The sequence below is a fragment of the Benincasa hispida genome, chromosome 8 (genome assembly GCF_009727055.1).
Source record: "Benincasa hispida cultivar B227 chromosome 8, ASM972705v1, whole genome shotgun sequence".
In the NCBI taxonomy this organism is placed as follows: Eukaryota; Viridiplantae; Streptophyta; class Magnoliopsida; order Cucurbitales; family Cucurbitaceae; genus Benincasa; species Benincasa hispida.
In genome coordinates, this window is record NC_052356.1 from 26,475,604 (window position 1) to 26,547,692 (window position 72,089).

General features: G+C 34.9%; 1 protein-coding gene and 1 long non-coding RNA gene across 2 annotated transcripts; both read left to right on the forward strand.

The window, feature by feature from the left end:
• Positions 1-16,034: 16,034 nt before the first annotated feature.
• Positions 16,035-17,039, forward strand: LOC120082403. The gene is made up of 3 exons (XR_005483162.1): positions 16,035-16,149; positions 16,853-16,910; positions 16,989-17,039. It is a non-coding gene; the product is annotated as an uncharacterized LOC120082403 (long non-coding RNA).
• A 40,324-nt stretch (positions 17,040-57,363) lies between these two features.
• Positions 57,364-57,954, forward strand: LOC120083997. Its single transcript, XM_039039902.1, has one exon. The coding sequence runs from the start codon at positions 57,364-57,366 to the stop codon at positions 57,952-57,954; it is 591 nt and encodes a 196-aa protein (XP_038895830.1).
• Positions 57,955-72,089: the final 14,135 nt, after the last annotated feature.

Genomic DNA, 72,089 nt, shown 5'->3' on the forward strand with positions numbered 1-72,089 from the left:
TTGCCACTAAGTCCAGCGATCAAAGTCATGAGAATTCTCCTCGCTCTACACATTCTGATGAAAAAGACGATGAAGACAATATTACTATTACAAAGCTTTGATCAAAGACTTGTTAGAGATTTGTTTATTTAGTTTTATAAATTTTCTAAGGCAGTGGTTTTTGCAGTTGTCTCAAATAAAGTTTTAACATCTATTTGTGACATTAGAGTATTTTCCTATAGAATCTTTTCCTTGTTTGGAAATATCCAACTATAATATTTCGTCCATTATTTTCTTTTATTGAAGCGTGACCTTCCTATTCCAAATGGGGATTTGATTCCATTCTTGGTTTCAATTATGTAAGGATATTTATGTTAAACATTTGGGATTGTCGCTTTTGTTAATCAAGTAAGACGTGTTCTGTTCTACGACCATTGTTGTGCAACGTTGTGTTTGTACTTGTTCCTCACTATTCCGCTATGCGAGTTCTTCATCCGTTGAAGTGTAACACTTTGAAGTAAATCCGGTCTTAAGGGGAGCCTAAGCCATTATTGCCAGAGAAGGGATTCTCAATCTTAGGGGGAGCCTAAAACTCAAATTTGGAGAAGGAGTTCTCCATGTTAGGGATATCCTAAGATTCATCAATGAATGGTGTTCGCCGACTAAGGAGAATATATCTTAGTGAGAGGAGTCTCACACACTATCAGAAGCAAAAATGTCTAACACTAATATTATCAAACTTAGAGGGATCCTAAGTACACTTGAGAGGGAGTCTCACATCTAGAGAAGCCTAGGTGGTTAGTGAGTTGAGCTCTATGTGAGTCATTGTAGTAATCGTGTAATATAGATAAATACTATGGGTAAACTGCTTTACTCAATAATATTAGTGGATTATTTTTCTTGGGTACATTGCCCCCAAACATAGGTGGATTATCATCAAACTAGGTTACCAACTTTTTTGTGTCTTTACTTTTTTACGTGTTGTTAGTATTTTGGTTGTTACAGTGATTGTTAGTGCTTTCTGTTTAACATCCATATTTCGAATGGGGAGTTATCTTATTACTTTTGCAAATGTTTACCAAACTATTATGAAAATTAGTGTAATAGTAATGGAATTCCATTCATGGATCAATTGTAATAAGTCTAAATCGCAAATATAATTGCATTGCTTTTTATGGCTTTTACCTAGAATTATGATTTTTTTCACATTTACTATTACCGTTACCATTGTTGGAATTGGTATCCTAAATATCTATTGTATTATCGTAGTTTGGAAACATTGTATAAACAAATTGTTATTAATAAAATAACTGTTATTTTTTTAGCATACACTTAATTCAATAAACTAAGATCCTAGGTTATTTTATGTGATTTAAACAAGTATGTAGAGACATACAGGTGGATCTTGTTTAGATAATAACCTAAATTGTCTATAGTAGATGGATAAGGTTGGGTACCTTATCTTGATGACACTACTGATATGGCCTGTTTTGTAGATATTACAAGTGCTATAAAGTGCTACAAATGATCTAATCCTGATCATTCATGCAGAGACATGTGAGCGGGGATATCCTATACAAAGAGTTTTATAAGACCGGACAACGAAACGATTAGTCTTATTATATAACACCGTCAATAGTAGATACTTACATTTCACAAGGATGACCATAGGTGACATGACCTAAATCATGAGTGAGTTGTAAACTCCTACCTATAAAGGCGGTCTTTTGACTTGTATGGGTGAGAGTGACCAGATTGTCAACTTAATATGCCTATCATTTTGGGGATTTGTCTGATTGGGAACCTAGGAACACAGCTACACAAGATGAAATTCACTCATTCCCTAATGTCAGGGTAAGTAGATATACTACTCCTTTAAGGGCTGATTCCGGGGCTTGAATAATGTGCCCACACCTTCTCTTGGCTCGAGAGGAACTTGGTCATAGTTGAACTATGACTTATTGTTCATTAAACGAATTAGTGGTACTTAAGAAGTTAGATGTAACTATAGGGGCAAAACGGTAATTTTGGCTCAACTATACTTACAAGCAATTTTGAAGGGTCATTGCACTATTGACTGTTTATATCCAATGTTCACATAAATATATCTGTAATGCGAAGAGTGCAGCAATCAGTCTTTAGTAGAGTGACTAATAGTTAATGGATGTTGGGTAATTTAATTAAAGAGTTTAATTAATTATACAAGTACCATTGGAACTTCAATCTACAAGTCCATAAGTCCCTTCTGTAGCTCAATGAGGATGAAACTACGAATTAAATTTGGACTAATTTGAATTGTTCAAATTAATTGAGTCAAATTAATTATATATGATACAATTATTTAAATTAGTTATATGATATAATTAATATAATGTATTAGATACATTATAATATGAAGTTGAGAGGATTTTGAATATAATTCAAATACAAATATATCAATGAGATTCATATAATTAAATTTAATATAAATATGATTTATGTTAAATACCATAAACAGTTGAGAGGAATTAAATATTTGAATATGATTCTAATATTAATTATAAGGATGAGATTCATATTATTGGATTTAGTATAAATATGATTTATATTAAATGGCAAGCTCTGTGTGACCTGGGAGCCAACATAAATTTGATGCCTCTGTCAATATTTAGGTAGCTGAATGTAAGGCAACTTGTTCCCACAATGGTGACTCTCCAACTGGCCGATAGATCTTTGGTGCATCCAGAGGGAAAGGTGAAGGACGTGCTGATAACCATTGACAAATTTATCCTACCAACCGACTTCATCATTTTGGATTACGAGGCCGGCAAGGATGTGCCCATCATTTTGGGGCGACCATTTTTATCAACAGGTCATGCTCAGATTGATGTGCATAAAGGGAAAATCACCTTGGGTATCAATGGACAGAAGCTCAAGTTTAACACAATTTGTGCCATGAAGTTTCCAGATGAAGAAAACCTGCATGACTCAGATGATGACCAGAATGTGATTGAAGAAGAAAAGTTTGATGAAGAGAATGAAGAAGAGGATGCCAGTGCATCCGTTACTGCCTATAATGCGATCATGACAAAAACAAACAAAGAAGAGGAGATGATTGCAAATCAAAAAGAAGAGCCAACAGAAAAAGAAGGAAGAAAAACAACGCAACCATCCCTAGTAGAACCACCAACACTGGAATTAAAGTACGCATTTTTGGGGCAGAATGAGAAGCTACCTGTTATTATTTCCTTTGAGTTGAATGAGGACTAGGAAAATATGTTGATGAGCATTCTAAGAAAACATGTACGAGCAAGTGGCTGGACGCTCGCTGACTTTAGAGGAATTAACCCAGCGTACTGCATGCACCGCATTCGTCTTGAAGAGGACCACAAAGCAATGATCGAACATCAATGTAGACTCAACCCTGCGATGAAAGAGGTCGTCAAGAAAGAGATCATTGAATGGTTAGATGCGGGCATTATCTATCCTATAGCAGATAGCACGTGGGTCAGCCCCATGCAGTGTGTGCCGAAAAAGGGCAGCATGATGGTAGTCCCGAATGAAAACAATGAACTAATACCGCAAAGGATCGTCACTGGGTGGCGCATTTCCATGGATTACCGTAAGTTGAACGCGGCCACAAAGAAAGATCATTTCCCTCTGCCATTCATTGACCAAATGCTAGATCATCTAGCTAGAAATGACTTTTATTGCTTTCTAGATGGTTATGCCGGGTACAACCAGATTATGATAGCTTTAGAAGACCAAGAAAATACCATATTCACCTGCCCATATGGGACATTTTCTTTTCGCCGCATGTCGTTTGGCCTCTGCAATACACTAAGCACGTTCCAAAGGTGCATGATGGCTATCTTTTCAGATTATTTCGAGGACTCTGTTGAAATCTTTATGGACGACTTCTCTGTTTGTGGGAACACCTATGAAGTTTGTCTAGCCAACTTGGAGAAGATATTGAAGAGATGCGAAGAGACGAATCTGGTGCTTAATTGGGAAAAATGCCATTTCATAGTGAAGGAGGGCAGAGTGTTAGAACACAAGGTTTCCTAGGATGGGTTGGAGGTGGACAAAACAAAAATCGAAGCAATTGAAAAACTTCCACCTCCAACAAGCGTGAAGGCTGTACGAAGCTTCTTGGGGCACACTAGATTCTACATATGCTTTGTCAAAGATTTTTCGAAAATAGCACGACCATTGAGTGCGTTGTTAGAGGCTGAAAGAAAATTTGATTTTGATAACAACTGCCTCAACGCATTTCGAGTTTTGAAGAATGCGCTGATTACTGCACCTGTACTAATTGCACCTGACTGGACACTTCCTTTTGAAATTATGTGCGATGCAAGCGGGTATGCGATGGGAGTAACATTGGTACAAAAGAGAAACATAATCTTGCACCCCATCGCATATGTGAGTAAAACATTAAATCCTGCTCAGACAAATTATACCACCACAGAGAAAGAGCTTCTCGCGGTAATTTTTGCATTGGAAATTTTTCAGGCATATCTGTTGGGAACAAAGGTACTCATCCATACTAATCACTCGACAATAAAGTACTTAATGACAAAGAAGGACGCAAAGCCGAGGTTGATCAAATGGGTTCTCCTTCTTCAAGAATTTGACATAGAAATAATCGACCGGAAGAGGACAGAGAACTAAGTTGTAGATCACTTGTCTAGACTAGAAAATCTTGAGATTGCCCACAATGAGTCTGAGGTGAGTGCGGTGTTCCCAGATGAGCAGCTATTCCATACTGAAGAATTTCCCTGGTATGCAGACATAGTCAATTATCTGGTTTGCGAGAAATTTCCTGAAGATTACACCTACCACCAAAAGAGGAAGCTCAAATATGAATTTAGACATTATTATTGGGACGAGCTAAATCTGTATAAAAGAGGGGCAGACCAGATTTTTCGATTATGCTTACCAAATGCTGCTCAACAATGCATATTATCACAATGTCACGACTCACCATATGGTGGACATTTCGAGGGACAGTGCACCGTAGCTAAGGTTTTACAGAGTGGATTCTTCTGGCTCACATTGTTTAAGGATGCAGTTAACTATGTGATGAAATGTGATCGATGCCAATGCACAGGTAACATTTCATGGAAATATGCAATGCCAATGAACACCATCTTGGAGCTTGAATTGTTCGACGTATGGGGGATTGATTTCATGGGACCATTCCCTCCCTCGAATGGTAAGCATTATATTTTATTAGTTGTCGATTATGTATCCAAGTAGGTAGAGGCAGTGGCGTGCGTTGCAAGCGATGCGGTGGTAGTCTCTCAATTCCTAAAGAAGAATATTTTCACTCGTTTTGGCACTCCCCGTGCCATCGTAAGTGATGAGGGGTCACACTTTGTCAATCATACTGTTAAGGAGATGCTGTGAAAATACAACATTCTTCACAAAGTGGCCACGGCATACCATCTGCAAACGAATGGTCAGGCCGAGGTGTCCAATCGAGAAATTAAGCTGATACTTGAGAAGGTAGTAAGACCTTCATGAACGGATTGGGCAACAAAGCTTGACAATGCGTTATGGGCATATCGGACTGTGTTTAAAACACCCATAGATATGTCCCCATATGCGTTTGTATTTGGTAAGGCGTTTTATTTGCCTTTGGTGCTGGAATATAAGGCATTGTGGGTGGTAAAGAAGCTGAACTTTGATTTGAAGAAAGTAGGAGAAGCGCAAAAAATACAACTGGTCGAGCTAGAAGAATGGAGGATTAATGCATATGAAAATGCGAAGATTTACAAAGAGCGCACCAAGCACTAGCACGACAAACGCATATGCGGTAAGAACCTCCAAGACGGGCAAAAAGTCTTACTCTTCAACTCACGTCTATGGCTCTTCTCGAGAAAATTAAAATCACGCTGGTCTAGACCCTTCATCATTAAAGAAATATTCCAACGTGGTGCGGTGGAGCTGATCACTGAAGATGGAAGCCGTACATTTAAGGTTAATGGATAGCGAGTGAAGGCATATTGCGGAGGTGATTTCCAGCCAAAAAAGACCTCCGTGAAGCTGAAAAACCCGAAATACCCTGTGTTTGGTTCTTGAACTCTCATTCCTTCGTCATTTTAATTATCATTTATCTATCTGCATTTTACTTATTATTACTTCTGTTCTAAAAAGGGGGGGGGGGGGGGGGGGGGGAGAGATTGTGATAACGACATTTTGTTTTGTTTAATTTTGACCCCTCTCCTATTTTTCTTGCAACGATCGAGGTGCTGGATTGCGGAGCATATTACATGAAGAAAGCCATTTCATCTTCACTTCCATCAACCGCAATCCAACAAGAGAGATATCGCAAAGGATGGAGTCATTCATACACACATGGCAACAATGCAAATTTTGGGGTGTATTCTTCCTTATCTTTTCTTCAAAGCTTTTGTGCTATCGTATTGCATGTTCGTTTTGAAAGTTTTTATCACTGTATCCTCTTTGATACCGCCAATCAATTTGACATATGATAGAATTTAGTAGTCGACCTGCCACCTTGTTTTTCTTGCCAAGGATTATTCAATGATGAAAGATATCCTTTATTTCTTTCGTATATACTAGATCATCTTAACTTTAATAGTCCACCTATGAAATATTTCTAAAGGTAAGGGTTCAATGCTTTTTTCAAACTCTCTTTACGAAGCTTTTTTAAGATATCGCCCTGACTTTCTTCAATTTTCTGGCAATGAGGACATTGCCCCGCTGGCATTTTTAAATTTCGAGGTGAAATTTTATTTTCGACCTTGCTATTTCGAAAAAACAAAAAGAGAGATTTCTTTTTTTGAGAATAACAAACTCCACTGTCAATGCAATGGGAAAACCTATGTTGATAAGAGTTAATTGTAAGAGACACTTTACCCGTAGTTGGATGTTCAACATGGACACACATTGGGGGGCAAGTCCAAAACGAAAGATAAGTCACCAGATCAACACAAATAAATATGACCGCAAACTCCACCCCCTCTACACAAGTAGTAGAGTTTAGTCTGAGGAAGAGCGATGCTCATTAGTTGGATGTCCAAAATGACACACGTGGGGCAAGCCAAAATGAAGGCAAGGCATTTGGATCAGCGCCAAGGTCAGAAAAAAATAACAATTGAACAAGAAATTGCAAGGGATATAATCATTTGACACCACCGGGTTGAAAAAAAAAAAAATTCTTTTTTGAATAAACTGCGATGTTTCCGGAAAGTTAGTAAAGTCCTTTTGAAGGTTAAGCTTGCAGTCCCTAAATCTTAGAAATATTTCAAGAAAGAGACTTGAATAAGGCAGAGAAACTTGGTATTTTAGGATTTCGAATGAAGTATCCTTGACGAAATCAGGAAAAGGACATTGTGGCTTGACTTGTTCTAAAGGGAAGTCTTATAGCTTAATGCTTGAGGGACAAGCATTGTTTAAATTTGGGGTATGTACTAACGGGCAGAAAATGCACGTCAATCATAGTGCATAGTTCTTTAAACATGCTGCTTGCGTTGATAAACATATAAATTGCCGTCAAAAAGCATCAGATTCTAATATGCAGGTCGCATGCGTTCATCCGCATAGACACAGTTGATTTTTGTATTTGTGCAGAATATGCGATGACACAAAGGCCAGAAATGCGATGTAGGAAATCGTTGGTCAGGCACACGCATTTGCAAGGCTTGTAGTATTCGTGTGTCACAAAATTTCGCCCGAGAAGGAATTGCCCGCAACTTGGTCAGTGCAACGATGAAATGGGCGCATCTGGGTGAAAGCGCTAATTAATCACGATGGGACAGAAAGCTGATGACAGTCGAATCCGACATTAATTGACGCCGATAACGATCAACGTACATTTACTTTCTCGCTGACAAACTATTCGACCGTTAAAGAAAAACATCAGTCAGAAATTAAAGCAGTCCCATCTGTGCAATCATGAGAGAGAACCCGACTTTCACCCTGGATGTTCTATAAATACCAAGGGCATCCTTCAGAAAAGAGGTTAACGAGTTCATGAGTTCACCATCTTATGAATTTAGCCTGGTTCTTAGATTTTCTTTTACTTCAAGGCGAACGCGAGAGAAGAAGGTTGTGCCAACAGATTGTTCCGGTAAGCTTGAGAGAGCGCCGAAAGCTTCAAGGATAGAGAGAGGGTCGACGACTATGGAAGCAGGAACATCTTTGGGACCGAATAGAGATTTACAGTGTAAAAGCCTCGGTCAGCAAGGAATTGCTACCAGGCTCTCTACCTTTAACTTCCATTGTTATTTTGTACTCTATTCATTTATCGAAATGGAATCTACTTCTTTATATCTGTTCACTCTCTGTTATTTACGCATGAGTAGCTAAATCAGTTGAATGGGTTGAGAAGCAATTAGCTAGCAGAACTAGGGAATCTTCATTCTATGCAATTATCTTGTATTATGTATGCTTCATTCGTCCATTAGAGATACTCGAGAGGGTAGTCTAAGGACAAGATTTAGGCTTGGGAAGGTCAGGTTAGAATCTAGGCTCGGGAGAGTCAGATTAGAATGCATAACCAAGAGATAGGAGCTTAGGAATAAGCACTATTTGTTATCAACGCATTGCATGCATCCTAGAGATAGGATATGATTGTATGCGGTCACCTTGCCTTTATGCATTTTTCATCATCGCATAGGAAAAGAGTAGAGACTTAGGGATAAGCTCTATAGACACTTTTGCATTCAACACATGCATCTTAGACTTAGGAGCATTGCATTTTCATTGGAAAATGACTTGCTGTGCATGGTTGTAGCATGATCGCATAGTCTGATGCATTCCCAAGTAACACTAGCTAAAGATCTTCTCAACCTGTTCATCCGCATACTCAGTGCATCTATCACACAACTGACTTTTCTCAAATCTGCCGCATTTGTTTATTTTTTCATCAACACAATCAATAACAAACCCACAATTAATTGAGTTACCGGTTACCGCAAGGTTTTCATAAAAATTACCATCGCAATATATTTTCACAAGTCCCTAAGTTCGACTCTGGACTTACCAGGAAACTGAATCGAATTTACACTTGGATTCTGCTGAGGAAACTTGAGTGCACAATGCAATTTCACCATCGCATATCATCCATAATTCACTTCATAAAATCAAGCATCAGTCACACTTACGAGAAATTGTTAAGCTGGTTAATGATTTCTTGACCAAATAAATGATGACTGATTGTTATAGGAATAAAAGTTATTCTGGTATAATTATTGGTTGAGAATGTCTCAATTCAGTGAAGGGACAACTAACTACCCTTCAATGGCTTTTTTCCTAAATCACTGAAGCATCATTGTAAAATTAGATGTTAAATGGGGTTCATTTAGTTTTTGCTAAATTTGATTGGATATTTTAGAGTTATGCTAAAATCTAATGTAGATCAGATTATTTCTTTTTCAGCAAATATGTCAAATTGTAATTTTTGGTTAGTTACCTCTAATTTGACCATTTTTAATTATTTGACGTGGAAAGATTCAATTAAAACCTTTTTCATGGTTAATGACCTCAACATTGTCATAACTGAGGATTGTCCTAAAGTCCCAACCCCTGATGCAATACGAAATGTTTGTGATGCATACAAGATGTGGACAAAGGCTAATTCTAAGGTCAGGGTTCACATTTTGACATGCATATCTGATGCATTAGCCAAAAGATTTGAGAGCATGGTCACTGCACATCAAATCATGCAATCAATGTAAGAATTATTAAAGCGAAAGTTCTCACAATTCAAGCAAAATAAGGTTGATGACAATGAAACCAGTAATATCAACTCCTTAGATAAACTTCAGTCCATATTGAATTTCAAGGGACAAATAGAGAAAGAAATTGTTGCTAAATCTAATCAACAAGGATCGCCCTCAGTTTGTGATATGAGTTGTGGTGCTGATCCCACTACTCTCAAGAAAAGAAAGAACTCTAAAAAAGTAAATCTGATTTATTTGTCTTGGAGACATGCTTAAATCAATTTATTTGTCTTGGAGACATGCTTAAATCTGATTTATTTTTCTTGGAGACATGCTTAGTAGAGAATGATAATTCTACTTGGATAGTTGATTCAGAGCCACTAATCACGTATGTTCTTTTCATAAAGTATTTGATTCCTAGAGATAATTGGCTACTAGAGAGATGACTCTTAAAGTCGGTACTGCCGAGGCCATTTTCAATTGTTGTTGTAGGCAAGCTTAAGTTATTTTTGGACAAGAAACGATATATATTATTGGATGACGTATATGTAGTACCTCAAATCAAGAGAAACTTAATTTTAGTTTCTTGTCTGATTGAACAAAAGTATTCCTTGTTCTTCTCTGAAAATAAAGTGTTTATTTTTAAGAATCGAATGGAATTAAGTTTTGATTCAATGGAAATAACTTATATGTACTAAGGTTGTTAGTTACAAAAGTCATGCTAAATACTGAGATGTTTAAAACAAAAACAACTATTAAAAGACCAAGAGTTTCTCCTAAAGAAAATGCCCATCTTTGGCATATAAAGTTAGGTCACACAATCTCAATAGAATTGAGAAATTGGTAGAAAGTGGACTTCTACATGGTTTAGAAGAAAACTCTTTACCTGTATGTGAGTCATGCTTTGAAGACAAAACGACAAAACGACCTTTTACTGGAAAAGATTATAGAGCCAAAGAGACCTTAGAGTTTATACATTCAGACCTCTGTTGTCCGATGAATGTAAGAGCACGAGGAGGGTATGGATATTTCATCTCTTTCATAGATGATTATTCTAGATAGGGTATCTATACCTAATGCAACATAAGTCTGAGGCACTTAAAAAGTTCAACGAGTACAAGATTGAGGTTGAAAACTTTTTAGGTAAACAGATAAAAACACTATGATCTAATCATGGTGGAGAGTAATGGACCAAAAAGTCCCAACTCTCAGCTCCTGATACTCGTCAACAAAATGGTATATTGAAAAGGAGAAACAGAACCCTGTTAGACATGGTTCGGTCGATGATGAGTAATGTTCAACTTTCTGACTCGTTTTTGGGATATGTAGTAGAGACTGCAGTTTATATTTTGAAGAATGTTCCCTCAAAGAGTGTTTTTGAAACACCTTTTAAGTTACGGAGAGGTCATAAATGTAGTTTATGCCACTTCAGAATTTGGGGGTGTCCAACCCATGTGCTAATGGTAAACCCCAAAAAGTTGGAACCTCGATCAAAAGTATGCCTATTTGTAGGCTACCCCAAGGAAACGAGAGGTGGGTACTTCTTTGATCCAAGTGAAAATAAAGTATTTGTGTCAAAAAATGCTACCTTCTTAGAAAAAGACCACATGTGGGATCATAAGCCATGAAGAAAAATTGTTTTAAGTGAAATTTCTAGTGAATCTATTGAGACTTCAATAAGGATTATTGAAGGGGCGGATACATAAACAAGAGTTTTTGATGTGGGATCATCTAGCCAAACACATCCATATCAAGAGTTGAGATTGCCTCGAAGTAGTGGGAGGGTTATGAACCCACCTATATGTTACATGGGTTTAACAGAAGTCGAAGACATCATAGTTGATAATGGAGTTGAGGATCCATTGTTTTATAAATAAGCAAAAGATGTTGACAAAGATGAATGGATTAAAGACATGAATCAAGAAATGGAGTCCATGTATTTCAATTCTGCCTGGGAGCTTGTAGATTAACCTGATGGGATAAAACCTATAGGTTGTAAATGGATCTACAAGAGGAAAAGAGGTGTAGATGGAAAGGTAGAGACCTTTAAAGTTAGACTTGTGGCAAAGAGTTATACCCAGGTTGAGGGAGTGGACTATGAAGAAACTTTCTCACTTGTTGTCATGTTAAATTCTATCAGAACTCTCTTGTCCATAGCCACATATTATGACTATGAAATATAGAAAATGGACGTCAAGACTTCCTTTTTAAATAGTAATCTTGAAGAGACCATCTATATGAATCAACCATAAGGATTCATTGAACAAGAACAAGAGTAAAAAGTTTGCAAGCTTAATCGATCCATTTATGGACTGAAACAAGCATCTTGATCTTGGAATATAAGCTTTGATGCTGCGATAAAATCTTATGGCTTTGATCAGAATGTTGATGAGCCTTGTGTTTACAAGAAAATCATCAACAGCTCAGTAGTTTTCCTTGTGTTGTATGTGGATGATATCCTACTCATTGGGAATGATATAGATTTTTTTATTGATATAAAGAAATGGCTAGCCGCCCAATTCCAAATGAAATATTTGGGAGAGGTGCAATTTGTTTTAGGGATCCAGATCATCAGGTATTGTAAAAACAAAAGGTTGGTCTTGTCTCAGGCATCATATATTGAAAAGATGCTTGTCAGATATTCGAAGCACAATTCCAAGAAAGGTTTGTAACCTTTCAGACATGGAATTGCATTGTCTAAGAAACAGTGTTCTAAGACTCCTCAAGAGGTTGAGGAAATGAGACGAATTCCCTATGCATCGGCTGACATTTGCTATGCAGTAGGGATCGTTAGTCGATATCAATCCAATCCAGGATTAGATCACTGGACAGCGATCAAAACAATCCTCAAGTACCTTCGGTGAATGAGGTTCTATATGCTTATGTATGGAGATAAGGATTTGATCCTTATAGGATACATAGACTCTGACTTTTAGATTGATCAGAGTTCTCGAAAATCCACATCAAAGTCAGTGTTTACTCTGAATGGAGGAGCTATAATGTGGTGAAGCATCAAGCAAGGATGCATCGCAGGCTCCACTATGGAATTTGAATACATAGCTGCTTGTGAAACTACTAAAGAGGTTCTTTGGCTTAAGAAGTTCTTTACTGTTTTGGAAGTTGTTCCAAATATATCTTTGCCCATCACACTTTATTGTGATAACAGTGGTGTTGTGGTAAATTCTAAGGAACCTAGAAATCATCGTAGAGGTATACACATTGAGCGAAAATATCACTTGATTCGAGAGATTATGCATCGAGGTGACGTGATTGTCATGAAAATTGATTCGGAACACAACGTTGTTGATCAGTTTACAAAGGATCTCATGGCTAAAGTGTTCGAGGGTCATCTGGAAAGTCCAGGTTTATGGGATATGCGACATATTGTCTAGGGAAGTGGGAGATGTTACTAGGGTATAGTGTATGCCCTAGTTTATTGTATTTTGTACTTTATTTGTATTGTACATTCGGCTCCCCAAGCTTTAGAACAAGTGGGAGATTTTTGGGATTGGTGTCCTAAATCTCTATTGTATTTTCGTAGTTTGTAACATTGTATAAACAAATTGTTATTAATAAAATAATTGTTATTTTATGAGCATACACTCAATCCAATAAATTAAGATCCTAGGTTATTTTATGTAATTTAAACAAGGATGTAGAGACATACAGGTGGATCTTGTTTAAATAATAACCTAAATGGTCTATAATATATAGATAAGTCCAGGTAACTATCCTAGTGACATTTCGGATACGACCCACTTTGTTGATAATACAAGTGTTGTAAAGTGCTACAAATTATCTGATCCTAATCATTCATACAGAGACATGTGAGTAAGAGTATCCTATACAGAGAGTTTGTACAAGATCGAACCACGAAATAATTAGTCTTATTATATAACACTGTTAATAGTAGATACTTACATTTCACAAGGATGACCATAGGTGACATGACCTAAATCCTGAGTGAGTTGTAAACTCTTGCCTATAAAGGCGGTCATTTGATTTGTATGGGTGAGAGTGGCTAGATTGCCAACTCAATATGCCTACCATTTTGGGAATTCATCTGATTAGGGATCTGGGAACACAACTACACAAGACGGAATTCACTCATTCTTTAATGTCGGGGTAAGTAGATAAATTACTCCCTTAAAGGCAGATTTCGGGGCTTGAACAATGTGTCCATACCCTCTCTTGGCCCGGAAAGGATTTGGTCATAATTGGACTATGATTTATTGTTCATTAAAGGAATCAATTGTACTTAAGGAGTTAGATGTAACTATAGAGGCAAAACGGTAATTTTGGCCAACTGTATTTACGAGCAATTTGTGAAAGGTCATCACACTGTTGACTGGTTATATCCAATGGACACGAAAATATATCTGTAGTGCAAAGAGTGCAGATGTCGATCTTTAGTGGAGTGACTGATAATTAATAGATGTTGGGTAATTTAATTAAAGAGTTTAATTAATTATCCAAGTACCATTGGAGCTTCAATCTACAGGTCCATAAGGCCCGCTCTGTAGTTTACCAGGGATTAAATTGAGAATTAATTTTGGATTAAATTGAATCATTCGAATTAATTGAGGGAAATTGATTATATATGATATAATTATTTAAATTAATTATATGTGATATAATTAATATAATGTATTGGATATATTATAATATAAAGTATTTTGAGAGTATTTTGAATTTGATTCAAATACTAATTATATGAATGAGATTCATATAATTAAATTTAATATAAATATGATTTATGTTAAATACCATAAATAGTTGAGAGAAATTAAATATTTGAATATGATTCGAATATTAATTATATGGATGAGATTCATATAATTGAATTTAGTATAAATATGATTTATATTAAATGTCATGCATTATTGAACTATAGGTTATATGTTATATTTGATATAACATATAATGTATATATATATTTAATAAGGTAGTTATTATATATATATATATATATATATATATTTGAATTTTAATTAAATTAAATTTATTTACTTTTAATTTAATTAAAGGGAGAGAGTTACAACTTTCTCCCCCTAATTTCTCTGAAGAATTTGTGCAGTGGGTTGAATTTTTTGGTGTATCATCTTCTTCCTCTAGATCATAGAGAATGAAACTCTCATTCTCCTTCCTCTCATCCTCTTTTCCTTTTCCAAAAGGTGCAGAGCTCACTGCTCTTGCATATTCTCATCTACTCAAGAATACGGTGGATGCTTAAATGGTGGTGCCCACACTACAAGAATTTTGGGCTTTAATGTCGTTTGGAAAAAGTGAAACCAGATGTATAAAGTCGGTTTTGTTTTTTTAAAAAAGCGGATCTTTAATGTCGGTTTGAAATCGATATTGTAAGTATATATTTAATGTCGGTTTTAAACTGATATTAAAGATCCTATTTTCTTTTTTTTCCTTAAAAAAAAAAAACAAAACCCATTCCCCCCCATTTTTGTTTCTTATGAAAATGATATTAGGTTACATTTTGTTTCTCTCCTTTCTCTCTCAGATTTCAGACAAACCTTCGTAGACGGCGAAGAGAACTGAAACCGAAAGCTATAAAAAATGGCGACCAAAAATACCAAAATAGCCAATCTCTTGGATCATCACTCCCTCAAACACCTACTCGATGAATTTATTTTTGAGGTAGAGAAGTAAGAGATATGTGGAACCAACGAGAAATGGCAGAACCTGTAGATAGGTCGGCAATACCGGTCCATGTAGTACTGATTTGAAATCGATTATGCATCTTTTCATACTCCCGATGCCATTGATAAACAAGCAGCGAGAGTCATAGTCGATGCTTTGAGAAGATTCCAACGATGATTGAAAATATAAATTGAAGAAAGAGCAGAGAGATCGGTAAAGATATGAAGGATTTTAATCTGTTTCTGAGGTAATTCAATTTGCAATTTCATTTCCCCCTTTTTAGATCTTTTTCGCGTCAATTTTAATCTAGGTTTGAGCTTTTTCCTTGCAGATTGTCACCAACCATAATGAAGGATTTGAATATGAAGGATTTGAATCTGTTTCTGAGGTAATGCTATTTGGCTACATTTTAGTGTTTTTTAATATAAACCAGCTAAAAAAAACCACAAAGTTCTAAGAGTTTTGGTAATGCGATACATTTTTTGTTACGTCATTCATCTGTACTTCTTAGGGGAGAGAGGAATACAAGAACATTAGAGATTTGGAGAAAGACTTTATTGATGTTTGATTCGTTGTTGGTTCATGTCTCTCTAGAAAGTGTCAAGCTGAAGAAAAAGAAGAAACACAAGAGAACAGAAAGGCCCAGGTTGGTAATTCTTTTGACATTTTTTTCCAGCACCATTTGTATATTAAATGGCCATATCCAGATATTCCAATCCTGTAGATGGTAGCAAAACTGCATGGAATACTGAGACCATTTCTACTTCGAAGAATGAAATCTGATGTCGAGCTAATGCTCCCTCGGAAGAAAGAAATCATAATATATTGGTTATGATTGAAGGTAGCACTGTTTTTAATCTAATTGTTATAGATAGATTCTATAACCTGTGCATCAACTTCTCTTGTTGTCATAAATATTATTTATATATTTAGATATATATCTCCGCCCAAATCCCTCCCCTCTTGCCCAAATCCCTCTCCTCTCGCTCATAAAAGCCAAATCCCTCCCTTCTCTCCCAAATCGCTCTTGCTCTCGCTCTCGCTAATAGTCTCTGCAACGCAGCCCTCTCGCTCTCGCTTGTGTCGACAGACTTCTTTTTTTTTTTTTTTTCCTTTTGACTTTGTAAATTGGTGGTTTTTCCCTTTAATTTCTTGGATTATATTCTTATCATCATGCGTTTGATAATTTATTCCGTGCCTTCCAATTGGATTTTCTCTCTGTTGGAGTGAAGGGGCAAAGGACATGTGGATTAATTAGTATTCCTGTGGTGAACTGTTAATATCATCATCACTTGTCAAAATTGCTTTCTTGACTTACTTTCCAATGGTTTACACAAGATGTTTTAATTCATAAGTCTTGTCAAATTTCATGGCTGAAAATATAGTTAGCTACATGTCGTGATTGTTTGTTCCACAATAGTCCATGTGTGCTCAATTTGAATCATGCCTTTTTGAGTTAATCCTACTGGTGGCCGCTTTATGTTTATTGTGTGGTGGCTTAATATTTGGTGATTGATCCTTGTTAACAAGAATTATTGGTACAGGAAGTTCACTTTGGGAAATTGATAGTCTTCGACACCATTATTGTCCTCCTGTTTCAAGGTATGCAGTTTAATATTGATCCAGAAACTTCTGTTGCTTTGAATTTCATACTGAAAACTAGTCCTTATGTTCTTTTAGGTTAGTTTTATGCCTAGTATCCCCGTACAATCAAGTGTGTGAAGTGTTCAAAAGAGAGCTTGGCATGACACTGGATAAGGTATATTTACTTGGCTAAACCTGTTTCATATAATCAGATTATGCATTCATTCTGTTGAACTGGAGATTAACTTTTGTAATCTGACAGAAGCTGGTTATCTTGATTGTGTTACTGTTACATATGAGTTGGCACTTCTGTTTTCTGTATTCTGATCACAGTATAGCACGTTTCAATGTTCGTGATAGATTGAAATTTCATTAATATTTGGCCTTTCATATTGATTATATAAATGTGGTTATGGTTATAATATTAATTTTTCTCCTTGGATCAGAGTCTGCCTGAGGTTAAATTCTTAATTTCAGGCACATTACTTGTTAAGTTGAAGTTAAATTCTAAATCTTTCCAATTCTTCTGTAGTTGCTGGATGAGCTGAAGAAGAAGAATCCTGATAATGAAGTCTATCTCAACAACGTATATCACATCCCTTAATCTCTCAAACCCTCCCAAATTTGTAGACAAATAAAATTGTGTTGCCCTTACACGGAAGATTCTATTGCCCTTGTAAAATCATAATCTTTGTATTACTTGTAATTTGTGTTTTCAAGGTTTGATTATTGTACGCCTTTTTAAATATATTCTATAGCAGAATTTGTGGGTTAAATGTAATATCCATACATGAATAATGTCATAGCCATAGTGTTCGATGATGATGTGTCATGTTATACTTTTTTACCGAAAAAATGGATTTGGCAAGGGAACTTTAAAAAACTAATTAATAAAACGGACAAATTCGGGCTTCAATGTCAGTTAAGAATCCAAAAAAAAAAAAATAGACTTTAATGTCGGTTGCAACCGACATTAAGACCTTTAATATTGGTTGCAACCGACAAGCTTTAATCACTAAAGATCTTTAATGTCAGTTGCAACCGACATTAAAGACCTTCAATGTCGGTTGCAACCGACATTGAAGGCTGTGTTATTGGTGTTATTGAAGCCCTTTAATGTCGGTTTAAAACCGACATTAAAGGCAACCGACATTAAAGTGCTTTAATAATACTATCTTTAATGTCGGAAAACTGACATTAAAGCCCGAATTTCTTCTAGTGTCAATTGGGATTGTGGTTTGGAGATCAAGATCGAGTCATTCATGATCGTGGATCGAGGGATTTACTCGAAGAAGGTGTTATTCAAGGGTAAGTAATTCTTCTTCCCTAATTCTTTTATAATAGCATGTAGTAAAGTTTAAATTGATAATTCATAATATTTTTTTTATTCTGTAATTTAAAGTTATGTGAAAAATTAAAATTGGAACAATCCTCGCTTTCGCACAGGGACCTTCATCGATTTCTCTTCAACCATTACCTCTGAAGGCCAAATCGTAATGATAACGATAACGATAACAGTAAAAGTGTCAAAATTCATAATTTTCCATCTAACACAATAACAACACAATAACGATTCGACATAATTTTCAAATGCAATTGAATTGAACACGCTCTGCTTGTCATCAGTTTGCATTTGTTGATTAGAGATTTGGAGATCCACTTTTTCACATTACCATTAATTTATTACGTTTTAACTAAGATAACCGTGACCGTAATTCAATTGGTAAAAAAATCATATATCATTAACAAAGAAAAAGAGAAATGTGCATCACTAGTAATTTCTTTTTTCCAACATAATCTTAGATCATCAAATGCAAAAATAAAAATCACATAAAAAGGGTGAGAAAATGCGAGAGAAAATCAAGAAGAATGGCCGAAGATCAACCGCTTGAAGGCCAAAAAGCAATCAGTGAGTTTATGGAAACACGTCTTATTTGTAGCTTCTTGGAGGGCATAATACTCTTCAAGGGTCATATTATAATCCGTATCATCGTCTCCGATTTTATAATAATTTCCCATTCTTTTTTCTTCACAGTCGTCGTCGGAATCTTCAGACTCCGACCACCACATTGTGCTGTACGGTAGCGATCCGAACGGCCGCGGTATCTTCGGCGGCCCCATGACTGGACCTCGGCAAGGAACTTGGCTGCCCATAGAACACAAATAGATTGATTATCAAGTGCTTTGAGTTCTTGCGATTTGGATGTTTGAAGCCGTTTTAGTTTATGGCATTTGTTTAGTGTATATAGAGAGCAAAGAAAACAAAGTTTCATCAGGAAAAGGAATTTATTTTACTACTTCTCCGACTTCTTGATACTTTAGGATTATTTCCGAGGGAATTTCGAGATCGTTTTTGTTTCCTATTTTATATTGGAATATTATTTAATGTTCTCTCTCTACATTTTTATATATATTCTAAAAAAGGTCTACAACTTTTCTAATTTGGAAAATAGTTCAAATTTGGATTTTGTTTTATATTTTTAGTTCCAAACTATGTAATTTTGAAAATAATGTTGATATGTTGTTAGTGTATTTAGATTTTGAATTTACAATTTTAAAATGTAGGATTATAATAGGAAAAAAACGCTTATAAATATAGTCTTTTATATTATAAACTTAATTGTTTTTAATTGAAATATGTATTATGGAATTTATTATAAATTATATAATTCTACAAAATAATAATTATTCAAAAAAATAATTGAAACATGAATTAATTAATTGTAGTTTATATTTAACTTAGAAATTAGTGGGTAACTACAACTAATTTATGGTTCATAATTATACTAAAAAAATATAAATATAATATCAACACATTTAAAACAATTATTTAAATTAGAATCAAATTATTCACTTTGTTACCCGTCATATTTGAAAACTTAAAATACATTTTCATTGAATCTCTTGTTTTCAAATTTTTGTTTTTTTAGATTATATCTGCCGAACAAGTCCTTGGTTATTTCAATATTTCTCTCTTTTTGTTAATGTTTGGCATGCAAACATGAAAAGGGATATTGCATTTGTATCCTTACTTATTAAGGACCTATGAAAAAAAATGTTTTTCAAAAATTCATTTTTATTTTAAATATATTTGATTTAAAAAAATCCTTAAAACAAAACAAAGTTGTGTTGCAACTTCTTTTTTAAAAGCGTTTCTACATGCTAATTTATTCAATTTGTTATTTAATAAAAGTGTTTTTATTAACGTTGAGTTACTATAAAGGAAATTTTCGATACCTCGTGATGGTCGAATGTTGGCCAATGGTGGTCATTGAAGGTTTGTTCACAGCGGTTGCTAGAGACGGTGCTCGAAGGTCTACTAGCGGTCGTGGCCAGAGGTTGAGGCTGGAGTTTGCCGATAGTGGTGTCAGAGTTTCTCGTACAAATTAGGGAGAAATTAACCATTGAATACTAAAAATTCATTTCCTTAAAAATTTATTTCAAACTAAGAAGCATAGACACTGATACGGATACACAATACGAATACGATTAAATATGGCGATTCATTAATTTCTAAAAAACTAAGACGTGGATACGTCTAATGATACGTTATTTTTAATATTTTTTTATATTGTATTATATTATACCATATGTGTGCATGTGTATATATATATATAATAAAGACAGACTAATTCACCACTACTATTAGAAACTTGAAATTAAAGAAATTTCAAAAGAGAGTGAAGACAGAGAGCTTGGTGATTAAAACTGACCGATGGAAAGAAGAGCTATGAGTTGAGGCGCGGTTGACGGCAAGCTGAGACATGGCCGACGGAGAGTTGGGGCATTGTCGGTAGATGAAGAGAAGAGGAAGACTCAACTAAAACTCGTTGAAGAATGAAGATTCGTTGAGGAAAAGAGAAAGACTCGTTGAGGATAAGAGAAAGACTCGTTGAAGAGAAAAAGAAGACTCGTTGAAGATGAAGAAAAGGTTTTAGGGGTTTGTGTCGGCCATAAATCGTTGAAGATGAAGATGCAAAGAAGAAGATCAGAATGTGAGCCGTGAGGGAATGATTTTAATTTGTAGGACATTTGTTTGTTTTAATTTTCTGATCATATTTAGTTTTATTTGTTTTATTATTTTTTTAGTTATTTTTTCTTGGACTAAGGTTGAATGTAATTGAAATTATAATAATAATAAAAATGATGAAATGAAGTGAATAAGTGGGTTGCTGGGCTCTTAGGCTTAAAATTTATGCCAAGATGTCAATTTTTGGTCATGTTGTATCCCCTTCACGTATCTGGAAGGGGATACCTGTATTTGTAGCTTAAAAAAAACGGACACTCTATTTCACGTATCTGACACATATCTTAATGTATCAGTATCATATATGAATCTGAACCCAATTCTCTGCCTTTTTTGATAAAGGTAAATTCATCATCAAGGCCGAGGAGTAGCTTCTTTCTCTCTTTCTTTCATCCTTCCGCTATGAATCAATTATCAGTTCTCACTTGACCTTGTCTTTTATTACTTGAGAAAAGGTAAAGATATTACTTTAGAAGAGGTAAAGACTGCTTCACTGCTTCACTGCTTCACTGAGAGGGATAAGTAAATTGAAGTATCTGTGTTTCATAGGTTTCAAGTGATTATCCCAAACCAACTTATTTTATAAACTTATTTTTTTTTTCAAAATCTATTTTATAAACTCAAATAATTTTTCAAAATAACTTGTTTATTAAATTAATCATTTGAAAAGACATTTTTTTTCCTTTTTAAGTTAACAATTATTTGACTCCACAAAATTAGCAACTTTTTAGCCCAACAAATTTTGATGACAAAAGTTTTGTTATTATTACTACTACTTGAAAGTTTTGAAGATTATTGTTAGAAGTTGTATGTTTTATCTTTAATCATGGGACTTTAAATCAGCTTTTATAGAATTCATCCATCGCAAATGAGATGAACCGGTTGATGCAATCCATTTTATTCAAATTAATTATTCGTTTGGTTTTTCATTTATCTATTTAACTAAATAATTTTGTAAAGACATAATACTCTTTAATTAATATTACTTAATATAAATATCATATATTAATATATTTAAAATTACATTTATATGAAGCTTAAATTACAAGTTTAGTTTCTAAATTTTAAAATTCATGATTATGAATCTCTAAAATTTCAATTTTAATTCAAGTCCCTGAATTTTCAAAAAAAGAAAAAAAAAAAAGAAGAAAAAACTTAGTCCTTAGAAAATGACTACTAATTCTATTAACTACTTCAATTTTTATATCTAAAAAATCTAAAAAATATTCAAAGTGTTTTAAAAATTAATCCTTTTATAAGACAAAAAAAATGTTGTGTCTACCCTAAACCTTAAATTTTAAATTTTAAAGTTATTATATACATAAATTTTAAAAAGATGTTACCTATTAAGCATAAGTTAAATTTAATTTCTAATATAAACCTTTACTTTTACCATTTTCATGTATGTATGAAACGTATTAGATGCAAGATTAATATTTTATTGACATGTTAAACACAAAGATTAAAATTTTGGAGATCAGATATATCTTTTAAGAATACAAATCTAGAAATTCATAGGCTAAACTTCTAACCTTATATTCAAATGTGTCCCTCTCACAAAATTTTTTTGATGGGCCATTGGTTTTGGTTGAGATTTATTTGAAATTTCTTTAAATTTAATATATTTTTTTATACAGAAAAAAAAAAAGACACAGAAGATAACAAACTAGATGATTACATCAAAAGATACAATAAACAAAAACCGGACAACATCCAAATTTCGATTGCAATGGCCAATATTCCTAAAATGTTTTCTTAATTACAATTTTTTCTTCTTTCTTGAAAGCCAAAAAATCTAATAGTTATTAGACAATCCCATAAATTTTGTTTTTACACTTAACAATATAAACACACCATAATGGTGGTGAATGATATTGTTCTGTCAAGATTTTTAAGAGTAGTTTAATTTAATGTTTTATAGAAAAAAAAAAAGTCTAAGAATAATACGAATAATATGCTAGAAAAAACATTTGTTAAGAATCAATGATCACTTTATTTGGGTTATGCATGAAAATGTTATTATTAGAATTTCGTAGATACAAATTACGTTTGTATTTAATTATTTATAGATAATCATAACAACTTTATATAATTTTATTAGATTAATTAGTAAAACAATAAAAATACTAAAAAAATATGAAAAATTAATAATGCATGAACTAATCAAAATCAATCACAATAAGTTAAATAATAATTGATTAAAAATAATCAACAAGAAATTAATTATAACTAATTGAAAATTAAAATGTTAAATTACCATAATTTAACTAGTCCGAATTACCAAATTAAATATATTAAAGATATTATTAACTAATTATGGTTGATGTCATCTTCATTAACTTTTATACCAATCGAGGGCATCACATACTCTGATTAGAGAAGTTATTTTTCTGGCAGGGTCAGGGAGCTGTGGAGATTCCTTTATGAGAGGGAGGGGAATTCTCATTTAGGTAGGGAATGAATGTTTAAAAGAGAATTAATAAGGAATTAACCATTTAAATTAGGATTTATTGTGGAACGGTTATCTATTTAATTTATTTTGTTTTATAAAATAATTTCGTTGATTTTTTTCTAAAAGAAATAAATGGAGAATAATTCTGTGGGGAATCCAGTTCACGCAAATTAACTTCCTAGTGGAAAAGTTTTGTACTGATCTGAACAATATTAAGGGTGTGTTTGGTGTGTGATAAAAGTAGAGAGTGAAGTTAAGTTGAGTTGGTAATTATTATCTGAAGAGTTATATTGTATGTGTTTGTTTGCAGAGTTGAGTTGAGTTGATAATTATTGTCCGTGTTTGTTGTGCAGAGTTGAGTTGAGTTGAGAGTTGGAGATCTGATGTAGTTTTTTGTGAATGAGATTAGTTATATTTTCTTCTGTTTGTTTTTTATTTCATTCTTTTATTTTTTAGTTTTATGATTGTTATTGTTGATTAATTTTCAAATATACACGTATTTTCTCAAATCATTTATGACATAAACTGGACAATCTCAATTTGTAGAACATAATAGATTATTTTTCATATATTCTTTTCAAAAACTGTAATAATTCTAATTCTCTTCAATCAATAAAATATACCAACAAAATATATTTCATATTGCTACTAAATTAATTGGTATGTTATATATTGTATGTATATATATTGAATCTTGCTAACTTAACTTTATTATTTCACATATCATACAGTTTATTTTTATACAATATGGATAGTATATTTGGAATTGAAATTGTACATAGGATAATTACTTTTCATTTGATTATAATGGTGAGAATGTGATGTAGTACAGATATTTTTCATAAGATCACAAAAATAATATGAACCGAACGAACATGTGGCCTTTTCCAAAAAAAAAATCATAAAATATATGTTCTTTTTGATACTTATAATATCCGTATCATAATACAAACACAAAAATTTTTTACGACAAATTTTTTTTCGATACTTAGAATCCAAAGGTTTGACGATAAAAAAAAAAAAAAAAATCAGATATAGATCCAAACGGCAAAGATGAGGGAAGAGAGAAAGAAATGAAAATATATTGATTTTTAGGGTGAGTTTTGAGGGGATAAAAAATGGGAGTTTTGAGTGGGTAAAAGAGGGGGTTTTAATAACCCATAGGTTTTCTTTATGGGCTTAACAAACATGGGTAATAAATACCCACCCAACCCAATAACTCATACCCATTTATCAAACACCTCCTAAATGAGATATTTTGCAAGGATGTGTAAATGAAATGGCGGGTGGGGGCAGGGTAGAGAAGGCATCCTTGTCCCTGTTGGGATAAATACTATATTCCCTGGATTAATTATCTGGCTCTTGTATCTAATAGAATACTAATCAATTAGCAACAACAATAATAACCAAGTAAGGACACAGACAATTTTAACGTGGACCCCCCGCCCCCCTTAATGTGAGGAGTAAAAACCACGGACCAAAGTCAAAATCTTTATTACAATTAATAATGGGTTACAATGAGTTCTCCTAGTCACAACTAGAGGCATACACAGTAAATATCTCAAGATAACAATCTTGGCAACAAAACGGCAACAAATTGAAAAAAAATAAAATTAGAAACGTCTCATTTGAAGTGACAAAAAATTACCCACGGTATCTGACTGTAAGTAGCTCCAAACGAAATCTCCACTGTTCAGATTGAAAACCCTCGTGTCAAGAACACGCTGTCAAAATTTCAACTCGATTAGATCAAGGATCGATCCCCAAATGGCTAAAAAACGCTGCTGATTGGAATGCCAAAAAATCTAATTTCTTATGTCGTTTAAACTCTTGATTTGCGTAAAAACTCACACAAACGACAGTTGCAAGGATTATTAAGTTTTAAAAGAATTATTTAGCCCTAATGGGCCTTGGGCCTTAATTTTGGCTTTCACCAAAAAGATGAAATAAACCCAAAAAATCTCCTCCTATTTCATTTTGTGGAGGAACTTGTCATTCTCACGGCGGAATGACAGAACTCAAGATTCTCTCTTGGTAGATTCTTCGTCAACATATCGAATCCATTATGATCAGTGTGTATCTTCTCAAGCTCAAACAATTCATCATTCAAAGCATCTCTCATCTAGGGATACCTCACATCTATATGCTTTGTTCTATAATGAAATGTAGTATTCTTACAGAGATGAATAGCACTTTGATTATCGCAGCATATCACATATCTCTGTTGCTTGAAGCCAAGCTCCTGTATAAAGTGCTTCATCCATAACATCTCTTTACAAGCCTTTGTTGGTACAATATACTCTGCTTCAATTGTAGAAAGTGCAACACACTTCTGCAACCTTGATTGCCAAGACACTACACCACTTGCAAATGTCATCAGGTAACCAGAAGTAGACTTTCTGTTGTCTAGATCTCTTGCCATATCTGAATCATTGTATCCAACAAGAATTGACTTTCCACCTCCACATGTGAGCGTCAAACTGGAATTACCTCTCAAATATCTCATGATGCATTTGAGTGCCTTCCAATGCTGTTTTCTTGAATTAGACATAAAAGGACTAACAACACAAAAAACGTGAGCAATATCAGGTCTAGTGCATACCATGGCATACATCAAGCTCCCAACTGCTGAAGCATAAGGGATATCTTCCTTCTCTTTATCTATAGAAGAACTCTGTTTGCTACTCAGTTTGAAGTGACTAGATAAAGGAGAACTGACTGGTTTCCTTTACTCATGTTGAAACGCTCAAGCACCTTCTCCAAGTATTGCTCTTGTGACATATACAACTTCTTTGAAGCTCTGTCTTAAACTATTCGAATTTCAGGAATTTTCTTTGTTGGCCCCAAATCCTTCATGGAAAAGGATTTGCTCAATTATTTTTTCAACCTGTCAATTCTCGGAACATTCCTGCCAACAATCAAAATGTCATCAACGTAAAGCAATAATACAATAAAATCATCATCAGAAAATTTCTGGAAAAAAACACAATGATCAGAAGTAGCTTTTTTTGTAGCCTCGCTCCCCATAACTGACTCAAACTTCTCATACCACTGCCTCGGTGCCTGTTTCAACCCATAAAGACTTTTCTTCAATTTACACACCAGATGTTTTTTGCTTTTATGCTCAAAACCCTCTGGTTTTTCCATATAGATTTCTTTATCTATGTTCCCATGAAAAAAATGCAGTCTTTGTTGGGATTAATGTCCTAATTCTCCCAGAGTCTTCTTGTTTTGTAAAGATACTCATTGTTCAATGAATAAAATAAGTGTTATTTAATTCTGGCATTTACGCATATCCAATAAACAAAGCTCCTTGGTTATCTTATGTGAACTTAAGCATGTATATGTGATATACAAGTGGATCATGCCTTAAGTGATAACCTAAATCAGTCTGTAGTATAAGGATTAATGTGGATACCTGATCCTTGTGACACTACGCATACGACCCACATTGTAGAGGTTTGTAAGTGTTACAAACTACTACAGGTGGTAGATCCTGATCATTCATGTGGAGACGTGGAGTGGGGGTGTTCTATATAAAGAGTTTGTATAAGACCTGGGCCACGAGATGACTAGACTCTATATATAACGCCGTTGATACTAGAGACTTACATCTTACCTAAACGACCATAGGTGACACGACCTCAATCCTTCCTGAGTGTTTTGGGAACTCCTGCCTTTGAGGGCGGTCCTTTGATTAGTATGGGTGAGAGTGACCAGATTGCTAACTCAACATGCCTACCTTTTTGGAGACTTATCTGATCTGGGAGCTGGGAACTCAATCCACAAGATGGAATTCACTCCTTTCCCAAAGCAGGATAAGTAGAGAGATTGCTTCCTTAAAAGCTTATTCCGGCACTTGAACATAGTGGCCACAACTTCTCTTTGGAAGAGAAGACTCAGTCATAGTAGGACTATGACTTATGTTCATTAGAGAGATAATGGTACTTAAGAAGACAGATGTAACTACAGGGGCATAACGGTTATTGGCCCAGCTGTACTTACGAGCAATCTGTGAAGGGTTTTCGAACTGCTGATTGGTTAAGATGGACACATAATATATTTGTGGTAAGAAGAGTTCAGCTGTTGGTCTTTAGTGGAGTGCCTGGCAGTTAACGGATGGTGGATCCCGTGATAAAGAGTTTAGTTAGTTATTCACGTGCCACTGGAGCTTCGAGCTATAGGTCCATGAGGTCCTCTTGGTAGCTCAACGGATTCAGTTGAGGATCAATTCTTGGTGTTGATTTGAAATGTTCAAATTGACAAGAGGTATTTTGATTATATATGATATAATCGGTATGATGTATAAGATACATCTAGTGGAGGATTGATGTAAATGAAATTTACATTAAGTACCATGGAATAGAAAAAGAACTATGGTTTATATGTTTCATGAGATGAAATATTAAAACTATAGGTTATAAATATAGTATGATAAGTTGGTTATTTATGTTTATAATAATATTAATTATTAGATAATTAGTTCTTTTTCTTTTAAATAACCAAAGTAGTGGGTGGTTATTGAATCATGGTAACCGTGTGTTTAAAAAGAAAATGATTTTTCTATTTTGAAAATGATGTTTTACAAAACGATTTGAAAAGGTTTTTGAGTTTTCTCTCGCGAAAAAGAAACTCACAAAGTCGTCAAGTAAATTTGGATTTACTAAACGACGGCTGTGCGAGCTAAACAATCGTGCAATATTTACTAAATGATCACATAGTTTTGCTAGACGATCTCTGGCCCAAGGTAAACGATCGTATAAAGTCTGTAGGCGACAGACTGAGCTAAATGATGAGCTAAACGATCGCATTGCTTTTGCTAGACGATCGCTTAGCTTTATTTAAACAATTGGGGTGTTCGTGTTGTGTTTGTTACGATGTTGTGGCCGTGCTATGTTCGTTGCAGTGTTGCAGTCATGTAGATCAAGCGTTCGTAGTTGCTAATTGTTCGAGCGCTCGCGCAATGGAGTGTGGAGACGCATCTTCATTATGTTTGTATATTTTGCCCTGTATGCATTTGTTCTTCATGCTGTAATTTCTGCATTTTATTTGTATAACCATTTGTTTGAAGTCGACTGTAAATATATGTTCATTCATGATTGTGCTTTGAAATTATCATTCTTCCGTTGCTCATGGAAATCTCGCTTCCGATTTCCTTCAATTGGTATCAGAGCCAGGTTCTCTGATATTCCAAATTACAGACCTGAATTGAACGCATTTTTCAGTCGTGGGTTTCTGCATTTGTGGTTAACCATTTTCTGCATTTGTGGATGATTTTGATGAACGTTTTGGGTTTAAATTGCCTTTTTGTTAAAGCTTTCAATATTACAAAGTGTTAATTGTAATGGGCTCTATGTTTTTGGGCGAAATTAACATCACAATCGAGTTTGTAATTCAAAAGGTTTGAGTTCTTCGAGTCATTCGTGAAGAAGCTTCGAAGCATGGCGATGCAGTTCTCAACGAAGAAAAAGACCAAGCATTGGTCGGATCGTGTAGCCTAAGGTAAACAATCGTTGGGATTTAACTATGCGATTGTTTAGATTTTTTTTCTAGACGATTGTGTAGTATTTTCTAATCGATTATTTAGCTAATGCTAAGCGATGGGTTAAATTGTTTACCATATCGCGTAGCATTGGTTGCGCGATTGCGTAGGCGCTGGAGGTAGACGATTGTAGTGGGAGCATGCGATGCTTTTCGTTTAGTAGAAGGTGCGCACTAGATGATCGTGTAGTTAGCAAGCTTTATCGCTTAGTTACTACCTATGTGATCGCGCGTATGCGATAAGTAGACGCTAGTTAAACGATCGCTTAGGCGATGGTGCTTCGTGGCATTGTAGTCGCTTAGACGATTGTGGAAGGCGGGCGCTGTGCGCAGCACGCTAAGCGATCATGTAATTTAGGCTTCATCACTTAGTAAAGGTACACGATCATGTAGTAATAACTAAACGATCGTTTGGTTTTTTCTAGACGATAGTATAGTAAATGCTAAACAATCGTTTAACTCTGGAGCGCTGGTAAGCGATAGAACGAAGTGTTTGTTTTATCGTGTAGATGATCGCGAGGTGCTTAGTACACGATGGTAGGAGAAGCGATGCTTTACCGAGTGGTTCAAGACCCGATTCGCCTGTTTGAATTGGAGACTCCTTGTCTTTGTAATAGTTAGCTTTCCTTTTTTGTTTTTAAGGCAATTTCACCTGGTTCATCAACTTTTATTGCTTATACATGTGATGTATGGTGCTAATATGTCAAAGTATTTGTCATATAGTTAAAATCCACCTTAGGTTGTGCAATTATTCATGCATCAGTATTATAAATGTTATAATATTGCATGAAGAAATTACTTGAAAGCATGTGCATGCATCATGAAATATAAGAGTTATATTTTGCATGCAGTGAGCATTATCATGCATCATCCTTTTATTATAATTGTTATAGTCTAAGGGTGAATAGAAGCATGTTTTGCTTGTTTGATTTCTGTTTTGTATAAGTGTTATATAAAAGAAGTAGTAATGAATGGACAATGCATTGAGCAGGACACTTAGGCTATTTATAATCGTTATGAATGCCTTGCATGTGTTAGCTTAGCATCATGGTTGTTTTTATTTATAAGTGTTATAAAGAAAATTAGACCTAAAATCAATTCAGAGTTGCTTGCAGACTTAGCGTGAACTCAAGTTTTTTAAAAAAGGGTTTTTAAAATTGGATTGAGATAGATCTAAGTTCAAGTGGTTCTAAAGAGTTTAGTAACCTAGATTAATCTTTTAAAATCGATTTAATAGGATTAAATTGATTGAATAAAATATTAAATTTTTTGTAAACCTATCTATAAGGGACCTTTTGTCTAAGGTGGGTTTTGGTTAGGCTGGGGTTCTTAAGTTGACGAAAACGTAACATCCCTACCTGGGAACCTACCTAGAAAGATGAATTAGATAGATTTTCAACAAGCATACGACGTTTTGGTCAAAGACTCTATTAAAGAGTTTAATGGATGATGATCAAAAGTTGTTCAACTATCCAAGGTTTCAGTTGGGAACTCAACATGCCTATCTTTTTTGGAGACTTGTCTGATCTGGGAGTTAGGAACTCAATCTACAAGATAGAATTCACTCCTTTCCCAAAGCAGGGATAAGTAGAGAGATTGCTCTCTTAAGGGATGATTCCGGCACTTGAACATAGTGGCCACAACTTCTCTTTGGAAGAGAAGACTCAGTCATAGTAGGACTATGACTTATGTTCATTAGAGAGATCAGTGGTACTTAAGGAGGTAGATGTAACTAGAGAGGCATAACGGTTATTGACACAGCTGTACTTACGAGCGATCTGTGAAGGGTTGTCACACTGCTAATCGGTTAACATGGACACATAATATATTTGTGGTAAGAAGAGTTCAGTTGTCGATCTTTAGTGGAGTGTCTGGAAGTTAATGGATGGTGGATCCCGTGACAAAAGAGTTTAGTTAGTTATTCACGTGTCGTTGGAGCTTCGAGCTACAAGTCCATGAGGTCCCCTTGGCAGCTCAATGGATTCAGTTAAGGATCAGTTATTGGTGTTGATTTGAAATGTTCAAACTGACAAGAGATATTTTGATTATATATGATATAATCGATATGATGTATAAGATACATCTAGTGAAGGATTGTTGTAAATGAGATTTACATTAAGTACAATAGAATAGAAAAAGAACTATGGTTTATATGTTTCATGAGATGAAATATTAAAACTATAGGTTATAAATATAGTATGATAAGTTGGTTATCATTTATGTTTATAATAATATTAATTATTAGATGATTAATTCGTTTTCTTTTAAATAACCAAAGTAGTGGGTGGTTATTGGATCATGGAAACCGTGAGTTTAAAAGGAAAATGGTTTTCCTATTTTGAAAATGATGTTTTACAAAACGATTTGAAAAGGTTTTTGAGTTTTCTCTCGCGAAAAAAAACTCACGAAGTCGTCAAGTAAATTCGAATTTACTAAACGACGGCTACGTGAGCTAAACGATCGTGCATTGGCACGCTAAATGATCATGTACTATTTACTAAACGATCACATAGTTTTGCTATACGATCGCTGGCCCAAGGTAAACGATTGTGTAGAGTCTATAGGCAACAGAAGAGCTAAACGATCGCATTTCTTTTGCTAGACGATCGCTTAGGTTTATCTAAACGATTGGGCATCGACCTATACGATAGGTCTCAGCCATCTCCCACTTGCCCAGTCGTGTACACGATCGGTGTTTCCTTTGTTCGTCTGCCTCATACCAAGTTCGAACAGAGCCCACCCTCTGGATTCTCACATCGAGAATACCAAGGTAGCCTTATTGCTGGTGTTAGACTCAACTAGACACCATCGAGATTTTCTGGAGGTCGTTCGTGGTGGTGTGGAGGCTATTCGCTATTGTGGAGGAGATCGTGATCGAGGAGATCGTTGAGGACAAGCGTGAAGTGTTCGTGCTGTGTTCATTGCGGTGTTGCAGTCGTGTAGATTGGGCGTTCGAGGCTGCTGTTGTTCGAGCGTTCATGCGCAACGGAGCATGNGAGGCTATTCGCTATTGTGGAGGAGATCGTGATCGAGGAGATCGTTGAGGACAAGCGTGAAGTGTTCGTGCTGTGTTCATTGCGGTGTTACGGTCGTGTAGATCGAGCGTTCATGGTTGCTGACTGTTCGAGCAGTTGCGCAACAGAGTGTGGAGACACATCTTCATTATGTTCGTATAGTTTGCCCTGTATGCATTTGTAGTTCATGGTGTAATTTCTACATTTTATTTGTATAATTGTTTGTTTGAAGTCGACTGTAAATATATGTTAATTCATGATTGTACTTGGGAATTATTGTTCTTCCATTGCTCATGGAAATCTCGCTTCCGATTTCCTTCAATCTTAACATCCATCTGCTCAACCTCTAAGTCAAGACTAGCTGCCAAACCTAAAACTACACGTATAGAAGACATCTTGACAACTGGAGCAAAAATTTCATCAAAGTCGACACCTTTCTTCTGACTGAACCCTTTGACAACCAATCTTGCTTTATAACGCGAATTTGAGGTATGTTCTTCCTGTTTCACTCTATAAACCCACTTATTTTTCAGTGCAGTTTTTTCTTTAGGTAATTTCACAAGCTCAAAAGTGTGGTTTTCATGTAAAGACTTCATCTCATCTTTCATGGCATCAATCAACTCTCTTTTGTGCTCATTTTCTATGGCCTCTTCATAACTCTCAGACTCTCACCCATCAGTCAATAACATTTAGCTGAATATCTTGTTGACGGACGTCGAAGTGAAACATCTGTAGGAACTTCTATTTCTGACAATTGTTCCTGAACACTATCATCTGCCTCAACCTGTTCAGAACCCTCATCTGTTTCAACAAATTGATCATTCTGAACCTCATTTTCTATTTGTGTAGAAGGTTGTGTCAAAGAAATTGAACTCAAATCAATCAGATCATCATTATGCTCAGACTCTATTTTATCTGTCTTCTCAATGTCTAGTATCGTTTGGTCTTCAACAAACACAACATCTCGACTTCTTATGAGCTTTTTATGTACTGGATCATATAATCTATAACCAAGCTCATCTTTGTCATAGCCAAGAAATACACATGGTATAGTCTTTGCATCAAGCTTTGATCTCTCATCTTTAGGAACATGAACAAAAGCTTTACAACCAAAGACACGCAAGTGATCATAAGATATATCCTTATTTGACTATATTCTATTTGGAACTTCTGATCCCAAAGGAACACACGGTATGAGATTCAAAACATGTACAACTATATTCAATGCTTCACCCCAGAATGATTGTGATAACTATGATTCTGAAAGCAAGCATCTCATTCTCTCAACTAGTGTTCAATTCATTCTCTCAGCTATGTCATTTAACTGACGAGTCTTAGGAGGTGTATTTTGATGTCGAATACCATGATTTTTGCAATACTCATCAAAAGGTCCATAATACTCACCTCCATTATCAGTCCTAATACACTTTAATTGTTTACCTGTTTCTCTCTCAACAAGGGCATGAAACTGTTTAAACACCTATAATACCTGATCTTTAGTCTTCAAGGTATAGACCCATGTTTTCCTTGAATTATCATCAATAAACGTCAAAAAATATGACACATCTCCAAGTGTTTTATTTTCATAGGGCCACACACATCAGAATGTACAAAATTTAGTACATATGGTTTCCTTTAATGTTGAGATGATTTAAAAGTAACTCTAGCCTACTTTCCTACCAAACAATGAGAACACCTTTTTAAGGATGCACTCTTTATATCAGGAAGATGATTTTTCTTGGCTAAAATCTTCAAACCCTTCTCACTCATGTGATTGAGTCTTTTATGCCAAAGCTCAACACTCGCTTCATCATTCACTATATTTATATCACAATCAGTGATCTTAGCCTCCATATAATATAGTGATGAATATTTTTCTCCCTTAGATATTACCATAAAGCCTTTAGTAAGCTTCCATTTACCATCATAGAAGGTATTGCAGAAACCTTCATCGTCAAGCTTACCTGTAGAAATCAAATACATGCGAATATCATAAATGTGCTTCACATTCTTCAAAATCAGCTTAGAACCATTCTTATTCTCCTAGTGTACATCTTCGATGCCAACTGCTTTTGCTAATCCATCATTACCCATCCTAACACTACCGAAATCACCAGGTGTATAGGATGCAAAGAAATCCCTCTTTGATGTAGCATGAATTGAGGCACCACTGTCAATCACCCAACTGCTCTGTTGTGTACCAAGATTTATAACATCACCATCAAATAAGATGTAAAAATCTTCGGTGACTATAGTAACTATGTCTGCATCACTGTCATCGTCAACCTTCTTTTCTTTACCTTTATCTTTTTTATTGTCTCTTTTAAGTTTCTAATAATGCTTCTTTATATGCCCTTTCACATGACAATAATGGCACTCAATAAACTGGCCACTTTTACTTTTGCTTCTGACTTTCTTCATCGGACCTTTACTCTTACTCTACCCCTTTCTTTAAGTAACAGAAACATCTGATTGTGAAGAAGAGTATTGTGATTTTCTTCTCATCTCCTTGTTCACTATGCTACTTTTTACTAAGTCCATACTTAGTACACCATTTAGGGCTGAGTTCGATAAGGAAGTTCTAAATATCTCCTACGAGTCTGGCAATGTACCAAGGACCCATAATCCATGTATCTCATCCTCAAATTTGATATTCATCCTAGATAGCTGATTAATGATTCCTTGGAATGTATTCAAGTGATCTAACACGGGTGTTCCATATTTACTTCAATGCCATCATTTGTTTGATCAGAAACATTTTATTATTACTAGCTTTAAGGGCACATAGCGACTCAAGTTTGTTCCACATAGTCCATGCATGAGTTTCTACAAACACTTTCCTATGACATAATTCCCATTCTTTATCAATTTTATCATCAAGCTTTTCATCAGAAAAAATTGGAAGATGCAAATCATTCACATATAAAATATCTTCCATCTTTCTTTTCCAAACTTGATAAGTTGACCCATTAAGGGTAACCATCTTAGCCGAACTAGTATCCATATTCAACACAAGGTAAACCCAATTAACTTAACCAAGGCTCTGATACCTGAGGAGTAAAAAACCACGGACCAAAGTTAAAATCTCCACTATAATCAATAATGGGTTACAATGAGTTCTCCCTAGTCATAACTAGAGGCATACACAGTAAATATCTCAAAATAACAATCTTGGCAACAAAACGACAACAAATTGAGAAGAATACAATTAGAAACGTCTCACTTGAAGTGGAAACTAATTATCCACAGTATTTGACTGTAGGTAGCTGCAACAAAAATCTCCACCGTCAAGATTGAAAACCCTCGTGTCAAGAATAAGTTGTCAAAAATTCAACTCAATCAGACCACGAATCGATCAAATGGCTAAAAAACGTTGTTGGTTGGAATGCCAAAAAATCTAATTTTCTTCTACCATTTAAACTCTCGATCTGCATAAAAACTCACACAAACGGCAGCTGCAAGGGTTATTAAGTTTTAAAAGAATTATTTGGCCCTAATGGGCCTTAGGCCTTAATTTAGGCTTTCACATTTGGTGTTGGATGTCATGCTCTTTGTAGTAATTATACAACTGATTATATATTCTCCTCCATTATTTGTGTGCTTTATTGGCCACATAAATTCCTTCTGCATTTGCTCCTTGAACTGAATAAACTTGGAGAAAATCTCACTTTTTAGCATTAATGACCATAACATAATGACAACCAAAATAGCTAGGTGTTTAGTTGGCCCCATCAAATTTCAATGAACTAATTGCAATGCACCAATAGGTCTATTATTTGAATTTGGGAAGGAAAGAAGATGTCTTGTCCAAATGTTTTTAGGATATAATAACTAACTATCATATGTTGGATACATATAGTGAAAGAAAGTGAAAGTTTGGTAAAGATTTTAAACATAAAATGAATTTAATTATGTAGATTAAATTCATTGTTTAGAAACTTTCAATTCAAATTTAAAACTTCAAATTAAAATGATGTTTCATGTATAAATTTAATATATATGAAAGTTAAATTTGTAGTCTTTTCAATTTGAATGAGTTATGTTTGATTTTTATCAAGTAACAACTTAATTGAGTTAAATTTGACAAATGTTTCGATTTTTCTATTTATTTGATTTTATTTCTTAATTTAGAGAATTACCAAGTTGCTAGCCTATAAATAACAACTTGGTTCTTCTTGTGTAGCATCTCATTCCAAAATGAAGAGTTCTTTCATTTCTTTCTTTCTTTCTTTCTTTTGTTCTTGAGTTGAGTTGAGAGCAAGTATTCAAGAGTTCTGCCAGATCCGAGTAGTTCGAGATTGTAGTTGTACAAGAGTTAGTCATTGTATCTTGTTGAGATGATTGTTGTAGTCTACTTGCAGCCCGTGTAGAGCCAATAATTATCTTCAAGACAGTGCTTACCAAAAGCCTGCCTCAACTACGCTTTGAGTCTCCAAAAGTTCTGAAGTTCTTTCAAAGCTTTGGCTATTTTCATATCTAAATCTTGTTACACCATCTAGCTTTCGTTTGAGTTTGAATATTATACATCGAGTATATTGTTTCTAGTAATTGAGGTGTAATCAATTTGCTAGTGTATTCAGTTTTAGATATACCATTTTCTCCCAACAATCAGATGACAATTATTATATTTAAACTGATGGCTGCAAACTCCTCCACCAATTTCACTACTTCTACCATCATTGGATCGCCCATTGTCAAACTACATGCCGAAAAACTTTGCTAGAAGTTGAAGCTGAGGTTCATATTGTTGAATTCTCAAAACATAAAACCAAGAAGAAAAATTTCAAGAAGAAAAATGTGAATCATGGGTCAAGGAATGAGGCTAGCAAACGCATTCGAGGAAATTGTTAGTTTGTGGTAAGAATGGCCATACCTGCAATGTGCAAGAACAAGAAGGGACAAAATTCCAACAATCAAGTCAATGTCGTGGAAAATGATGATTTGGTTGCTGTCATTTCTGAGGTAAATATGGCTTCAGACACAAAAGTTGGTAGACTAATACTGGTGCTACTAGGCACATTTGTAAGGACAAGTCATTGTTAATTATATATGAGAAGCTAGATGACAGTGAAAAGTTATACATGGTAAATGCTTCCACTCCCTTAGTGGAAGGCAAGAGAAAAGTCCTGATGAAATAGACTTCTGGAAAGATACTTACCCTTAATGACATATGTCGTGTGCTAAAGATTCGAACGAATCTAATGTCAGGAACCCTACTTAACAAAAATAGGTTCAAGCTTGTATTTGAGTCAAATAAATTTATTTTGACAAAGAGGGTATGTATGTGGGAAAAGGCTATATGAGTGATGATATGTTCAAATTGAATGTACTAGCACAAATGCCAAAGAATAATAATAATATCAACTCTTCTACTTATATTGTTGAGTTGTGTGATGTATGAAATTCTAGATTAGGACATATCAATTATTGTTCTTTAAATAGAATGGTAAACTCAGGATTGAATTTTAACATTGATAATAGACACAAATGTGAAGTTTGTCTTGAAAGAAAGTTTACTAGAAAGTCATTTTCATCTGTGGAAAGAAGTAATGAGTTACATGGTTTAATCCAGAGTGATGCATGTGACATGAAAAGTACTCCCACACGAGGTGGTAAAAAATATTTTGTCACATTCATTGATGATTGTAGTAAATATTGCTATGTATTTTTATTACATAGTAAAGATGAAACCTTTAATATTTTAAAACATACAAGACAGAAGTTGAAAATCAACTTTAGAAGAAAGTAACTATACTCAGATCAGATAGAGATGGTGAATATGAATCATCATCACTTTATGAATTATGTGAAGTTAATGGTATAATTCGTTCAGCTACAACACCTTATACACCACAACAAAATGTGTAGCTGAAAGAAAGAATCAGACTTTAAAGGATACGATTAATTGGATGTTAAATAGTTCATGTTTACCTCACAATTTGTGAGGGAGAAGCTTTGCTGATAGCAAAATTTATACCAAATAAAATTTCTAGCAATGTAAGTCTATGGGCATCCTGGTGAAATGCAAGTCTCTTCTAGAAATGGTGTTATTAAGAGAGACTATTCATTTCATGGTCTGGTCTTATACAAACTCTTTGTATAGGATACCCCTACTCACATGTCTCGATAAGAATGATCAGGATCAGATCATTTGTAGCACTTTACAACACTTCTAACAACTACAAAGCAGGTTGTATCCGTAGTGTCACAAGAATAAGGTACTCAACCTTATCCATCTACTATAGACCATTTAGGTTATTACCTAAACATGATCCACTTGTATGTCTCCACATACACGATTAAGTTACATAAAAAAACCTAGGATTTTAGTTTATTGGAATGAGTCATTGCACATAAAATAACAATTATTTTATTTATAACAATTTGTTTATAGAGATTTACAAACTACGAGAATACAAGAGATTTAGGACCTCAAACCCAGAACTTTCAATGTTTAAGCAGAAGCTCGGGTTTTCAAGAGTAGGTTACTTGCCGGTGATAATCTTGCATCCAATTCTAGCACTATGGATTCTACTGTTCATGCTTCTGATACTTTTTTGGGATGAAATGTTGCTATTCCTAGAAGTTCAGAGATTGATAAAGTGTTTGTACCTATTGAGAATACTATTGAGACTAGTTAGAAGAAACCAAAGGTATAAATGTCTCTGAAGAATATGTTTTAAAATTTGTTGTTGAGAATATTGTTTTTGCATCTTCTATGCTTTTATGTTATTGATTCGCAAAATGCACCTAGTGAAGAGGCTCAAACTGTTGAAGAGAATGTCAAGACTCTGGCTGAGTCATCCTCTTTACCGAATCATAGACTTGTGATTGATGTTTTTTTTTTTTTTACTACTGAGAATTCTAAGAATATGAAAAATGTTTCTTTATCTCATGTTGCAACTAAGTCTAGTGATAAAAGTCATGAGAATTCTCCTCGCTCTACACATTCTTATGATAAAGACGATGAAGACAATATTACTATTGCAAAGCTTTGATCAAAGACTTATTGGAGATTTGTTTAGTTGGCTTTATAATTTTTCTAAGGCAGTGGTTTCTACAGTTCTCTTAAATAAAGTCTTAACATCTGGTTGTGAAATTAAAGTATTTTCCTGCATAATATTTTCCTTGTCTGAAAATATCCGACTGTAATATTTCGTCCATTATTTTCCTTTATTTAATATAGTGGGTTATTTTTCGTGGACACATTGCCCCCCAAACGTAGGTGGATTATCACCAATCTGGGTTAGAAACTTATGTGTGTCTTACTTTTTTACTTGTTGTTAGTATTTTTGTTGTTAGATTGTCAGTGATTTCCGTTTAGCATCCATATTTCGAATGGGGAGTTTTTCACATTTTTACCAAACTATTAGGAAAATTAGTGTAATAGTAGTGGAGTTCCATTAATGGATCCTTGTAATAAGTCTAAATCACAAATATAATTGCATTTCTTTTCGTCGTGTTTACCAAGAATGATGAATTTTGTCATATTTACTGTTACTGTTACCGTTACCTCTGAAGGCCAAACCGTAACGATAACGGTAATGATAACAGTAAAAGTCTCAAAATTCATAATCTTTCATCTAAATAGTAACAACGCAATAACGATACGACGTAATTTTCAAACGCAATTGAATTGAGCTCGCTTTGCTCGTTATCAGTTTGCATTTGTTGATTAGAGATTTGGAGATCACTTTTTCACATTACCATTGATTTATTACGTTTTAACTGAGATAACCGTGACCACGTAATTCAATTGGTAAAAAAACATATATAAACAAAGAAAAAGAGTAATGTGCATCACTAGTAATATCTTTTTTCCAACATAACCTTTGATCATCCAATGCAAAAACAAAAGTCCCATAAAAAAAGGGTGAGAAAATGTGAGAGAAAATCAAGAAGAATGGCCGAAGATCAACCGCTTGAAGACCAAAAAGCAATCAGTGAGTTTATGGAAACATGTCTTATTTGCAGCTTCTTGAAGGGCATAATACTCTTCAAGGGTCATATTATAATTCGTGTCATCGTCTTCGATTTTGTAATAATTTCCCATTCTTTTTTCTTCGCAGTCATCGTCGGAATCTTCGGACTCCGACCACCACATTGTGCTGTATGGTAGCGATCCGAACGGCCGCGGTATCTTCGGCGGCCCCATGACTGGACCTCGGCAAGGAACTTGGCTGCCCATAGAACACAAATAGACTGATTATCAAGTGCTTTGAGTTCTTGCGATTTGGATGTTTGAAGCCGTTTTAGTTTATGGCATTTGTTTAGTATATATAGAAAACAAAGAAAACAAAGTTTCATTAGGAAAAGGAATTTATTTTACTACTCCGACTTCTTGATACTTTCGGATTATTTCTGAGGGAATTTCGAGATCGTTTTTGTTTCCTATTTTATATTGGAATATTATTTAATGTTCTCTATCTACATTTATTTATATATATATATATTCTAAAAAAGGGTCTACAACTTTTCTAATTTGGAAAATAGCTCAAATTTAAATTTTGTTTTATATTTTTAGTTCCAAATTATGTAATTTTGAAAATAATATTTTTATGTTTTTAGTGTATTTAGATTTTAAATTTAAAACTTTAAAATGTAAGATTATATTTGGAAAAAACACATATAAATATAGTCTTTCATATTATAAACGTAATTGTTTTTAATTGAAATATGTATTATGGAATTTATCATAAATTATATAATGCTACAAAATAATAATTATACAAAAAAAATAATTGAAACATGAATTAATTAATTATAATTTATATTCAACTTAGAATTTAGTGAGTAACAACAACTAGTTTTATGGTTTATAATTATAATATCAACACTTTGTACTAAAAATAATAATATATATAATATCAACACATTTAAAACAATTGTTTAAATTAGAATCAAATTATTCACTTTGTTGCCAGACATATTTGAAAACTTAAAATAAATTTTCATTGAATCTCTCGTTTTCAATTTTTTTTTATTATTATAACTACCGAACATGTCCTTGGTTATTTGAATATTTTTCTCTTTTTGCTAACATGAAAAGGGATATTGCATTTGTGTCCTTATTCATTAAGGACCTATTTGAAATGACTTAGAAAAACTGTTTTTCAAAAATTCATTTCCATTTTAAATACATTTGGTTTTAAAAAACCCTTAAAATAAAACAAAGTTGTGTTTGACTACTTTTTTCCCTAAAAGTGTTTCTACATGCTAATTTATTCGATTTGTTATTTAATAAAAGTGTTTTTATTAATGTTGTCAAATTACTATAAAGGAATTTTTCGACATCCTGAGGTGGTCAGATGTTGGCCAGTGGTGGTCACTAGAGGTTGGTTCGTAGTGGTCACTAGAGACGGTGATCGGAGGCCAACTAGTGGTTGTTGCTAACGGTGGTTGTTGGAGGTTATGGCCAGAGTTTGTCGACAGTGGTGTTAGCGTTTCTCGTACAAATTAGGGAGAGATTAACCATTAAATATTAAAAATTCATTTCCTTAAAAATTGGTTTCAAGCTAAGAATCACAGACACAGATACGGATACGCAATACGAATATGATCGGGTACGACAATTCATTAATTTCTAAAAAACTAAGACGTGGATACGTCTAAGATACATCATTTTTAATATTTTTTTATATTAAATCATATTATACTATATGTATGTGTTATATATATATATACAATTAAGAAAGACTAATTACCCACTACTATTAAAAACTTAAAATTAAAGCAATTTCAAAGGAGAGTGAAGACAAAGAGCCTGGTGAGTAAAACTGGCCGATGGAAAGAAGAGCTTTGAGTTGAGGCGCAGTCAAGTTGAGACGTGGTCGACGGTGAGCTAGGGCATGGTTGGTAGATGAAGAGAAGAGGAAGACTCAACTAAAACTCGTTAAAGAATGAAGACGAAGAGAAGAGGAAGACTCGTTGAAGAGAAGAGGAAGACTCGTTGCAGAGAAAGGGCGACTCGTTGAAGACGAAAAAAATAGTTTTAGGGGTCTGTGTCATCCATAAATCGTTGAAGAGGAAGATACAAAGAAGAAGATCAGAATGTGAGCCGTGAGGGAACGATTTTAATTTGTAGGACATTTGTTTGTTTTAATTTTCTGATCATTTTTAGTTTTAGTTGTTATATTATTTTTTTTAGTTATTTTTCTTTTGGGATGAGGTTGAATGTAATTGAAATTATAATAATAATAAAAATGATGAAATTAAGTGAATAAGTGGGTTATTGGTCTCTTGGGCTTAATATTTAGGGCTAGTTGCATAAATAGAATTCAAGCCCAAAATAATAGAATATGTAGTACAAGGATAAAATAATTGCATATATAGATCAAAAAATGGTAAAAGACTAAGAAAACCCATGCCTAGCCACCATTTTGCTCACTGGTTTCCAATTTTCTCAAATTAAAAGATATCATAATAGTAACTATCAATGATAGCCACTGTTAGCTGCTATCAACTGCTACCGCTGATAGCTTCTATCAATTGCTATCGATGATAGTTGTTATCATCGATAGCTTTCAATTCGAGAAAAATTAATACAATCTTGAAATATTAGCTTTTAATTTACTATCAATTATCAATAACTATCATTGATACACTTTCATCAATTGGAATCAACCTTGAAATATTAAGACTTAAGGCTATCAGTGGCTATCAATGATAGAATTATAAATAGTGATCGACTTTGAAAGAAAACTAACAACTTTGATTACCATAGTAATTATCACTAATAATATCTTTTATCACGACTATCACTAATAGCAGCTACCATTCCTTATCACTGATAGACTTTCATCAATTAGAATTAACCTTAAAATAGTAACACTTAAGGCTATCAACGATAGACTTCTATAACTGGTTGTCACCTTTGAAAGAAACTTGATATATAGATATTACCTAAGTTCTATCACCGATATCACTAATATCACTCATATTGTGGTTATCAGTGATAGCTTCTTTCATTGATAACATCACTGATAAAATGTTATCAATGATCTCACTGATATCATGCTATCAGTGGTAGCTCTCTATTATCGAAAACGTGCTATCAGTGGTAGCTTCTATCACCGTTAACATGCTATCGGATAGCTTCTATCACTGATAACATGCTATTGAGTAGTTTCTATCATCGATAACATGCTATTAGTATTAGCTTCTATCATTGGTAACATGCTATCAGTAGTAGCTTCTATCAATCATAGCCACTAAACACTTTTTTACCTTTTTTTTGTCCTTCCCAAACATTTATAAGTCCCTTTTCTTTTCGATGATAGTTTCTATCACTGACAAACATGCTATTAGTTATAACTTCGATGCATTCCACTTACATTTTAGTTTGAGATTCAACTTTATGAATTAAATTCACTAAGTTGACTATCAATGATAGATTTCTACAAGTGGCTACTAACTATGAAAATATAATCAAAGATTAAGCTATCAATGATAGAAAATATTAGTGACTATCACTGATAGACTTTTATTTGCTATTTATATTTATTATTTGTTATAATAATCAAACTTGATGATTGACTTGTTAGTATTAAGTCACTTATGAACTGAGTACTTTTAAGTCTTGGGTACAAAACTCAGTCTCATAATTCTTATGAAGAAAAAAAAGGGAAGAAGAAAAAATTCAAATAAAGGAAAGAAAAATTTTAAAAATAAGAGAAAGAGAAAAGCAAAAACTAAAGAAAGGAAAGAAAATTAAATAGAAAAAAAAGGAAGCAAAAACGGGAAAAGTGAAAGAAAAAATAAAAAAAGAAAAAGAAACTGAGATAAAGAAAATAAAATAAAATAATAAAAAAAAGAAAAATGAAGAAACAAAAATCGAATAAAGAAAAGAAAATTAAAAAAATAAAATATAAAAGAAGGAAATGAAAGAAAAAAAAAAAGAAAGGAAAGAAAAAGAAAGGGAAAAAGAAGGAGATGAAAGAAAATAAAATAATAAAGGAAAAAAACAAAAATCGGATAAAAGAAAGAATAAAATAAAATAAAAAATAAAAGGAAGCCTTTCCCCGTCAAGTGAAGCTCCTAAGCCTCAATCAAAGAAAAGATGAAATAGCGTCTTGCTACACTACACGACACGAGTGACGGGTGAAGTTGAAAAGAAGCAAAAGTAGGAGAAAGAAAAGAAAATAAATAATAAAAAATAAAAGAAAGAAAATAAACAAAAACTGGAGAAAGAAAAGAAAATAAAAATTAAAAAAATGGAGGAAAGAAGCAAAAATAGAAGAAAATAAAGAAAATAAAAAGACTAAAGAAAAAGGTGTGCAATAAGACAAGGAATGGCGAAATTGAAAATTAAATAAAAATCAAATATTGACTAGTCAATTTATACATATTTACAAATATTTTAAATATGGAATATATTATTAGATTTTTTCTCTTATTCTACTATCTATTACAAATATTATAATATTTATGCTAAGATGTCAATTTTTGGTCTTGTTGTATTCCCTTCATGTATCTAGGAGGGGATACCCGTATTTATAATTTTTTTAAAAAAATCAGACACTCCATTTCATGTCTCTGGATGTATCAATATCAGATACGAATTTGATACCGATTCTCTGCCTCTTTTGAAACACATGTGTTTCATAAGTTTCAAGTGATTATCTCAAACCAAATAATTTTATAAACTCATTTTTTTCAAAATTTATTTTGAGTGGTTGCCAAACACTCAAATTGTTTTCAAAATAACTTATTTTTTAAATTAATCATTTGAAAAATATTTTTTTCCTTTTTAAATTAACAATATTTGACCCCACAAAATTAGCAACTTTTTAGCCCACCAAATTTTGATAACAAAAGTTTTATTATTATTACTTGAAAGTTTTGAAGATTATTGGTAGAAGTTGTATGTTTTATCTTTAATCATGGGACTTAAATAAACTTTTAAAGAATTCATCCATCGCAAATGAGATAAACCGGTTGATGCAATCCATTTTATTCAAATTAATTATTCGTTTGGTTTTTCATTTATCTATTTAACTAAATAATTCTGTAAAGATTATTACTTTTTAATTAATATTACGTAATATAAATATCATATATTAATATATTTAAAATTACATTTATATGAAGGTTAAATTAAAAATTTAGTTTCCAAATTCTAAAATTCATGATTATGAATCTCTGAAATTTCAATTTTAATTCTAGTCCCTAAATTTTCAAAAAAAAAAAAAAAAAAAAAAAAAAAAAAATCTCTAGTCCTTAGAAAATGTCTAATGATTGTATAAACTAATTCAATTTTTATATCTAAAAAATCTAAAAAGTATTCAAAGTGTTTTAAAATTGATCATTTTATAAGACAAAAAATGTTTCTGTCTACTTGAACCTTAAATTTTAAATTTTAAAGTGATTAGATACATGAAATTTAAAAAGATGTTTAATCCAACCTATTAAGCACAAAGTTAAATTTAATGTCTAATATAACCTTTAATTTTTATCATTTTCATGTATGTATGAAACATATTAGATGTAAAATTAATATTTTGTTGACATGTTAAATGATACGTTAATAACATGCGATGAAATGATAAGACTTATGAGGTTTAACACTTAGTTTTATCTGGTCAAACCCAAGTGCAAATTCAACCAGAGTCTTGGTGAGTCCAGGGTCGAATGTAGGGATTGCTTGTAAATGTGCGGTGAAACTAAAAATATAATCGTAGTGCAAATTGAAATGTTGAAAGGAGTTGAGTGAATGTGTTGTTTTAAATCTAAGTACTATGCAATGAAAATTATGTCTAAATGAAACCGTGTGAATTTAGTGACAGATATGTGATAATTGGGTTGAGAAGAATTGTTACTAACACTTCCTAAACAACTAAGTGGATTATGTGATCAAGCGATGCATTCAATGTTACGACCAACACTTCTCAGTGTATCTTGCCACATTATCCTATTTCTAAGATGCATGTCATGAGTGCAATGTGTAGAGGATATACTTATTTCTAAGAAACATCTTCTCTTTTTTTATGAGTTCCAAATCTAAAGTCTTTCAAACTCAGATTAAATTTACTTAGAACATTCTTTCAATTGATTCAAGCAGGCATATAAGCATGCATAAGACAAGTTGATCGCATGATTCTCTTGTTGCTTAGTAGTGTCAGCTACATACTTCTCAACCCATTAGACAATTTAGCTACGCATGATATTGATGGAAAAGATGAATAAAAGATAAGATGAATATGTATTCATATTGCGCAGTCTGAATTTGTCAATATAGAAATTACAATGCAAATACACAAAGAGAAAGAAAGCAGTATAGAATCATGTCGTGGTCTACTATGTTTTGCTCCTTCCAGCTCTTTTGATGACTGCTTCAGTTAGAACATTAAGCAATGGTATCTTTCTTCCCTTCTCACAGGAATTATAAGCTCTCACTAAGGAATTTTTATGGAAAAATAGGAAGTTTTTTTAGCAGAGTTTCTTCTCAAAATTTTCTCTCCTCTCCCACTATCTCTTTGCATGAAAATTACATGGATATTTATAGGCATTCGAGGATGCTTTTTTCTTTATCTTTCTCATGATTGCATTGATGGGGCGCATTAAATTTCATACCCTGGCACGCCATCTGCAACGTGTCAAGGGTTCATTGAATCTTCGACAAAGTTCTCTTGTCGGCTACCAACGTAATCTGTGATTTGACTCCCATCACCCATGTCATGTCATGTCTTATCGCTTATAGCTATACGATCGTCTATTTTTCAGCAGTTCTTGTTTGACCACGTTGGTGGGTACTTGGCTTATGTGATCGTATGTTGGTTGCACTAAAGTGTATTCTGCATAAAGATAGCAATATCAACCCGAAATTTAGATATGTTAGATATTGAGAGTGTGTGATCGCATACTTCATTTTTTTGTTTAAATTCTTTGGTAAAGAATGTTGAAGTTTCATGATTTTTCTTATTTTTTACATGGAAAAGTTACAATTACTTCTATTTCTACAAGTTATCACACCCCCAAATTTAAAATAATGCTTGTCCTCAAGCATATACTTATGATTTCTTAGTATTTCGATCGCCTTCATGAGTTGCCTAGACCTCTCAAAGTGCTTAACCCAATTTGCTAGACCAAAACTTTCTTGAGTTTTATTCTTTTTTTCTCTAAATTTATTTCTAACCTTGGGAAGCTGTAAGTTTAATCTTCAAAAATCTTTTACTCATTTTTAAGGCAATTTCAAATTTCAGAAATGGAGGTTTTGAACAAAATAAAAGGAATCTCTCCTTGCTATTTCTGTGGTGATCTTGCATTGATCCAAGTGTCTAACCTTCGTTTTGACTTGCTCCTACGGGTGTCATGTAGATATCCAATTACGAGCCAGTCGCTCTTTTCAGACTAACTCATGCCTTGTCTTTTTATGGCAGTGGAGTTTTGATCATTTATTCTTTACTTTGATCATGATTCTTGCCTTCTTTTTGGCTTGCCCCCACAGATATCATGTAGATATCCAACCACGAGCAAGTTCCGATCTCAACACTTTTTTTTTTTAAAGACAAAAAAGTATTCAAGGAGATTAAATAATTTTGAGCAGCAAGATCCTCATTGCTGAAGAAAAGAAATATGTGATGGTACTAAAAAGTTTTTTTTGTAAAAGAAGTTTTTTGTGAAGCCCTTTACGCTTACTGAAACTTAGAAATAATTTCAAAGGAAAAATAATCCTACAACTTAATACTAATCCAGTCTAGGCGTTAGTGTTAGAGCATAATTTCATCTCTGGGGTCATTATTGGCAGCCAAGGCAATAGAAAAATAATAAGCGATCAAAAGTATGTATGTGATACAAATAGAAAGAGAAGGCACAAAAGATAGACAAAATTTCCAATGAATTTATATTCAAATATTGAAGTGAAGATACATAAAAGTAAAAAAAAAAAAAAAAAGGAAAAGATAACGACATCAAGCTAAAATAAAAATAAAATAAAAAAAAGAAGGATACCACCCCCAAATTTAAGTTTCTCCAGCATCATTGTCGCTATCTCGCGGTGAATTTTCATTGGGAAAGTGCAACAGATTCTGGAGATGTGGGGGAATTGGTGGCACCACCACTAGGCGAGCGATGACATTCTTGAATAATTCAACCATATAATGGAACTGATTGTGCTACCTTTGCGTCAAAACTGCCGCATGAAGTCACGCGTTGTATTTTGCTAGTCTTGGACAAATTCCCTCAGCTCGCTATATTGTCTAACAAGCTCGTGTTGATGTCACCTTAGATCATTCATTTGCATATGAAGTGATTGTTGTTGCCGCGATAGTGCATCGAGACCTCCAAAAATCGGTTCACAGAGGTCATCATGAAGGAATTTTACCATTCATCTTCAAGGTCGATCCCTTCAGAGTCATTTGCATGTTCGTTATGCACTTTTTTACTAGGTTGACGCTCATTATCCTCGTCTTGGATTGTATGTCCTAAAACTCGTAGTTTTGTAAACAATAAACATATATGGAGTTTATTCAGACAAGTGTTGTTGATTGTTTAATAACACTAAATCCAATAAACTACAAACCCTTGGCTATTGTCATGAATACTTGGACTTTATGTGGAGACATAAACTTGATCAAGTTCGAGTAAAATAGCATAAACTGTCTATAGTACTTGGATTAGGTTGGGTACCTATTTTTGGAGATACTATTGAATACGACCCGCTTTGTGATTGTTACAAATGTTGTAAAGTGTCATAAGTGATGTGATCAGTTCGTTCATGTAGAGACATATGAGCAGGGTTGTTCTACACGATGAGATTGTTTAAAACAGACCACGAAATAATCACTGTTACGTATTAACACCGTTTACTGTTAATACTGTTTAATTTCACTTCTTGATGACCTAGATAACTTGATCTGAATCCTGAGCTGTCTATGAACTCCTATTTATTCGCGATTGTCCTTTGATCTACGTAAGTGAGGGTAAGCCCAGCATCACTACTCAATATGCCTCCCATTTAAAGGATAAGACCGGGTGGATGGCTGGGGACATAGAATTTGCAAGATGGAATTCACTCCTACCCATTTTAGGGATAATAAAAAGGTTGTTCCCTTAAAGGTTGATCTTGGGTCTTGAACAAGAGGCTCCATCCTCTCGTTTTCCTGAAAAGGAATGGAGTTAGTGATTATGATCCTAAATCAATTGTTCATTAGAGGGACAGTGGTACTTAAGGAGAAACAATGTAACTCAAGGATATTTCGGTATTTGACCTAGCTAAGGTTACGAACAACCTTTGAAGGATCAACTTATTAATGATGGTTATATCAAATGGACACATAATATATCTATGGTGAAGGGAGTGCAACTACAGGCTATAGTTGACAGTCCTGTTAGTGAATGAATGTTGATTAACTAGGTTAAAGAGTTTGGCCGGTTAGTCTCGAATCGTTGGAGCCCATGATCTGTAGGTCCATCGGGTCTCCTTGCTAGCTCAATATGAACAATAAAGAACTCTGTGAAGTAAGAATTTGAAATGTTCAGATTTGGATTTTAGGGAAAATTGTATTTTATATGAGATATAGTTTACAATTAAATAATTAATTTATTAATTAATTATTTTTGAAAGTATACTTGATCATTAGTATGAAATTGTTTTCTAAACTTGATTAATATGATTAATCAAAACTAGGTGTCTTAAACAATTTAATATATGATATTGAATTCTTTTTTGTTTAATTGAAATTGTTTTAATTAAATAATTTCCAAAATTTGAAAATTGTATCTCATTTTGTTAATAAAAAAAATTAATTAGTAGAAAAATCCAATTATTGGATTTTTCCACTAACAAAGTGGACATTGAAGTTACATTTCCCAAGCTTGACGCCTAGAGATTACATGCTAATGGAGTTTGAGGTGGAAGACATGCAAAATGAGATTTTACATGTGTTTTTTCTACAAAAGGCTTTGTTTTTTAATTTTGTAAGACTAATGCTTCCACAACTTTTGACCTAAAATTTTCCACCTCATTTCTCTTTACTCTCCTTCTTTCTATAGTGAAATTCCCTTATTTTCACTAATATAACGTTCCCATAACCGTGTTCTTCAATCGGAGAATAGCAGATTTACTGTTGGTGGTGTCAATCGAGCTCAGGAGAGGAAGATTGTGGTGGAGTCTTCAAAGTTTGTATTCTCTAACCCTTTCCATGCTCATTCTTATTTTAAATGAAATTAGAATGTTGTCGATTTCACCGCTTCCGTTGTGCATGCATTCTTTATGTTCCATCAATTGGTATTAGAGCATGCTTATAACGTTCTATTCCATTTTGGTGGGTGTTAATTCATGTGATGAATGTTTGGTTGACTAAAGTGGATATGATGAAATATAGAAGAGGGAAGAGAAAAACAATGCACAGTTTCGTGGAAACCCTAGTACAGGGAGAAAAACCACGGTATAGAATTCTTTCTTATTAGTTAATCTTATAAAAAGAATACATAGTGACTGCCAGCTTAAATAGAAAAAAAGGAAACCCTAGGGTACAGGTATAAAGACAAAAATGCCCCTAGAGTAAAAAACCCTAATTTCAACACTCCCCCTCAAGTTGAGGCGTATATGTCAGTATGACCCAACTTGCTCACACACGAGTCAAACAACTGTCTGGACAGTCCCTTTGTTAGGACATCTGCAATCTATTGGTTGGAAGAAATATAAGGAACACAGATATTGCCACTATCAAGTTTCTCCTTGAAGAAATGCCGATGAATCTCTACATGCTTTGTTCTATCATGTTGAACTGGGTTATTTGCTATACTTATTGTGGCTTTGTTATCACAGTAGAGTTTCATTGGATCTGTATGATCTTGGTCAAGGCTCTTAAGACTTTTTCAAGCCAAATTTCTTCACAGATTCTCAAACTCATGGTCCGGTGCTCAGCTTCGGCACTACTTCTGGCAACAACACCTTTTTTTTACTCCTCCATGTGACAAGGTTACCCCACACAAAGGTAGAATACCTGATGTTGACTTTCTGTCTACCACAGACCATGCCCAATCTGCATCTGTGTGTGGTTCGATGCATTGTCTTTTAGTTTTCCTGAACATCAAGCATCTCCTTGAAGAAGTTTGTCAGATATCTCAGAATGCACTCCACTGCCCTCATATGTTCTTCGTACGGAGACTGCATAAACTAACTTACCATACTCACTACATATGAAATGTCGGGCCTAGTATGAGAGAGATATACCAACAAGCCACTGATATCTCTCTTTGTTAACTGGAACTCCTTTACTCATATCACTTAACTTTGAATTTGCTTCTATTGGAGTATCAACTGGTTTACAGCCTGTCATAACTGTTTCCTTAAGCAAGTCCAGAGTATATTGCCGTTGGGAAATTGAAATCCCTTCTCTCGATCGAGCTACCTCCATTCTAAGAAAGTACCTTAGTTTTCCAAGGTCCTTGATTTCGAATTCCTCAACCATTTTTGCCTTTAGTCGGTCAATCTCTGAGGTATAATCACCTAAAATGACAATATCATTAACAAAAACAATTAAAACTACAATCTTCCTGGATACTAACCTCTTAGTGAAGAGAGTATGATCCGAATGTCCCTGGCTATACCCTTGTGACTTTACAAACGTAGTAAACCTATCAAACTAGGCCCTTGGGGACTGTTTTAACCCATACAAGGACTTCCTTAGTCTGCAAACACAGTGGTTAAACTATTTCTCGAATCCTGGGGGAGGACTCATGTAGACTTCTTCCTCCAACTCTCCGTTGAGAATGGCATTCTTCACATCAAGCTGGTGAAGGGGCCAATCTTTATTAACTGCAACTGAAAACAGAACCCGTACTATATTCAGCTTTGCTACTAGTGAAGAAGTCTCAGAATAATCAACCCTGAATGTCTGAGTAAAACCCTTGGCAACCAATCTGGCTTTGTATCTATCAACTGTTCCATCGGGCCTATACTTTACTGTGAACACCCATTTACATCCGACTGCTTTATGACCATTTGGAAGAGTGACTTGGTCACATATATGATTTTTCTCGAGAGCCCCCATTTCTTCCATGACTACGACTTTCCATTCAAGAATTTCCAATGTTGTATGTATATTGTTTGGTATCACCACTGTGTCTAGGTTCATAGTGAGGGCCTTGAACTCAGGAGACAGGTTGCTATAGGATAGGTAACTTTGTAGTGGATATTTTGTACACGATCTGGTACCTTTCCTGAGGACAATCGGGAGGTCAAGGGATGCATCTCTGTCTTTACTTTCCTCGGATTTCATACTGCACTCACCCTTCTACTCATATGTCTCATGTTCTGTCGTTTTCCACTTTCAGTTGTGTTTTCAGCTGGAATAGGTGACATTTCTTTTCCAAGTTCAACAATATTCTCTGCTAGAACAAGTGTCTCACAATCATCATTTTCTACCTCGATTACATCTTTGCTGTCATTGTCTTCCCTATTTTTGCCCTTACCATTTTCAATACAAACATCAGTTTTATCATATTTGTTACCATCATCAGGGATAGGACTATTAATACCTGGAATTGATCTCCGTTCTGACTCATGGACTGGAGCTAGAGAAATAATAGGCACTGCCATTTCCTTCCTGAGATTCCTTCTATAGTATGTGATCCATGAGACTTGTTTGGTCGATAGAATGGATTCATTGGTACTGATATCAAGGATGGGTTCAGGCAAGATAGATAGACTCGGACCCCAATTGGTTTCTTCACTATTGTTCTCCCCCTGAAGAGAACCACTGGGAAAGAATGTATGATCTTCGAAGAATGTCACATCCATGGAGACAAAGTATTTCCTAGAAGAGGGATGATAATACTTGTACCCACGCTGATGAAGTGGATACCCCACAGAGACACATTTCTGAGCCCGAAGGGTAAACTTGGTTCGGTTAGGGCCATGAGTATGAACAAACACAAGACAACCAAAGACTCGAAGGGGTACATCAGAAAGAAGCCGGGTATTTGGATAGAACTCTTTAAAGGAATCTAAGGGGGTTTGGAACTTTAAAGCCCAGGACGACAATCAATTTATCAGATGGGTTGTTGTCAAGAGAGCATTACCCCATAAATAAGAAGGAAGGGAAGTGGACAACATAAGAGACCGAGCAACTTCGACTAGATGACGGTTTTTCCATTCGGCCACTCCATTTTGTTAAAGGGTACGCAAAGGAACTATGATTGACTATTCCTTTTGAGATTAGGAACTCTCTTAAGGAATTATTAAGGTATTCTCAACCATTATCACTCTAGAGATTAGAGATTTTGGCATTGAACTGAGTTTCTATAAAATTTTAGAATTCTTGAAAGACCGATATAACTTTGGATTTTTCGATCAGAAGGAAAACCTAGGTTAGCCTAGTATGACCGTCAATGAGGGTTACAAACCATCGCTTTCCAGTGATGGTAGTAATAGGTGACGGACCCCGGACATCGCTATGGAACAAGGTGAATGGTTTAGAAGGCTTATAAGGCTGAGACTTGAAAGAAACACAGGGTTGTTTTGCTTGGACACATATACCGCATTTTAACTTAGAAATATTAACATTATGAAAAAGATGAGGAAACAAATAATTCATATACTGAAAATGAGGATGGCCAAGGCGATAGTGCCATAACATATAGTCAGTTTTAGAAATAGAAAAATGAGATGAAAACAAACTAGCCCTATCACATATCTTAAATGAGGCTTCTTCAGTGAGGAAATAAAGCCTCCTGTCATGCCGGGCAGTGCCAATCGTCATCCTCGAGTTCAGATCCTGAAAAACAATAGCATCAGGTGAGAAGATAACACGACATTTTAAATCCCTCATAATTTTACTAATAGATACAAGATTGTAAGAAACTTTTAACACATATTGGAGAATTAAGCCATCAAAGGGCGACACCGTCCTTTTCCAGCAACAGGGGCAAAAGACCCATCAACAATCCTGATCCTTTCATTTCCAACACTAGGTTGATAAGAGAAAAACTGGTCAGAGGAACCAGTCAAGTGGTTTGTGGCCCCTGAATCTAATATTCGTAGTTTATTACCAATTATACTCACAAGGCCAAAGGAGTGAAATTTACTTGATTGAGCAATAGTACTCACCCCAATTGTACTCAAACTGTTCTTACTGTCAACTCAAGACTGCTTCTGAGTATGTTCATCTGCTGAGTCACTCATTAGGGCACGACCAGTTTTTGATTTGTCATGAGACTGTCGTCTCTTGCTATTTGGGGGTCTCCCATGCAATTTTCAACACTAGTTCTTTGTGTGCCAGGGCTTCTTACAGTGCTTACACACAGGAGGGGGTTTTTTATCGCCATCAGCACTAGGCGACTTTGCAACGAAAGCTGCTACATCAGTTGTAGTAATAAGGTTATTCATGGCGCATGACCAATCCTTTCCAGTCATATTTCGAAGCAAACTTCTCTAAGAGAGGGTGTAGAATGTTGGCCATTTAATTTTTCTCCTACGAGAAATCCTGTAGAGTTGTCCATCGAGCCAGATAAATAAGAAGCATTTGGAAAAATAGAGAACGAATTTATCGAATTTTCTGAGTAGACTTGTTGAACCGGTTGGGGATTTGCGCCGAGAATCGTATCCAAGTCTGAAATTTGTTGTTGGAGATATGCCAACCATTTCGAACGTCATCAGGGCATTGGGTCGAGCCACGAGTGACTGGAAAAGAAGCAACCACTGACGGTTGGACAGATGTCGTTGGCGGCTGCAGATGGTTCTCATACCTTCCTGGCACACGAGGTGGCATCAGCTGGTTCGAACGGCTGAATAGCTTGAGCGGCATCTGATTTGATCAGCTAGAAGGCTCGAGCGAAGTACTTAGCACGGACGACAGCACCCCACTGCCACGACAATCGATTAGACCTGGCACAAAGGACTCGAATGGTGCGATCGACACGGATGACAGAAACCCATGGCTGGACTCAAGCGACTTAATCAGCTTCGTCTCCATCCGACTGTCAAAGGTAGCGCTACTTTGGTATTGATCTCTGATCATGGCTTCCATCTGGCGTGGAGGCTCCCATCGACTACGGCTCTCCATCGACAGCTGACCCCGGCCCTCTATTGACTGCAGCTAAACGGCTGAAATCAGCTTTGGTAGGGCTGCTTGAAAGCATTCCTTCATGGCTGCTTGAATAGTTGTTTTCATGTCAACACTTAAAATTCCATCGGCTGAAGAAGACTATGGTTGGTTCTCTTCCATGACGGCTAGGGTTTCGTAACCTAGCTCTGATAGCATGATGAAATATTGAAGAGGGAAGAGAAAAACAATGTACAGTTACATGAAAACCCTAGTACAAGGAGAAAAACTATGGTATAGAATTCTTTCTTATTAGTTAATCTGATACAAAGAATACACAGTGTTTGCCGGTTTAAATAGAAAAAAGGGAAACCCTAGGGTACAAGTATAAAGACAAAAATGCCCCTAAAGTAAAAAATCCTAACAGATACATTACGGTTTTGACATTTTTTTCCATTTAATTTCTTATTGAAATTTGTAATTTCTCACATGTATATGAAGTTTAATATGTGTCAAAGGGCCTATAAATTTGCTAGAGTCATTAGAGTCATTTTTAGGCTGTAATTGCTCAGTACCAGGAAAGAGGACAACTTTAATTTGTTGGAGAAAAGCTCACGTGCCCAGTTTAAGCCTTCAGAACCGAGTTCTACCTCCTAGACCTGAGAAGCCAACGACCCGACTTGGTTCAGTAGAGTCCCTACGCGCGCCAGCTATCTCTTCACATCTAACCTGTTTGCTCTACAACCCGGCTTCATCAGTAGCCCCGCACGCGCCAGCTACCTGGTCGACTCGACCGGTCCGTGCGCCCACTTCGCGACCTGGTTCACATCTCGTCGACCTGCATGCTCCATCTGTTGACCAGTCGGTCTGGACCGGTCCAGTTGACCTAGTTGAGCCAGTTTAACCGGTTCAACCTGGTTTTTCATGTTTTCAAGCCGATTCGAGTGGTTTTTGGCCGCTTTGGATTGGTTCAAAGTTTTGAAGCCGGATCGAGGGAGCTGCTTGCTGAATTATGTGATAATTTAGTTGTTTGTTTACTTTTAATGCTAAAACCGGTCCCCTAATGTAATAATAAGTGTTGTTTACTTATTATGCATGTGATGTATAATATTGTTTGATTATGTGTGCATAAAGTATGCCATATAGTTTTTTAGAAACCCCACCATAGGATAAGCATGTGGCATGCATTTGTTATATGTTATAAGTGTTATAATGTATATAGTATGCATGCTAGGTTTTAATATAAGTGTTATATTAAAGCATGTTTGTTTAAGGAAGCATGTTATAGATGAATATTCTAAGGTTATAAATGTTATAATTTATTTTATAATTGTTATAAAATAACCTAGACTTTTAAAATCTATAACAAAGATAAGATGCATGCTTACCTAGGGTTTGCAATTCAATCGCATTTTTAAGAGTTAGAATAGGTCGATTACTTGTAAAACAAGAGTTGTTTACTTACCCAGGGAGATCTTGTCTAGGGTTAGGGGTACTTAAGTTGACGGTTTACGAAACACCTCTTACTTGGAGATCAAACTTGCGTCTAAGTCAATAACCCTAGTTTTATGAGCATGCATGAGTGGTGTAAGGTAATAAAATTGGTTTACCACTTAGACATCATAGGTTAATCCCGGTATAAGAGTTATACTAGGAAAATCACCTAGGCTTAGGTTGTTAAATATTAGCCGGTTAATAACCATGTAAATACCCGATCTTTTATAAAATAGAACATTTCAGCGGGAGATTAATAATATATGAGATATATTATTTCTAGCTCTCACGTCCCTAAGAGTTCACATCGCGAGATCTATGCTCGGCTTCGAGTTGCTATTAGTGGCTACCTCCGTTTAGAAAGTGTTTGCATGGGTCAATAGCAAGGTGAATAGGGGAAGTAGTTCATAGTAAGTGGGTGAAGGGTGTGTGTCAACATATCCTACGGTCTCTTTCATTAGGTCACACTGTAAGATTCCTATGTTGCACCTGTTGGTTGGCTTTATGCGACCCTTTGCTAGTTGTTTAGTGACGGCTATCCCTTCGGAGGGTTGTAACATAGGATCCGAAACACCGTGAACTCTAAAAATGGATAGGGTTACTTAAGTCCATTTTCAAACAATTGTTTCTCCCTTCGAGGTCTTATTTGATTTCGATCTTCGTAATTTGAAAGTGGCGGGTATACACTTACAAGACTTACAAGTGTTAGTAAAGTTCTTGACTAAATAAACGGTAACTAAGTACTATAAGGATAAGAGTTATTTTGGTGTTAGTATTTAGTCAAGAATGTCTTGATTCAGTGAAGGAGTAGTCACTGCCCTTCTGTGGGGGGCTATTCTGACTCACTGAAGTATCATAGCAAAATAATGATGAGAATGGATACATTATTTTTGCTAAATAAATTGGAATAAAAGACTTAAATCAATTCTCTAATAATTTGTTTACTTTTTCAGCAATGTCAACATCCATTATACAACTGCTAGCTTCTGAAAAACATAAGGGCGATAATTACGGAACTTGGAAATCAAATATTAACACGATACTAGTAATAGATGATCTTCGATTTGTTTTAACGGAGGAGTGTCCTCCATCTCCTGGTCTCAATGCAAACCGAACAGTTCGAGATGCGTATGACAGATGGGTCAAAGCTAATGAGAAGGCTCGGGTTTATATTTTAGCCAGTATATCTGATGTATTGTCTAAGAAACATGAAAGGTTAGCTATTACAAGAGAGATCATGGACTCTTTGCAGGGCCTGTTTGGAAAATCGTCCACATCTGCCATGCATGACACAATTAAATTCGTTTACAACTTCATAATGAAGGAAGGAACCTCTATAAAGGAACATGTTTTGAACATGATGGTTGATTTTGATGTTGCAGAATTGAACGGAGTCGTCATGAATGAGAAGAGTCAAGTTGCATTTATCATGCAGTCTCTTCCGAAGATCTTTTTTCAATTCAAAATGAATGCAATGATGAATAAGATTGAGTATAACTTGACAATTGTTCTCAACAAACTCCAGATTTACAAATATAAAGGTTAAGAGGCAGAAGAAAATGTTGCTTCCACCTCAAAGAGGAAACCACAGAAAGAATCGTCTTCTGGGAGTAAATTTGGCCCTTCTTTCTCTAAGAATAGAAGTATTCAAAAGAAAAAGAAGAAAACTGGGAAGGGGAAGGCTCCAACTGCATAGAAAGTTGAAAAAAAAAAAAAAACTAGGTAAATTAGATTTACTAGTTATTGAAACATGTATAGTGGAGAGTGAAGATTCTACCCTGATTTCTTCTCAAGAAACTAGTTCCTAGAGGCAGCTTGAAGAAGATGATATTACTCTTCGGGTTGGATCAGGGGAGCACATCTCAGCTAAAGCAGTGGGAGCTATTAAGTTAACTTTTGGAAATAGATATCTGCATTTAGAAAATATTCTTTATGTACCTTCTTGTAAAAGAAATTTGATATCTATTTCCTGTTTGTTGGAAGATTTGTATAAAGTAAATTTTTGTCTTAATGAAGTGTTCATTACAAAAAGAGGTATACAAATCTGTTCTACAAACTTAGAAAGTAACTTATATCAGTTAAAACAATCTAAAGTTGAAGCTGTATATAACACAGAAATGTTTAAAACAGCTGAAACTCAAAGAAAAAGGCAATGCATTTCTCAGAGTACCTATCTTTGGCACTTGAGACTTGGCCACATTAATCTCAGTAGGATTGAGAGACTGGCTAAAAGTGGTCTTCTAAACAAGTTAGAATATGTCTCTTTACCGCCATGTGAGTCATGTCTCGAAGAAAAAATGACAAAAAGATCTTTTTCTGGAAAAGGTCCTCGAGCCAAAGAAACCTAAAATCTCATGCATTCGGACCTCTGTGGACCGATGAGTGTTAAAGCACAGGGAGGTTATGAATATTTCATTATATTTATAGATGATTATTCAAGGTACGGTTACATTTACCTAATTCATTTTAAGTCTGAAGCTTTTGAAAAGTTCAAGGAATTTAAGACCGAGGTTGAGAACCAATTAGGTAAATCTATTAAGACACTTCAATCAAATTGAGGTGGGGAGTATTTGGACTTGAAATTCCAGGACTATATGATAGAACACTATATTCAGTCACAAGTCTCTGCACCAGGAATGCCTCAGTAGAACGGTGTATTTGAACGGAGAAACAGAACCTTGTTGGACATGGTTCGGTCCATGATGAGTTATGCTCGGTTGCCTAACTTGTTCTACGGGTATGTAGTAAAGATTGTAGCTTACATTTTGAATAACGTTCCCTCTAAGAGTGTGTCAGAAACACCTTATAAGTTATGGACAGGACGTAAAGCTAGTTTAGGTCATTTCTGGATCTGGGGTTGCCTGGCACATGTGTTGGTGAAAAATCCTAAGAAATTGGAACATCATTCAAAATTATGCCTGTTTGTAGGTAACCCTAAAGGAACGAGAGGTGGTCAGTTTTATGATTCTCAGGATGATAAGGTAATTGTATCGAAAAATGCCACATTCCTAGAGGAAGGCCACATTCGAGATCATAAACCCCGCAGTAAACTAGTATTGGAAGAGATTTCAAATAATGCTACAGACGAATCAACAAAAGCTGTTGATCAACCTTGCTCATCAACAAGAGTTGCAGATAGATCAAGGACGTCTAGTCCATCACATCCTACTCAAGAGTTGAGAGAGCCTTGATGTAGTGGGAGGGTTGTGAGACAGCCTGACCGCTATATGGGTTTAACTGAAACCAAAGTCAACATACATGATGATGGCTTAGAGGATGCATTAACATATAAATAGGCAATGGATGATGTTGATCGAGATCACTGGATCAAAGCCATGGACCTTGAAATAGAGTCTATGTACTTTAATTTAGTCTGGGAACTTGTAGATAAACTTGGTGAGGTAAGACCTATCGGTTGTAAATGGATCTACAAGCGTAAAAGAGACTATACGGGGAAGGTACAGACCTATAAAGCCCGGTTAGTAGCAAAGGGTTATACCAAGGTTGAAGGGGTGGACTATAAAGAAACCTTCTCACTTGTTGCTATGATCAAATCAATCAAGATACTCTTGTCCATTGCCAATTTTTATAATTATAAAATTTGGAAAATAGATGTCAAGACTGCCTTTCTAAATGGAGATCTTGAAGAAAGTATTTATATGGTCCAACCAGAAGGGTTCATTAAACAAGGTCAGAAGCAAAAGGTTTGCAAACTGAAGAGATCTATTTATGGATTGCAACAAGCATCTAGATCCTGGAATATAAGATTTGATACTACGATCAAATTTTATGGCTTTGAACAAAGCATTGATGAACCGTGTGTATACAAAAAGATCATCAACTCCATTGTAGCATTTCTAGTTTTGTATGTAGATGATATCCTACTTATTGGGAATAATGTAGGATACCTAACCGACATTAAAAATTAGCTAGTAACCCAATTTCAAATGAAAGATCTTGGAGAGGCGCAATATATTCTTGGGATTCAAATAGTTCGAAACCGAAAGAACAGAGTGCTAGCCATGTCTCAAACATCTTATATAGAAAGGTGTTGTCTAGGTTTAAGATGCAGGATTCGAAAAGAGGTCTTTTACCTTTAGGAATGGAATACACTTGTCAAAGGAACAATGTCCTAAGACACCTAAATAAGTTGAGGATATGAGATGAGTTCCCTATGCATCGGTAGTTGGAAGTCTGGTGTATGCAATGCTATGTACTCATCAAGACATATACTTTGCAATAGGGATTGTCAATAGGTATCAGTCCAATCCTGGTTATGAACATTGGACTACTGTTAAGAATATCCTCAAGTATCTTAGGACAACGAGGAGCTATGTGCTCGTATATGAAAATAAGGATTTGATCCTTACGGGATATATTAACTCCGATTTTCAGACCGATATAGACTCTAGGAGATCTACTTGGGGATTGATGTTCAGTCTAAATGGAGAAGCAGTAGTATGGAAAAGTATTAAGCAAAGCTGCATTGCAAACTCCATAATGGAAGCAGAATATGTTGCTGCTTGTGAAGCAGCCAAGGAAGCAGTATGGGTTAGGAAGTTCTTAAATGATCTGGAAGTTGTTCCAGACATGCGACTGCCAATCACTTTGTATTGTGATAACAGTAGGATAGTAGCGAACTCCAAAGAACCTAGAAGCCATAAGCATGGAAAACATATTGAGCACAAATATCATCTCATCAGAGAGATCGTGCTAAGGGGAGACATTATTGTGAGACAAATAGCATCTGAGGACAATATTGCTGATCCGTTTACTAAGGCCCTCCCGGCTAAGATTTTCAAGGGTCACCTAAAGAGTTTAGGACTACGGGTAGAATAAATAGGGCAAGTGGGAAAGTGGGTATGGAATGCCCTAGTTTATTGTATTTAGTTTTCTCTCACAGCACTCAACTATGTTGTAACCCACTAGGAGTTTTAGTCCAAGTGGGAGTTTGTTGGATTGTATGTCCCAAAACTCGTAGTTTTGTAAACAGTAAACACATATGTAGTTTATTCGGATAAGTGTTGTTAATTGTTTAATAAATCTAAATCCAATAAACTACGAACCCTTGGCTATTGTCATGAATACTTGGACTTTATGTGGGGACATAAACTTAATCAAGTACGAGTAAAATAGCCTAAATTATCTATAGTACTTGGATTAGGTTGGGTACCTATTTTTGGAGGTACTATTGAATACATCCCGCTTTATGATTGTCACAAATGTTGTAAAGTATCATAAACGATATGATCAGTTCGTTCATGTAGAGACATGTGAGCGGGATTGTTCTACACGATGAGATTGTTTAAAACAGACCTCGAAATGATCACTGTTATGTATTAACACCGTTTACTGTTAATATTGTTTAATTTCACTTCTTGATGACCTAGATAACTTGATCTGAATCCTGAGCTGTCTATAAACTCCTATTTATTCGCGATTGTTCTTTGATCTACATAGGTGAGGGTAAGCCTAGCATCGCTGCTCAATATGCCTCCCATTTAAAGGATAAGATAGGGTGGATGGCTGGGGACATAGAATTTGCAAGATGGAATTCACTCCTACCCATGTTAGGGATAATAGAAAGGTTGTTCCCTTAAAGGCTGATCCCGGGTCTTGAACAAGGGGCCCATCCTCTCGTTGGCCTGAGAGGGAATGGATTTAGTGATTATGATCCTAAATCAATTGTTCATTAGAGGGACAGTGGTACTTAAGGAGAAAAGATGTAACTCGGGGGTATTTCGGTATTTGACCTAGCTGAGGTTATGAACAAACTTTGAAGGATCAACTTATTGATGACGGTTATATCAAATGGACATATAATATATCTACAGTGAGGGGAGTGCAACTACAGGCTATAGTTGACAGTCCTGTTAGTGAACGAATGTTGATTAACTAGGTTAAAGAGTTTGGCCGATTAGTCTCGAATCATTGGAGTCCATGAGCTGTAGGTCCATCGGGTCTCCTTGCTAGCTCAATATGAACAAAATCGAAGAACTATGTGAAGTAAGAATTTGAAATGTTCAAATTCGGGTTTTAGGAAAAATTGTATTTTATATGAGATATAATTTACAATTAATTATTTTTTAGAGTATACTTGATCATTAGCATGAAAGTGTTTTCTAAACTTGATTAATGTGATTAATCAAAGCTAGGTGTCTTAAACAATTTAATATGTGATATTAATTTTTTTTATTTAATTGAAATTGTTTTAAGGGCTAATTGCATAAATAGAATTCAAGCCTAAAATAATAGAATATGTAGTACAAGGATAAAATAATTGCATATATAGATCAAAAAATGGTAAAAGACTAAAAAATCCATGCCTAGCTACCATTTTATTCGCTTCTTCTCGGTTTTCTCAAATTAAAAGTTATCACTGGTATCAAAAAATGGTAACCACTGATAGTTGATATCAGTTGCTATCGCTGATAGCTTCTATCATTTGCTATCGTTGCTATTAGCAATAGCTTTCAATTTGAGAAAAATTAATACAATCTTGAAATATTAGCTTTTAATTTTCTATCAATTATTAGTAGCTATTATTGATTCACTTTCATTAATTGGAATTAACATTGAAATATTACTACTTAGGCTATCAATGGCTATCAGTCGTTATCACTAATAGACTTTCATTAATTAGAATCAACCTTGAAATATTAACACTTAAGGTTATTAATGATAGACTTCTATAACTGGTTATCACCTTGGAAAGAAACTCAATATATAGATATCACCTAAGTTTTATCACCGATATCACTAATATCACTCACATTATGATTATCAATGATAACTTCTTTGACTGATAACATCACTAATAAGATGCTATCAATTATCTCATTGATATCATGCTATCAGTGATAGTTCTCTATCACCGATAACGTGCTATCAGTGGTAACTTCTATCATCGATAACGTGCTATCGGGTAGCTTCTATCATCGATAACATGCTATTAGTATTAGCTTCTATCACTGGTAATATGCTATCAGTAACAGCTTCTATCAATCATAGCCACTAAACACCCTTTTGCCCCTTTCTTATCCTTCCCGAACATTTTTAAGTCCCTTTTTCTTTTCTATGATAGCTTCTATCAATGATAAACATGCTATTAATGATAACTTCTAGGCATTCCACTTACATTTTAGTTTGAGATTCAACTTTATTAATTGAATTCACTAAGTTGGCTATCAATGATAGATTTTTATAAGTGGCTATTAACTACAAAAATATAATCAAAGATTAAGCTATCAATGATAGAAAATATTAGTGGCTATCACTGATAGACTTTCATTTGCTATTTATATTTATTATTTGTTATAATAATCAAACTTGATGATTGGCTTGTTGGTGTTAAGTCACTTATGAATTGAGTACTTTCAAGTCATGCGTACAAAACTTAGCTTATGAATTATGAACTCAGCTTCATAATTCTTGTGAAAAAAGAAGGAAGAAGAAAAAATTTAAATAAAGGAAAGAAAAATTTTTAATATAAGAGAAAGAAAAGAAGAAAAACTGAAAAAAGGAAAAAAAATTAAATAGAAAAAAGGAAGCAAAAACCAAAAAAATGAAAAAATAAACTAAAAAAATAAAAAGAAAGGGAAAAAGCAAAAAATCGGAGAAAGAAAAGAAAAGAAAATAATAAAAAAAGATAAGGGAAGAAGCAAAAATCAGAGAAAGGGAAGAAAATAAAAATAAAAAAATGAATAAGCAGGAACCGAAGAAAGAAAAGAAAATTAAAATAAAAAAGAAAAAAGGGAGAAAAAAAAAGAAGGAAATGAAAGAAAAGAAAAAATAAAGGAAAGAAAAAAGAAAGGAAAAAGAAGAAAATAAAAGAAAATAAAAAATAAAAGAAAGAAACAAAAATTGGATAAAGGAAAGAATAAAATTAAAAAAAAAAGGAAGAAACAAAAACTGAAAAAGAAAATAAAATGAAAAAATAAAAAATTGGAGAGAAGAAACAAAAATCAAAGAAGAGAAAGAAAATAAAATGATTAAAAAAACGGTTGTACAACAAGATAAGACAAAGAAGGGCAAAATTGAAAATTTAAAAAAAAAAATTAAAGATTGACTAGTCAACTTATCCATATTTGCAAATATTTTAAAGATGTAATATATTTTTTAGATTTTTTCTCTTATTCTACTATGCATTACAAATATTCTTGTTTTAATTAAATAATTTCCAAAATTTAAAAATTGTATTTCATTTTGTTAATAAAAAAAATTAGTTAGTGGAAAAATCCAATTGTTGGATTTTCCCACCAACAAAGTGGACATTGAAGTGACATTTCTCAAGCTTGACACCTAGAGATTACATGTTAATGGAGTTTGAAGTGGAAGACATGCAAAATGAGATTTTGCATGTGTTTTCTCTACAAAAGGCTTTGTTTTTTGAATTTTGCAAGACTCATGCTTCCACAACTTTTGACCTAAAATTTTCCGCCTCATTTCTCTTTACTCTCCTTCTTTCTAGAGTGAAATTCCCTTATTTTTACTAACATAACAGCGCCACAACCGTGTTTTTCAACTGGAGAATAGCAGGATTTACCGTTGGTGGTGTCGATCGAGCTTAGGAGAGGAAGATTGTGGTGGAGTCTTCAAAGGTTGTATTCTCTAACCCTTTGCATGCTTATTATTATTTTTAATGCAATTAGAATGTTATCTATTTCATCGCTTCTGCTATGCATGCGTTTTTTATGTTCCATCACCTTGCCAATGTCAAAGCCAATGCCTAAGAGATTCAAATGTTGAGGTCAATGCTTACCCTGAGAGATTTAAGGTCCGGCTGGGATGGTGGAGATTTTTCTAATTGGGGCGAGGGGAGCATTCTTTCGTCAACCTCTAGAGCGATAATCACTTTTCTTTTCTTGCGTTGAGAGGCTTCTGAGGTAGTCTGGGTTTAAGGCTGCCACTTCACTTGTGGCTTAGGTTGAACGTCTTGCACTAGAAACCTCATTAGGCAGCAAAGAGAGTTGTTTGTCCATGCACTTTTCATCACCACATCTTCTTCTTCTTCAAACCATCATTGAGCCACGCATAGATCAGTGATGAGTGAAGGGAAGAATAACTGCCCCTTTGGTCTAGAGAAAAATGACCAAATTTGGTATGCAATCAAAAGACCAATGTTGATGGGGATTAGTCGCATGATACAGAAGATGGCCATTACTCGTTCTCTAGAGGCCAAATGGTCATGAGTTGTGGGGAGTAGCTTTTTGGACAAAGTACAACCACACAATAGCTTCTTGCATTAGGTTGTGCGGTGACAACTTCTTGACCCCTTTTGCTGAGACAGTCTATTTCGTCCCAGGTAGCACTACCACCTTCAACGCTTCTTTTTACTCTTTAGAAGTTAGGCTCTTAATTATTCTATTTCCCTCGATGTCAGGAATGTCCTCCAAATTATATAAGTGATTAATTCTCCTAACGTCAAATCCAATTGTTGCCTCCACAACATCAGCTTTGTATCCTCTAGAGTGAGGCTTTCCCTTGTAGAATGTGGTCACCATAGAAGGCTTAACCATTTTAGCCCCTACACAAAAAATTTTCCAACCCAGTGCATTGACTATATCAATGATGAAGGGCAGTAGAGGCGAGCTTTCCGGGAAGAAACCCATCTCGATTAGAATTGATGACCACTTTCTTTCTTCCTCTACCGTGGGCACTTTGCCCTTCTCCTCCTTCCTCTCCATCGCTTGTTTTTATATTTTTTTCTTTTTAAGGAGCGCTACTTATTGCTCCATTTTTCTTCTCTTCCACCTTAGGTTTTTCAACTTCCTTCTTCTTTCTCACATCCACCTCCCTTATCACTTTCTTCCCTTTTTTTCTCAATGCGTTAAGCCTTTTTTTTTCTAGCACTCTTCTTCTTCTTCACTTTCCTCATGTAATTCTTTATCAAGTTCCATCGCAACTCGATCTACGCTATCCAATGACTTCTTAGGATGCGATGGAACTTCTATACGCTCAAGCTCCTGATTGTGAATCTCGCGATGGAGCTCTGTCCCGGTTATTAAACACTCTGCCTTCTTCCTTATATCGTTCAGGCCTTCCCTTACCCTTTTGGCCTTTTTCTGAAACTCTTTTGTCAGTGCCTCTGTAGATGAGGCAGAAGCACTTACTTCATTGCTTGTTTTCCTTCCTTCTTTTCCACTTTTTATCGCAAAGAGTTCCTCTTCAACATCAACTACAACTTCACCTTGTTTCTCCTTACGTGTCGCGCTGTCAGACCCAAGCGGCGATGGTTCAAGCCCAACTTGTTTACTAAGCCTTCATCAAGGGATTCAAGAGGTTTTAAATTTTTTATAATGTCCCTGTACTCTCATTCATCCCTACGCCTTGCCTCGCTTGTAATGGAGGTAGTTGATTGTAGGCAAGCATGAGGAGATGAAGACTGAGACGCAACTGTAGCTAAGGGGATGAGTGTAGGGTTGAATGGTGATGGTGATGCCACTGTGGTGGTGGCACATAGGTTGGCATGACAGCGATAGGGAAGGAGATAGGATTAATGGAAATAGACAGGGACACCACCTCATAGCAGAAGGTAGGGGTAGATGTTCGGGTGGATAAATGAGTGTTTTGGTCAGCCATTTGGAATGCTAGAGGAGTAGATATGAATGGAAAGAAGGTTGGAAAGCTTTAAAGTTTCATTGAAAAGCTTTTAGGGTACAAAGGGTTTAGGGTTTAGGTAAGCGTAAGGAATTAGGATGTGAGAAGAGGGGTTTAAATATGCGAAGGGTGGAAGAGGAAATAATGGACTGCCTCGCAATTCAAGGTAAATATAATGCTGAACACAATAATGCTGATTTGATGGAATGTCAACCAGCGTGTCTTTTCACCGACCTAGGGTGGGATGACATATCTTCCCTTACCTGCGATGAGTTCTTTTGGATATGTGTTGGGCTACAATTTCCACGCATCACCAATCTCATCGCATCACTGATAGTATCAGAAACCCCAATTACCAATTTTTTTTTAAAAAAATAATAAAAAAAGAAATCAGAAGGCAGTCGATCAAAAATAAAGAAGCTTGAAGAACAAAAATAAGAAATAAGAAATTTAAATGAAAAGAACAGCAGTAAAAGAAAAAAATACACAAAAAAAAAAAAATAATGCGTCCCATAATGGATATTGCTTCAAAGTGCAGAGATTCCTTGTACTGCATCATTAGGGCTTCCCTAAGTCTATGGAGATTTTTTCGCGATAAAAATCCCCTCCATAGTAAGGCTTGATCCTTTGCCCATTTACTTTGAATTTTTTGGTCCTATCTTCACTAATCAATTCTACCGCTCCATGCGGATAAACATCTTTGATGATGAATGGTCTTAACCAATGTAATTTCAGCTTCCCTGGAAAAAGACACAGTCGAGAGTTAAATAATAAAACTTTTTAGCCAATTTCAAAGTTTTTCTTACGAATGCATTGATCATGCCAACGCGTTGTTCATTCTTTGTAAATTTTAGCATTCTCATATGATTGCAGCCTCCATTCATCTATTTTCAACAACTGAAGCTTCCTCGCCTTACCCGCACTCTTCAAATCAAAGTTAAGTTTTTTTGTAGCCTAAAATGCTTTGTGTTCAAGTTCCAATGGCAAGTGGCAAGCTTTCTCGAAGACTAAAGTGTATGGGGACATTCCTATGGGAGTTTTGTATGTAGTGCAGTATGCCCATAATGCTTCGTCTAGTCTTTGAGCCCAATATTTACGCGTAAAGTTAACAACTTTTTGCAACACTGTCTTTATTTTCCTGTTTGATACCTCAACCTGACCATTTTTCTGGGGATGATACGTTGTGGCTATTTTGTGGTGAACGTTGTATTTGATAAAAATTTTGTTGATGATGCGATTGATCAAATGTATGCCTTCATTGCAGCACGTTGAGTGCCAAAGTGAGTGAAGATGTTTTTTTGCAAGAATTTTGAGACCGTGATCGTATCATTTGAGGCACAGGAAATCGCCTCCACCCATTTGGATACATAGTCAACAGCTAATAAGATGTAGTTGTGGCCATTAGACGGTGGAAATGGCCATATAAAATCAATCCCCCACCCATCAAATAATTCCACCTCCAAAATAACATTCATTGACATTTCATTTTTTTCTGAAATGTTCCCACTGCGTTGGCACCTTTCGTACTTCATGACATATTCGTGTGCAACCTTAAATAAGGTGGGCCAGAAGTATCCACTCTGCAAGACCTTTTCAACTGTGCACTGACTTTTGAAATGTCCACCATTGGGGAATTCATGGCATTGATAAAGGATGCGATGAAATGTCATTTCTGGAATGCATTGTCTCAGGATATGGTTAGGTCCTCTTTTGTACAGGTTGGGCTCATCCCAATAATAAAATTTGCAGTCGTGCACGAGCCTTTTCTTTTGTTGATAGGTATATTCTTCTGGAAATTGTTTGCAAACTAGGAAATTGACAATGTCTGCATACCAAGGCAAATACTCATTAATTTTCAACAGCATTTCATCAGAGAATGAGGCGTTTACAGAGGGTTGTACACGATCATTTTCATCATTTTCAAGTCGTGATAAATGATTTGCAACCTTATTCTCTGACACTTTTCTGTTTATAATCTCTGTGTCAAACACCTGAAGTAGTAGGACCTCAAACTCCTAAAGTAGTACGACGCATCCTATCAATCTTGGTTTTGCATCCTTCTTTGTTATCAAGTATTTGATAGCAGAATGATCTGTTTGAATGATGACCTTTGATCCCAGCAAATAAGGTCGAAACTTTTCCATGGCAAAAACCACCGCCAACAACTTTTTTTAGTGGTTGTATAATTCTCCTGGGCATTATTAAGGATCTTACTTGCGTATGTGATAGGATGAAGAATCATTTCTATTCGTTGAGCCAAAGCTGCTCCCATCGCATATCCATTGGCATCGCACATAAGCTGAAATGGTTTCATCCAATCTGGCGAAATTAAAACTGGAGCTGAGACTAGTACTTTCTTTAATTTCTCAAATGTGTTCAAGCAATTGGCATTGAAGTCAAAAGGTCGATCCACCTCTAACAGCATGTTTAGTGGTCTGGCAATTTTTGAGAAATCCTTGAAAAATCTACGATAGAAATCAACATGTCCTAGAAAACTTCTCAAAGTCTTCACATTCGTAGGGGGAAATATCTTTTCAGTGGCCCCAATCTTTGCTCGATCAACTTCTAGGCCAGACTTAGAAACCCTGTATCCAAGAACAATCCCCTCAGTCACCATGAAGTGACAGTTTTCCTAAACCAGAACTAGATTTGTGTCCTCACACCTCTTTAAGATATTATCTAGATTTTTCATGCACACTCCGTATGTCCTTCCATAGACTGAAAAATCGTCCATGAATATTTCTACGAAATATTCAAGATAATCCGAAAAGATAGCCATCATGCACCCTTGAAATATGTTAGGAGCATTGCATAGTCCGTACAACATGCCACGAAAACCGAACATCCTATATGGGCATGTGAATGATATTTTCTCTTGATCCTCAGGTGCGATCATAATTTGGTTATACCTCGTGTATCTGTCCAAAAAGAAAAAGTACTCATTCCCTGCTAATCTGCCCAGCATTTGGTCAATGAAGGGCAAGGGGAAGTTGTAACACCCCAAAATTTTTATTATTTATGTAATTTCAGTAATTTTTACTAGTTAAGAGCATTTTTGGAATTTTTGGACTTAAGTGTAATTGCAGGAATTTAATTATTGACGTTAAAATTATTCAATTTGGAAATTAATGGATTGACATTGAAATTATTTAATTTGGAAATTAATGAATTGACGTTGAAATTATTTAATTTGGAAATTAATGGTTTAACATTGAAATTAATAGCAGGAATTAATTTCATTTTGGAAGGAAGGGGTGTTTCCATTTAATGGTTTAATCGGAGGGAAGTTATGGAAATTGGACTTTTAATGTCACACAAATTTAATTTGAAATTAATGTTAAGAATTAATTTCATTTTGGAAGGGGGTTATGTCACACAGATTTAGTTTTAAATTAATGTCAAGAATTAATTTCATTTTGGAAGGGAGTTATGTCACACAAATTTAATTTGAAATTAATGTCAAGAATTAATTTTATTATGGAAGTGGGTGAGTTAAACTCTTTGTGAATTGAAAATTTTACGGGAGAAAAGGATTAAAAGTTGGAAGTAGGGTCTGTTGAAGGAAGAATTTGAAGATTGGAATCTTGAGGGTGGTTGTTGCTCAGGCTTCGTTGGGGAATTGAATTCAAAGGTGAAGACTGTCGCTTGGATTGATATTTGTACCTAGTATCGAGGTAAGTAATCTTACTACAGAAAATTGCCCACGGGCGAGGCACTAGATGTATGCTAGCATGACAGATTGATATTATGACAGAGCAATAGCATGATAGACTGATAGTATAGTATAACCGATGTATGTTCTTGTATGAGGATTTGAAATATTAATTGTTCACATAGATACTTACATGCTAGCATGAGATTATATTTGATTCCATGAGGTTGTATTTTATCTGAGGATATTGAGGCGTATATGTATGTTGTAGAGCCATGATGTGGAGGTGTATATGTATGTTTAGAACCATGTTGTGATACTTGTGATGTTGAAATTGTGATAGTGTCCTTACTGATTAGTTAGATGCCCATTAGATGTTGTGTTTCCTTCGGGATTCACCAGTTTGTGTTTCCTTCGGGATTCACCAGTTATTATGTTTTCTTCGGGATTCACCAGTTTGTGTTTCCTTTGAGATTCACCAGTTTGTGTTTCCTTCGAGATTCACAAGATATTGTGTCTCCTTCGGGATTCACCAGTTTGTGTTTCCTTCGGGATTCACCAGTTATTGTGTTTCCTTCGGGATTCACCAGAGGTAGTGGGCATATTTAGCTACAGTAGGATAGAACTTAGTTTTTCATATATGTGTCCCATGAGGACTAGGACAATTTATATGTTCTACCAGAGGTAGGCATCTAGAGGACATAGATGCCTAACTTGATCCTAGTAGTGGGGTTACTTACTCAGTATTTTATACTCATCCTTTCCCATGTTGTTGTTTCGGGTATGGGTAGAGATGCATCGATGATTGACAAGCGGAATTCGTGATCAAGCCACTGGGACTAGTTTTATGCTTCCACTCATGAGATTTAGGTTTCTTTTCATGTTTCTCTTAACTTTTAGTTTTGATGTTTAAAACTTACTTTTAAGAATCATTTTTCAAACTTATTTATTATCCTTTATGATTTATGGATACCCTACTATTGTTTTAGTATTTGAATTTGAAATTCTTTTGAACTTATCTTATTTAATTAGTATTTATTTCGCCATAACTGAGTGTCATTTTGAGTTCCATGCATGCATGTATTTAGTAACGGCCTACCTTAAGTCCTAGGGGGTCGGGTCGTTACAGTTGGTATCAGAGCCCATGTTTTGGGTTCTTTAGACTAACTTACTATGTAAGTCCATATTGTCCTTACGGCCCATGAACGGATTCCTCGTCATCGCCAGGTATGTCTTATCAATTAAAAGTTTTATGGTAGTTGTGCGTTAAAATATTTGTTTAGCTTAAATGCACTAGTTATATTCTAATGCTAGGTCAGTAACTTGTTAGAAGTTATTATAAGTGGATTATTCAGGTACAATGCTACAAAAGAAGGAAAAAAAATAAAATTATGAGGTCAGTTGACACTAGTTTATCTCATGGAAATTCT

Coding starts and splice junctions, on each gene's coding strand:
- LOC120083997 (XM_039039902.1), top strand. CDS start 57,364: ATGTCAACATCCATTATACAACTGCTAGCTTCTGAAAAACATAAGGGC.